The sequence below is a fragment of the Apodemus sylvaticus genome, chromosome 7 (genome assembly GCF_947179515.1).
Source record: "Apodemus sylvaticus chromosome 7, mApoSyl1.1, whole genome shotgun sequence".
Classification (NCBI taxonomy): Eukaryota; Metazoa; Chordata; class Mammalia; order Rodentia; family Muridae; genus Apodemus; species Apodemus sylvaticus.
Window position 1 is genome coordinate 71,450,941 of NC_067478.1, and position 60,948 is coordinate 71,511,888.

The 60,948-nt window shown below is 50.9% G+C and overlaps 4 protein-coding genes across 9 annotated transcripts in view; 2 read left to right on the plus strand and 2 right to left on the minus strand.

Annotated features, from left to right (window-relative positions):
* Lman1l (lectin, mannose binding 1 like) overlaps positions 1-13,628 on the plus strand; it is a 14,205-nt gene extending 577 nt beyond the window's left edge. The window contains exons 2-13 of one of the 2 annotated variants that reach the window (XM_052188229.1): positions 4,295-4,449; positions 4,537-4,644; positions 4,748-4,806; positions 6,662-6,761; positions 7,128-7,248; positions 8,213-8,268; positions 8,953-9,085; positions 9,662-9,813; positions 10,742-10,809; positions 11,658-11,781; positions 12,394-12,521; positions 13,432-13,628. In XM_052188229.1, the coding sequence (XP_052044189.1) occupies positions 4,295-4,449; positions 4,537-4,644; positions 4,748-4,806; positions 6,662-6,761; positions 7,128-7,248; positions 8,213-8,268; positions 8,953-9,085; positions 9,662-9,813; positions 10,742-10,809; positions 11,658-11,781; positions 12,394-12,521; positions 13,432-13,564 (1,337 nt within the window). In that variant the 3' untranslated portion in view covers positions 13,565-13,628. The remainder of the gene's footprint in view (positions 1-4,294; positions 4,450-4,536; positions 4,645-4,747; positions 4,807-6,661; positions 6,762-7,127; positions 7,249-8,212; positions 8,269-8,952; positions 9,086-9,661; positions 9,814-10,741; positions 10,810-11,657; positions 11,782-12,393; positions 12,522-13,431) is intronic. The other variant, XM_052188230.1, reaches the window with a different exon arrangement.
* A 924-nt stretch (positions 13,629-14,552) lies between these two features.
* Positions 14,553-18,498, plus strand: Cplx3 (complexin 3). Its single transcript, XM_052188249.1, has 3 exons — positions 14,553-14,716; positions 15,914-16,001; positions 18,230-18,498. Exons 1-3 carry the CDS (start codon positions 14,553-14,555, stop codon positions 18,452-18,454), a joined length of 477 nt encoding a protein of 158 aa, XP_052044209.1. The 3' UTR covers positions 18,455-18,498.
* Positions 18,499-24,432: 5,934 nt separating this feature from the next.
* Ulk3 (unc-51 like kinase 3) lies at positions 24,433-31,002 on the minus strand. 5 transcript variants are annotated; one of them, XM_052188225.1, is made up of 16 exons: positions 30,769-31,002; positions 30,073-30,213; positions 29,869-29,989; positions 29,330-29,434; positions 28,380-28,523; positions 28,105-28,187; positions 27,564-27,719; positions 27,275-27,380; positions 27,061-27,101; positions 26,711-26,813; positions 26,517-26,581; positions 26,354-26,432; positions 26,233-26,270; positions 25,878-25,925; positions 25,685-25,751; positions 24,433-25,591 (listed from the first exon to the last, which is right to left on the minus strand). In XM_052188225.1, the coding sequence occupies exons 1-16, from the start codon at positions 30,868-30,870 to the stop codon at positions 25,575-25,577; spliced, it is 1,416 nt and encodes a 471-aa protein (XP_052044185.1). In that variant the 5' UTR covers positions 30,871-31,002; the 3' UTR covers positions 24,433-25,574. The 5 variants fall into 5 exon arrangements, 3 of the variants coding, with proteins under 3 accessions (XP_052044185.1, XP_052044184.1, XP_052044186.1); XM_052188224.1 differs by having other exon boundaries at positions 26,233-26,273; XM_052188226.1 differs by lacking the exon at positions 28,105-28,187 and having other exon boundaries at positions 26,233-26,273; positions 27,564-27,691.
* Positions 31,003-31,651: 649 nt separating this feature from the next.
* Positions 31,652-57,054, minus strand: Scamp2 (secretory carrier membrane protein 2). The gene is made up of 9 exons (XM_052188233.1): positions 56,877-57,054; positions 43,738-43,806; positions 43,252-43,350; positions 41,406-41,523; positions 39,759-39,887; positions 39,031-39,190; positions 37,458-37,559; positions 33,246-33,366; positions 31,652-33,038 (listed from the first exon to the last, which is right to left on the minus strand). The coding sequence occupies exons 1-9, from the start codon at positions 56,931-56,933 to the stop codon at positions 32,904-32,906; spliced, it is 990 nt and encodes a 329-aa protein (XP_052044193.1). The 5' UTR covers positions 56,934-57,054; the 3' UTR covers positions 31,652-32,903.
* Between the last annotated feature and the right edge of the window lie 3,894 nt (positions 57,055-60,948).

The window sequence follows — 60,948 nt, forward strand, 5'->3', positions numbered from 1 at the left end:
GAAGGACGAAGGAATGCAAGGCTCGGGAGAGGGGCCAGATGGCTGGCCGTAGATCAGGCTATACATCCTGGCTCTACCTAGCTATCTACCTAGCTCTAGCTATATCTACCCTAGCTTCAGTTTCTCATGAGCAGTTTCTAGGTCCCAGGAGGTATTGGGTTTTTTGTTTGGTTGGTTTTTTGTTTTGGGGGGGCGGATTTTGCTTTGTTTTGTTTTGTTTTTTGGTTGTTTTTTTGCCTTGCTTCTATTTGCAGCTCCCTCTCCCTCTGCTTCTGGACTGTAAACACACACATGCACACATACACTCATGCATACACCTGATGCACCCACAAGGCACCTTGAACACAGATAAGCCTCTTTTCTGCTGGCTCCATCCCACGGAGCTTCTGGAAGGGAGGCACTGCGTGTCCACACAGCAGGTACCAGATTCTTCCCTTGCCTGTTTATTGGAGGTGGGAGCAGACACGAGAGGATCTTAGCCCGCAGGTCTGTGCTCAGGGACTTCCAAACCCTCATCTGTCTGATCCTGTCCACAAAGGGTCTGTGATGACTAACCAAAAACAATACAATATGCAGGATCTTACATTACGAGTAAGAGAAAAGCAGCAGAGACTCTGAGTTAGAGTGGAGCAGGAACTGAGTTCAGGAGCCTGACTCATTTACAGATATATTGTAAGGTTTACCTAGCCGTGATTTTTGTTCAGAGCCTCCTAGCTGGAAAGGCAAAGAGGAAAAGTAGATGAGCTATATACGTCCTTATACCTTAGATATAAGTTCCGAACAATGGTACAATTCCTGACTGAGATGCTCTAAGATGACAGAAACTTTGATCCTCCTCCACAGAGGGCCAGGGGATAAATGAGGGAGTGGACTGTCTCACAGTCACGTGCTGCCTTAGGGACAGGATGGCAGATCTCTGCTCAGCCTCATCATAGCTGAGGAGTTCCAGATCCTGAGGGAGAGTAGAGGTATGTCCTCCAAGATCCCTAGCTGTGATTACTGTCTATTCATTAATCTCCTCTTTGATCAGAGCCCCACCCAATGCTCTACGCCCAGCCCAGATACCCAGGACTGAGTCAGGCTCTAGTCTGGGTTTAGGTCCCAGACACTCCTCAGAAGTATGAGAACGTGAGCTTAATCAGATAAACTTGCCTCCCACACGTCTCCTTGGGCTGGGTGTGGTGGCGTAGACCGGTAATCCCAGCACTTAGGAGGCTGAAACGGGAGAATCAGGAGCTTTGGGTTAGCCTGGGCTGCTTGTCAAGACCCTTTCTTTTTTATAAAAGGAGCTGAGATGTCTCCGCTAATAACAGCATTTGCCAAGCCTGACAACCTGCATTAGATTCCAAGAACCTACAGAGGAAGGAAGGAGACAGCCAGCTATTGGAAAACAATGGAAAGCTGTCCTCCAGCCTCAATATATGGGTCTGCATATGGGCTTACACACACACACACACACACACACACATATGCACGCACATGTTTTAAGGTGTGAAAACAAGAATTGTTGTGCTAGCCATGCTGCTCAGCCGGGGAGCACTTGTTTGGCATGGAAAAGGCCCTAGGTTAAATCCAAGATCTATGTATAACTAGATGGCATTACAACCTGTTACCCCAGAGCTCTGTAGAAATGGAGGCAGGAGGATCAGGAGCTTGGGGTCATCTTTGGCTTTCCACAGAGTTCTAGGCCAGCCTTGTCTATATTATAAAACCAAAACCCCAAAAATCCAACTCACTTCAAGCAGGGATGGCTTCCAGGGACTGGGAAACAGCTGTGCTTCCCCGCCCACCACTGGCCTTTGCAGAGCAAACAAGCTGGATTAGTAACCTCCGGGAAGTCTTGGCAGGTCCTAGGCCCTGGACCAGGTTCAGGTTGGTAGACCAGGGTGTTGGGGAGCCAATTGGAAGGGAGCCTTTGACCCCCCCACACCTCCACCCCAACCCCACCTCCAGTTACCCCCCCCCATGTCTGCCTCAGTTTCACTCCTTCTTCTTGCTACCACAGGAAGCTCCTCGAACATGCCCCTCAGCGCCAGGGTAATCTTCGGACATGCCCCTCAGCACCAGGGTAATCCTTGGACATGCCCCTAGTGCCAGGGTAATCTTTGGACATGCCCCTCAGCGCCAGGGTAATCTTCGCACATGCCCCTCAGCACCAGGGTAATCCTTGGACATGCCCCTCGGTGCCAGGGTAATCCTTGGACATGCCCCTAGTGCCAGGGTAATCCTTGGACATGCCCCTAGTGCCAGGGTAATCCTTGGACATGCCCCTCGGTGCCAGGGTAATCCTTGGACATGCCCCTAGTGCCAGGGTAATGCTTGGACATGCCCCTCAGTGCCAGGGTAATCCTTGGACGTGCCCCTCAGCGCCAGGGTAATCCTTGAGCTCTCCTAGCCTGCACCCTTTCCTCTCCACCTTCCAGGCCAGAGCCTGCCTCAGACCCTCTGCCACAGATCTTCCTCTTCTTGGACTGCAGTCGCTCCCTCAGGGCCCCCAGCTTGTACTCCTTACTTTCCCAGAGCTGCTGTCTCATGAGAGGAAGCCTTAGTAGAGAGAGAAAGAGAGATGTGTTTGAGCTTCTGTAAAATGGTATCTGCTTTTATTAGAGACAGATTTGATGATGATGATGATGATGATGATGATGGTGATGGCAAAGGTGGTGGTGGTGATGGGGTGTGTGTGTGTGTGTGTACATATGCATTGACCCATGCCTACACATGTGAAAGCTAGAGTTGACATTAGGATAAATTTCTCAATTGCTTCTCTGCCTTTGTAATTATGGTCGGGTGGTAGTTTTATGTACCCCTGGCTATCCTGGAATTCCCTCTGTAGACCAGGCTAGCCTTGAACTCAGACATTCACCTACCTCTGCCTCCTGAGTGATGGGATTAAACTGCCTGGCTGTCTTTTGTTTGTTTGTTTGTTCATTTTTTGGTTTGGTTTTTCAAGACAGGAAAGATGATACCTTTTTAAATTAATTTATTTATTTATTTATTTATTTATTTATTGTGCATTGGTGTTTTGTCTGTATGAGGGTAGCAGATCCCCTGGAACTAGAATTACAGACAGTCGTGAGCAGCCATGTGGATACTGGGATTCCAGGTCCTCTGGAAGAGCAGCCAGTGCAAATGGAAGGCCCGCAGGCAGGCAGGCAGGCAGGCAGGCAGGCAGGCAAGAAAGAAGGAAGGAAGGAAGGAAGGAAGGAAGGAAGGAAGGAAGGAAGGAAGGAAGGAAGGAAGGAAGGAAGGAAGGAAGGAAGGAAGGAGAAAGAAAGACAAAAGACAAGACCACTGACTGAACCCAGAGCTCACTATTTCAGCTGGACTGGCTGCCCAGCAAGCCCCCAGGACAGCCCTGTCTCTTTGCTCTGGTTCTGGGGTTACAAACCTGGTTTGCACTGCCATACCCAGCTCCTATAACTCAATCTGTAGACCAGTCTGGCTTCCAACTGACAAAGATCCACCTTGCCTTTGCCTCCTGAGTGCTGGGATTAAAGGCATGCACCATCACCACCCGGCTCGTGCACAGCTTTTACATGGGTGCTGGGATCCGAACTCAGATCCTCACATTTACACAACAAGCACTTTACCCACTGAGCCATCCCCCAGCCCCAGGACAATCCGATGTAGCCAAAGCTGGCCAAAAGCCGACTACGTAGCCAAGGATGGCCTCAAGCTGACTATGTAGCCAAGGATGGCCTTGAATTACTGATCCTCCTGCCTCCAGCTCCTGAGTGCCAGGATTGCAGGTGTGTACCACCACACTCAGTTTTATGGGGTACTGCAGATGGGACCCAGAGCTATGTGTGTACTAGGCAAGCAGTCTACTCACAGAGCTCCATCCCATGTTCCGTAAGATGGAATCTTATAAAAATGGATGGCGGTGGTGGCGCATGCCTTTAATCCCAGCACTTGGAAGGCAGAGGCAGGCAGATTTCTGAGTTCGAGGCCAGCCTGGTCTACAGAGTGAGTTCCAGGACAGCCAGGGCTACACAGAGAAACCCTGTCTCAAAAAAACCAAAAAACAAACAAACAAACAAACGGATGGCACAGACTTTCAGTGAGCCTGAAGTGAAAGGCAGCAAAGTACTGGCCCCATTCTTGCTCCCATTCTGGGGTAGCACCCAGCTGGGGGCTGGTCCCATTTCCCAGTGGACTCTTACATCTCAGCAGCCAGCCCCATATTAAATGACAAGGCCTTAGTGTGAGCTCTTTCCCAGGGCTCGGCTTTTGCCAATGAGATAGAGAGGTAGGAGAAGAGAGTCCAGTGGTCCTCCTCTGCCCTGCTCCACAGACGCCATTCCAGGCTTAGAGGAAGTCCGACTGGCTCCATCTATGAAGAACCGGAGCGGTGCTGTGTGGAGCAAGATCTCTGTCTCCTTCCCTTCTTGGGAGGTAGAGATGCAGATGAGAGTGACTGGACCGGGGCGCAGGGGAGCCCAGGGTGTGGTGAGTGGTCCTTACTCATATCTGTTGGGGAGGCAGGTGATAGGCCCCAGGTACAGAGACCCTGACCTGTGGGCTGCGAACTTGCAGACCGTGTGGTACACCAAGGACAGGGATCAAGTCGGTTCTGTTGTGGAGGGGCTAGCCTCATGGGATGGCGTCAGGATCTACTTTGATTCCTCCACCAGTGGTGTCCAGGTGGGTAGCCATCTCCTGCCCACCCTCCTGCCTGCCTGTCTTAACCCTAACCTTCACTAGGCTCATCTGCCTGAGACTCAGATGATTGTCACCTCCCACACAGAATGGCCCTGCCATCCGAGTGCTGGCCAGTGATGGGCATGACCTCCAGGAGCAGTTTGGGTAAGGGCCTGAGAGAACTGAGCCCCTCACCCCCACCCCTGTTCTTGGGTTTAGCAATCACTTGTACTTCCCTCTCTAGAGAATCCACCCCTCCTAGACCCAGTGAACTGATGGCTCCTTCTGAGTTCCGCTGCCTCCGGGGAGAGACTCTTTCCCTCCGGTCTGAGCTGCACCTCAGGAACCAGACCAGAGTGTGCTTGCTTTTCTGGGTGATGGCCCCATCTTTCTCCAGTCATTTAGCTCATGAGCCCCAGATGAAGTGACAGAGGCTGGAACTACTATGAGGGTCTCACTTCAGACACCCTTATCGGCCAGGCAGTGGTGATACATGCCTGTAATCCCAGCACTCTGGGAGGCAGAGGCAGGAGGATTTCTGAGTTTGAGGCCAGCCTGGTCTACAGAGTGAGTTCCAGGACAGCCAGGGCTATACAGAGAAACCCTGTCTCGAAAAAAACAAAAATCCAAAAAAAAACCAAACAAAAACAAAAAACCAAAAACCCAGACACCCTTATTAAGCATGGGTTGCTAGGTGAGGACACTGAGGCCCAGAAAGGCTGCTTAGCCTGAGTGGCTACACAGCAGTGCCCAGGAGGGGCCAGGTACTGGCCACACTTGTCTTTTCCTCCCAGATGAGGTGGACTCCTGTCCCTCCCCTGCTGGCTGCCCTAAGTGGCTAGACTGGTTTGTCAGTGTGTCTCAGCAAACCTCCTTCAGACCATCACAATTAAGATAATTGCTGACATTTATGGAGTTGGGTTGACTGTATACCAGGCACAGTGCCCAGACATTTGACATTGTCTTGTGAACCCTCATAACACTGTTATGAGGTAGTTGCAATTATTATCCTCATTTTAAAGACAACAGTACTGGGGTTTGGGAAGGTGCGAGAACTTGCCCAAGGTTACACAGCCAGGCAGTCACTGCCTCCAGTCTGGCTTCTCCCTGCTCTCTGAGGCCCAGCTCTTGGCTGAAGGTGATAGCATGGGTCCCACAGTGTGCACCCACGTGCCAGAGAAATTCAGGCTCAACTCTGCTCCTGATTCCCTGAGCCCGCTGAGCCTCCTGGGGGAAAGGCGAACTAGACATACTGTCCTTGGCCTTCAGGGTTAGGTCCCTTAGTGTGTGCCTCAAACAGGCTGAGCCTTGATAGTTGAGAAAGGGACAGACAGGCCTTGGAGCTTGGAAAGTAGAGGGAGGGAGGGAAGGATCGGGATGGAGAGGGGGAAGGGCAGTGGGATTAAGATGTGAGGATGGATTTGGAAATCCTGTGGCTAGCCTGGGCCTCTGGCTCCTGTGAACTCTCACGTCGCAGTTGACAGTACCAGGCAGAACTTTCTTTCTCTCTTTCTTTCTCTCTTTCTTTCTCTCTCTCTTTCTTTCTCTCTTTCTTCCTCTCTTTCTTCCTCTCTTTCTTTCTCTCTCTCTCTCTCTCTCTCTTTCTTTCTTTCTTTCTTTCTTTCTTTCTTTCTTTCTTTCTTTCTTTCTTTCTTTCTTTCTTTCTTTCTTTTTCTTTCGAGACAGGGTTTCTCTGTGTAGCCCTGGATGTCCTGGAACTCACTCTGTAGACTAGGCTGGCCTCGAACTCAGAAATCCACCTGCCTCTGCCTCCCAAGTGCTGGGATTAAAGGTGTGCGCCACCACTGCCCACAGAACTTACTTTCTTATTCATCCTTCTCCTGTCTTAGCAAACTATGGCAAAGGAGTCTCAAGTTAGACAACAGGGACTTGTCCTAAGCCAGGTCACCCCATGGGGACAGTGACACTGCAGGCTTGGAGAGAGTTGCTCCTTGGAAGGATCCTCCATGAGCTAGTCCATTAGTCCCATGTGGCCTGACTGCATTCCAATTGTTCATAGGGATGGCACTATCCGAGAGCTTGGCTCCTGTCATAGGGACTTCAGGAACCGGCCGTACCCCTTCCGAGCTCGGATCACCTACTGGAGGCAGAGGTTGCGTGTGAGTAACCCTCACTGTTCCTGCGGGAGCCTCTGGTGGGATATAGAGCTGTGGTTTGAGGGGAGGGTACCTGGTGTTCCAACAGCCCCACGACTGTGACCCCTGTGTCCCTCATTCACTTGTCCTCTCACTCATGTGAGGCCCCTGGTACTCCCAGACCAATACCCACACATGCCCTCCCACCAATACAAAGAATCACATGGCTCCTGTGCGACCAACCTGTGCATCACTTTCATGCCATTGTGATCCCCAGATCCGTAGTTTCTACCTTACCTCAGGTCTGGGGAGCCAGTGAACCTGAGCAGGGATAGTCCCTTACCCTGGGGCCAGGGAGAGGCAGGAGCTCACTCCCTCCATGCCCCTCAGGTGTCTTTGAGTGGAGGCCTTACTCCTAACGACCCTGAAGAGGTCTGTGTCGATGTGGAACCCCTGCATTTAGCCCCTGGAGGCTTCTTTGGGGTCTCAGCAGCCACTAGCATCTTAGCAGGTGAGATCCCTACCAGGTGGGTAAGAGTAGAGGGCTGTGTTTAGTGACGGCAAGACCTAATTGCAGCTTCTAAGGTGCCCTTGGACAGTATCAACCACCTCCTCGAGTGGCCTGGGCTGGTCCCTCTCTGGCTTCTCCACCAGGAGGCCACGTTGACTTTGAAAAGCTGTTAAAGTCTCAGAGGGAGTCTGGGAGGGTAGCTCAGTTGGTGAGCGCTTAAGCAGCATTCAGGGTGCCAGATGTGGTGGCGCCAGATATGGTGGCGCATCCCTGTGATCACAAGCTTGGGACGCAGAGGTGGGAGGGTGGGTCAGGAGTTCAGCACTATCCTCTGCTACATAGCAAATTCAAAGATCAGCCTGGGCTATATGAGACTCTGTCAAAAAAAAAAGCCTCAAAATGAGATGACCCATGAGGAATTTTATAATCTAGTATCAGTATCCACAAACTCACTTTACTGGATGCTGTAGGCTAGTAAAAAGAGACATCACAAACTACAGTACAGAACTGGAACAGTGGGGTATATTGCAATAGAAAGCCCATGGAGTGTCCCACAGCTGAAGAGCAGGCTGCGACCAGAATGTGGGAGTCTGTGGGTGCCAGGACTCCCATCTTTGGACTCTGGGCACTATGGAGTCACAGAAGGTTTCTGAGAAGTGACATGATTACAACCAAGCTCTCGAAGCAGCCACTGTGCGATTATGACTGAAGTAGCAGCTCTCTCCTGTGTCCTGTGGTCTGCTGCACGGCCCTTGGGCCCACTCTGGCTGTGTGTGCTTCAACCCTCACGTCGCACACACTTGTGTATTTGACCTTCATACCTTCCCAATGAAGTAAGCATAACCAAGTTAGAGTTGCCCAGGGTTGTACAAGCCTCTTGTTTTCTTGGCAAATAGTAGCATCTGGATTGATGGGCTGCTGGGTAAAAACCTTCTTATCCCCTCTTCATCTGTCCCTCTTCCAGATGACCATGATGTCCTGTCCTTCCTGACCTTCAGTTTGAGGGAACCAAGTCCAGAGGTAATGCCAGCCATGTCTGCCTGGTAGAGGTAGCTCAGAGACCCGGCCCTCCTCAGCCGCCTCCCCTCATGGCAGACCTACTATCCTGGTTCTAATCCCAACTAACTCTCTGAGATCTAGTCAAGTCAGACCTTGGGCTGGACACTCTAGGGGCTAGGGTTTGACTTCTAGACTTCCCAGGTGGCATGTACCATTAATCCCAGCACTCAGGAGGCAGAGGTGGGTGGATATCTGTGAGTGTGAGGCCAGGACTGCACAGTTAGGACCTTGTCTTAATGACAGAAAGAAACCAAGAAAGCCCAGGACTGGGGCAGGGAGTATGGTGAAGGTGCAGAGGTGGGAAGTGGGTTGGAGGGGAAGAGAAGGAACACTGGTCTGAGCCAGCAGGAGGGGAGAGAAGGATGCTGAAGGAGATGGCCTTAAAGGACACCATACCTAAAGGCTTAAAATGACCAAGGGCCTGAGCTCACAGTGAGCAGAGAAGGCCACAGGGATGGGGTCGACACAGTGCTTATGTGCAAGCTGCAGGGCTCTGTTGGGGCCTGGGATTGGGCTGCGGGCTCCTCCTTGGTCCCGGTGAGTATATGGCTAGGGAGGAAGCCAGGGCTCCCAGGGCCGGAGGGAAGGCTGCACCTCCCAGTACTCCCATGCATTTGCCTTTGAGTTTTTGTCTTCCTCTTCCAGGAAGCCCCCCAGCCATTCCTGGAGAAGGAGCAGTTCCACCTGGCCAGGAAGCTGGAAGAACTGAAGGCAAAGCTGGCCCTGGGCACCACAGAGGATAGCCTACCGCCACTGAATGCCAAAGCCCAGGAAGGGGGTGAGTACCCAGGGAGCAGGCAGGGAGGGCCATAGGACATCCTAGGGCTGTAGAACACCGTCCTCCCAACCAGAAGCCCATTAGCCAGTGGAGAGGTGAAGACCCAAGGAGACTGTACCTAAGCCAACCTGAGCTGAGCCCTCCGACCTATTCCCACCTGACACACTCATCCCCAGACACACAAACATTCTCTCTCCCTCTCCCTCTCCCTTTCCCTCTCTCTCTCTCTCTCCCTCTCTTCCTCCCTCCCTCCATGCCCTCCCATGTGTGGGTGTGTGGGGTGGTGTGTGTGTGGGGGGAGGGGTGGGTGTGGGTGTACCACAGCATTTGTGTGGCAGTCAGAGGATGATTTTGTGAAATCTATCCTCTCCATCTACCTTTATGGGACCTGGGGACCTGAGATCAAGTTTACACCGTCAGGTTTAGCACTTTTCTGTTGCCCACCCTGCTTGCTGCCTCCCTCCCAGACTCATTTTCCAGGTGAGGTCTTAGAAGAAGGATCCACAGCTCCTCATGCTTCACTCCAAAACAGGATTTACTGCCCCACCCAAGCAGCCTTTCTGCCCCACCCCCCAGGGGAAAGTTTCTTTAACCTGGAGGACACTCTGGGCAGACAAAGCCAGATCCTGCAGGCCCTCCAGGCTCTCTCCAGGCAAATGGACCAGGCTAAGAGGCAGTGGAAACAGCAGCTGGGGTCTTCGCTCCAAGTCCGGCCTGAGGGAGGCTGGGTGAGTGAGTTACCCTGGGCCACCCTGGACTCCACCCAAGGGCTTGAAAGAATGGTGAAGGTCTAGCTCTAACCTCGCCCAAGCTTGGGGGTGAAGGTAAGCAGGTCACAGGATGCAACAGGCTAGTATGTAAGAGGACACTGCCTCGTAGCAATTGCCCTGGAGCCACAGACTGAGCTGCAGAGAAGAGATGCCAGGTATTTGGAATCTGGTCTATAGACAAATGGCAGAAATAGACTAGGCGCTAATTTGCATGTGGCTTCACGTGTGATTTGCATAAGACTTGCTTGAATCCTCATTTCATCCCTGCTGCCACCCTGGCTCCTCCCCCAGGTGCCATCCCTAGGACATGCTCCAGCTTGGGAGCGAAAGCTAAACCCAGCCAAGGTGCTGGGTAGTGATCAGGGGGAGCCACTGTAGGCTTGGCCGGGCTCTGCCAGCCCAGGTTATAAGTCCTCAGTCCAGTCCAGCGTAGGCTAGGCAACTGGAGTGACACGGAGGAGGAGAGAGGCCCACACTCCAGCTATTTCTTATCCTCCTTCAGGCCCTGGACCCCTCTTGCCTGATTCCACTCGCCCTCAAAAATGTCAGCTACCTCCCTAGATCCCTCCACCAGACTTGGGCCCATGTACTGGATTTTAACCAATGCTGGCCCACAGCCTAGGAGAAAGAAAGGCACAGAGTGCATTGGGTTGGGCTTCTCCCTCCCTGAGGAGGAGAAGGATTGTGGAAAGCCTCGAGGGCCCTTTGAGGAGAAACAGCTCAGCTTTGTTGTAGAAGGAGGGTCCTCTCAGTGGGTCCAAAGAGAAGGGCGCCTCAGTCATTTAATAAAGTTTCTGGAAGAAGAGTAAGGTGTCTGTGGGAAAGGTGACCCTGAGGAGAGGGGCACTGTCCTCTGGATACTAGATAAGAGCTGGCCCTTCCATAGAACACCGCCAAGGTCAGCACCCTGCTCTATGGACAGCGGACTCTGATCCAGGCCCTGCAAGAGATGAGGTAAGAGATGAGGAGGGGTATTGAGAGAGGGAAGAAAATATCCTCTATCATCCTGTCATCCTCTATCAGAAATTTCTGCCCCCAACGCTGGGGCTACAGGCACGGACATCCATACCTGGCTTTTTATGTGTGTAGTGGGAATATGAACTCGGGTTCTTGTGTTTGCAAAGCAAGCACTCTCGCCCACTGAACCCTGGCCCTTGAGGGCTTATAGTTTGATGAGGTTCTTGGAGGAAGCACACAGCTGAGATGAGGCTCTTTGGAGGAAGTGGTCTGAGCTCCTTTCACCTCACTCAGGTGCAGCCGTGCCTGTAACGCCCCCACGAAGCTCTGGGGGTGGGGCAATTCCCTGCTCATTATGGGCTCTGCGGCTGTGTATCTTCTGTCCTGGTGCATGGGATGTTAATTTCTCTGGGAGAGAGATGAAAGGCGGAGTCCAGGGAGACTTAGAGAATTCTTTGTCTAAAGTTGTCTCAGGTTCCAGGGAAAAGTTTTAGAGTAAAAACACCAATTCCCAAGGTAGGACTCAATGGATGATACCTATTCTTTACCATGTAATGATCATAGGGGATTATGGGGAAAGATTAGGTAATTTGGGTACAACCAAAAAGAGTAATGGAAGGGGGCTGGAGAGACTACTCAGCAGTTAAGAGCACTGACTGCTCTTCCAAAGGTCATGAGTTCAAATCCCAGCACCCACATGGTAGCTCACAACCATCCATAAAGAGATCTGATGCCCTCTTCTGGTGTGTCTGAAGACAGCAGTACTTATATATAGTAAAATAAAAATCTTAAAAAAAAAGTAATGGATCACCTTTCTTGATTTCCATGCCCCACCATACCACCAGGGAAGCAGCTGCCCGGATGGCTTCGGGAGCACAGGTCTTCTACCTGCCTGTGGGCACTGAGCATCACTTTGTTGATCTGGACCAGATCCTCAGCCTCCTGCAGAAGGACCTCCGGGATCTGGTGGTAAGAAGTGGTGGGTAGTACAAGGGGCTCACCCTTGAGGTCTGGCCTCTTTCACCCTTCTCCCAACACCCCTGCAGCTTACATGCATCTGTGTAGGATCCGTGACAGGCACCTATGTGTGCCTGCACATGGGCACGAAGGGACACAGATCTCGTCTATGCACTCTGTTGCTCAGGAGGAAGGCCCACCACTCAGCACTATGAAGAGACCCCTTGGTCAGCCCACCTCAATGACCAGAAAGGAAGCGGGGTAGACCATGCCAAGGGCCACTCAGCTTCAGGGGTGGCACCAGTGTTCCCTGGGTCCCTGTTCCTCCTTGCCCTTTCCTTCGCCTTCATGTTCAGCATCCATTTCTCTTTCCCTCTTACCTCCTAAGCGTTTAGTCTGTTGTTGACACCAGGACCTATGTCTTATGGATGGATCCACAAACGGATCCATGCACGATTGGAAGACGGAAGCTTGGGACACTGCCCTTTTTTCATGTTCCCTAAATGACAGCCAAGATGGCCCAAGGCTGAGGGATATAAATAGGGACAATGCATGGTCCCATTCCAAGTCCCCTCCCTTCTCCTGGGTTAGAAGCTGAGGCAGGGATTCATACTTCCCTTTCAGAAAAAGACAAGCAAGAGCTCCCGCCCATCTGGCTGGTTCCCAGGATCCTCCACATGTCTGCGGACCAGCATCTTCCTGGTCTTCCTCCTAATCCAGACTGTAGGCTTCTTCTGCTACATGAACTTCAGGTGGGCCTTCCCACAGGCAGGACTCCCATACAACCTGTATCAATTGGTTCTGTTGAACTTGAACATTCTACAGCTGTCTGATTGAAATCGGGGACTCCGAGGCTCAGACAGGAGCTACCCACTTCACAGAGGGCTGGGAGCAGAGCCTAGACCAGGGACACATCATTTACCAAGCACAGACTCCTTCCTTCTCAAGCCCCAGTCCTGTCTGGACCTGCCCCACAGAGCTCACTCTAGAGTGAGCACCTGAAAAGTGGTAGTCAGACCTTATGTCGCCGCTGCTATGGTGGCTGGAAGCTTGGAGACTTGGGTGAAAGGAACTTGTTCATCTTTATGGTTGGCTTGGGAGTGGATGGGCAATCAAGGAATTGACCCGGAAAAGATATTTGATTTGGGTCATTAAAGTGACTAAGAGTTTTTCAGCCTGACAAGAGAGGTAAGAAGCATTGATGCAGAGAAAACAGAATCAGAAAAGGCATGGAGGCATGAAAAAAAAATCTTTGGGGGGAAAAGACAGCCATTGAGTACTGTTGAGGTAAAGGGCAGGGCTAGTTTACACGATTGGGCAAGGAATCTGGATGTTCTGGATTAGAAATGAATGTCTTTAATCTCGACTCTTAGAAAGCTGAGGAAAGGGATACTGAAATCTGGGCCAACCTGGGCTGGCTACACAGTGAGATCTTGTCTAAAACAAAAACAAAAGAAGAAAACTTTTACATAGAAGTGCTCCAACCCTGGCACTAAACCACCCAGGTAGACTCTAAATACCAGGTGAAATGTGAACTATGGCCTGTCAAGGGAGCCATGGAAGGTCCCAGAATGTGGCAGCCAACCACACACTGAGTCTTGTGAGACAAGTGTGATTCTTGATCTCAGAAAGGAGACTCAAGTAACCTTTTCTCTCTCACAGCAGGCAGGAGCTGGACAAGAGGCTTCAGGAGTACCTGTCCACAGGAAGTCTTTCTCTAGAGCCTGCATTACCCATCTCTAGGACAATAGGGGTTCTGAGGAGACAGCCTGTCTCCCCGAGCATGCAAGCATGACCCAGCTCAAAACCATGTCTTACTGGGAAAAAATGGGAGATAGAGGATTTAGCCAGTTCCCACATCTTAGCTTTTAGTAAGTCCATCATATTAAAGGTGATTTTCCTCTTGCTGTATTTGATATCCTTATTTATCTTCCAGCCTCACAGAGTCTCTGATGGCTTCTACCTTCTCTGGATGGGTATCAGGAAGGCAAGCAGGCAAGCAGGCAGGGAGGCCAGGAGTCAAATACCCCCACACCCCTTCCCTCTAGACTACTGAAGCAAAGGGAGATAATTATGCAAAATTCCGTCCCTAAACTCACCAAGGACAAGTCCCCATTTCCTTCGGGCTCATCTTCTCAGTACCCCAAACAACACTCCCCTTCCCCGACTCCCTGAGGCTCTAGGGACAGCAGGGCAGACACGTGACAAGGGAACTGAGCACAAACTCACCGAACCATATAACTGGGATTCCTGCTTGCGTTTCTGAGGTCTCACCCACTTCCCGCCTTGAGCACTTTGAGGTAGATGCTAGGGTCAGCAGATTGGAGGTGGGGTTAGGAGAAGGATGGATGGAATGAGACTGGGGGTGTTTGCCCCTTGCTGCTACCAGGGCGCTCCAAACTGAGGTTGTGGTTCTCCATGACCCAGGAGAAGAGGGCATCGGAGGGTAGGAAGCAGGAATCAAGGCACGCTTCAGCGCAGACCCTTCTCCCAGGGCAGCGACCCCACCACCACAAACCCTAATCAGCTGTCAGCAGTAGCCCAGCAGAGCTTTGCTGGCGCTAAAGAAGGCACGTGGGAAAGGCGGGAGTGAGGAGCAGGCACGTGGTCCAGGCTTCTCAGCCCCGTGCATGCCCCCCGCCCCCCGTGAGGAGGGTTTTGGGAAGGTAGAGACCAGTGCTCAAAGCGTGGGGCGCGAGCTCGCAACCGGAGCTGTCCCCGGGACTTAGTGCTGAAGTAGGCGCTGACGAACCAGGCGCCTGGTGCGGTGGCCGGAGAAGACCATGGCGTTCATGGTGAAGTCCATGGTGGGTGGCCAGCTGAAGAACCTCACCGGGAGCCTGGGGGGCGGCGAGGACAAGGGGGATGGAGACAAGTCTGCAGCCGAAGCACAGGGCATGAGCCGAGAGGAGTACGAGGAGTATCAGAAGCAACTGGTGGAGGAGAAGTAAGTGGAATCCCTTCTTGGCTCCTGTGACCCCCGCACCAATACACTCACGCCGCCGCTACACCCGCCTCTGCGTCAGAGACCCCTCGACTTCTCCTCAGCGTAGTAAGAGAGCAAGAGGTGCTCTCTGGGCTGCTTTTACAGCCATCCCATTTCAAATCCAGGACCCTGTTCTAGTGTCATCCTCTGGCCTAGAGGGAGTTGGGGGAAGGGTGAAGAGTGTGGCGGGGGGTGGGGGGAGTGGGGTGGGGTGGGGGAAGGGTGCACGTGCATCTCTGATGAAATAGTTAATCCCTTAATCCGATCTGGTCTTAACCGCCTGTATTCCAACTGGGGCTCCTCTGAGCCTGAGGCTGTAAGGAAAGTACTTTTCATCTGGCAGGGTTCAGAGTCATGGGGACAGACCCACGATGGGGTATTCATAGACACTGAGCCTACTCTATGCAGCAGTTCTAGGGCAGAGTGGAGGTAGAGTGAGCTAGGGTTTGAATCCTCACTTTGTTTACTAGCTGAGTAACTTTAGAAAAGTCACTTAGCATTTCTGTGACTCCTTTCCCCTTCTGGAAAATTGGGAGTGGTAATCACAACACACGCTCTATATATCTGTGAGAACTGAATGACTTAATGCATGTTAACCCTTTAGTACAGCACCTGGCATGTGGTAAATCTTCATGACAAGTCAGCTATTGCCACTTGATGTAATCCCAGTCATTTGGTGAGTTGCAAGTTTCTCATTTCCCACTTTACAGAAGCAGAAGGAAAATGGCATACCAAAAGTAGCAGTGTACCACAAATCAAGTTCAGAGTGACCCCCACACCCTTGCACACATAATCCCACTGGCCCTCTACACAGCTTGTCAGAGAGGCAAAGACAGACTTGAGTCAGAGATTGCAAAGGATCTTGAGAGAGGGAGAGAGAGAGAGAGAGAATCAGACTGAACAAGACTCTCTATTGGCAGTCAGCTCTCTCTCTGTTGGCAGGCATGGAGAACACAGAGGAAGGACACTGGTAGGTTATGGCAAAAGCTAAGCCTGCTGGTCTGAGGGGACTAACAAGGCACAGGCCAGCTGGGAATTGGAAGGCCCATATAGTCTCCTCCCAGATCGTTCAGACCATTTTAGCCCCTTCTTTGCAGACCCCACACCTTCTCTCAGCCCCTGAGACGACATCACAACTGGTTTCCTCTTCCCACACAGGATGGAGCGAGATGCACAGTTCACACAGAGGAAGGCAGAACGGGCCACACTGCGGAGTCACTTCAGAGACAAATACCGTCTGCCCAAGGTATCCAGGGCCTAAACTGTGAGGTGTTACTGGGACCCTGAGCACTGGGAGCTCGGGCTCCCTCAGGACCCCTCAACTCTCAGCCTGTAAGAGTCACACAAGATGCTTGATTACCTTCTTCCTTTTCTCATTCATTCATTCGTCCATCCATCCATCCATCCATTTATCCACATGCTCACAGAGCTGAGATAAACCCCAGGCCTTTGAAAGTTTACAAGTTTGTGTTTCTGGGGACAGTCCTTTTTTCCTTTACTTCCGTCTCTCTGAGCTGGGTCAAGCCTAGCTCATGAAGACACAGAGAAGTGTGAAAGCAGACTCTATAAGGGAGTGAGCTCTCATGGGGCTGCTGAATCATTTGGAGAGCTGGCAGGAGAGGCCATGGCTCCTCCCTCCTATGCACCAGATACTCAGCCATGTTCTCACCTGACTCTCTCGAGAGTTGCTAGACAATGCTTGTGAAACTGAGCTCAGCAGACTAAAGGACTTAACCAGTGGGTGGGAGCGCTCGAGCCTGTGAATACTGTGCTTTGGATTACTCCAGCACTCAGGCTGCTTTTCAGGATAGCTGGTCTACCTATATGGAACCAACTATTGCTTTAGCCTGGCTTTATCTCAGGAAGCTCCTGCCCCATGCTTCCCAAGATGCTGCAGCACTAGATTGTCATCCAAGTGTGCTACACCTACACGACGGGACAAGCCGCTTCCCAGAGTATCACCTCTGTGTGCCCAGCACCAGGCTAGATTCCAGGGAGTAGGGTGCCATAGGCCAGGTCTTGCCTTTCTACTGCAGTACAGAGATCAGCTATGTGGAGTCATGTTTACTCCTCCAACAAAGTGTTTGCTGCACTCCTGGCTGTCACTGACTTCCCACAAGTCTTTTGGAAGTCTCTCAAATCTGCATTACTGCAAGTTCAGATAGCAATGGGGTCATGGCTCAAACACTTACACTAATCACACAAGAGGCATTACTCCACTATGAGGAAAGTCTGAGTTTAGAAGAAAAGGCAAGACACGAGTGCAATTGTGTAGAACACAGGAGAAGACCTCAAACAGCCCCCAGATGCCTAGGGGAGTATGGTGGCTCTCAGTGCAAAAGGAGTACAGATGTTGGACACAGCTCTAAATCTAGATTCCCACTTCCCTTCCTGGTTGTATGATCTTAGGCAAATTGCTTAAATTTTCTGAGTCTGTCTCTCTTTTTATTTGTAAAGTAGAGATGTCAGGTCCCATGTTGCTGAAGATGGCCTTGAACTCCTAACCTTTCTGCTTCTACCTCCTGAGTGCTGAGATTCTAGATGCGAACCACTTGTCATGTTTTTCCTAGTTTTTTGTTTGTTTGTTTTGAGACAGGTCTCAGTATGTATCCCTGACTGACTTGGAACTTGCTGTGGTAGACCAAGCTGGCTTTGAACCCACAGAGATCCACTAGCCTCTGCCTTCCAAGGGCTGGGATTAAAGGCATGCGCTACCACTCTTTCTAGTGATTTGCTTGCTTTGAGACGGGGTTTCTTTATGTGGCTCTGGCTGCTCTGGAACTCACTTTGTAGCTCTGTACACCAGGCTAGCCTCAAACTCACAGAGACCCACTTGCCTCTGCCTTCCGAGTGCTAAAATTAAAAGTGCATACCTCCATGCCCAGCATTTTCCTAGGTATTTTTTAATTGCAAAAAGCAAAAGCATTCTTGGTGCTAGAGAGATGGCTCAGTGGTTAAATTTACTTGTTGCTCTTGCAGAAGACTGGAATTTTATTCCCAAAATGCACAGCAGAAACTCACTACTACCTGTAATTCCAGCTCCAGCGGTCTGATACCACCTTCAGGCCTCCAAGGGCACCCACACACATGTGCAAACAGACGTACACGAACAATACAATAAATCTAAAAAAAAAAAAAAAAATTAAAGGCACCTACCTCATTGCCAGCCATGGGCTAGGTAGGTCTTGACAAATGGTACCACCACTATTTTTCTGGAGTTAGCCATGGTCAACCCTTGATTCAGCTGATTGTCACAAAGTGGTGGTTTAGTCTCTCTGCTAGTCCTTCCATGTCTGCAGAGTCTCCAGGTCCACCCATGAAAGGCTTAACTCAAATGTGAGGACAGATACTAAACTCCCTGAAATATGGTCCTCTGGGATCAAGAGCCCCAGAACCCAGCCTGGGTAGCCTCTGTGCCCTGTACTGCTAGGTCCTCACAGACCTCCGCCCTTGTCTCATCTCTCCTCCCTTTAGAACGAGACAGATGAAAGCCAGATCCAGCTGGCAGGTGGAGATGTGGAGCTGCCTCGGGAGCTAGCCAAGATGATCGAGGAGGACACAGAGGAAGAAGAGGATAAGGCCTCTGTGCTCGGGCAGCTCGCCAGCCTCCCTGGCCTGGACCTCAGCTCACTCAAGGACAAGGCCCAGACTACACTAGGGGACCTCAAGCAATCAGCTGAGAAGTGCCATATCATGTGACCACTTCCCCTGGGTTTGCCTCTAGGATGGCCAGAGGGGCTGGTCCACATGGGGGCTAAGAGAGTGAGTGTCTCAACTTCCAGATACCTCCAGTCCATTTTGGGCTCTGTTTTCCCTGCCCCAGCCTAGCCTGAGCCTTCTTGTCCATGTCCAGCTCTAGCTCTGATCTCTCTCTCTCTCTCTTTTTATTGCCAGCAAAGTTTCCATTCTTCCCTCTCTCCCTCTGCTGCCTGGAAAGTTTTCCAAGTTGATAGAATTAGCCCAACCCTCTCTGGGTACAGCCCCATTCTTTACACAAGAGCACTCACAGAAAGACACAGAAGCCCGGCTTACTTGCCACAGATGCATCCTGGCACACACAGACACATGTCCCCTGGGTTCCCAGCACTCAGATGCTCTTAGGAGAGCCCTGGACACAGAGCTCTGTTCTTATCCCCACCTTTATCATCCTAGAAGCATTTGCTCTTTCTGGGTTTCATCATCTGTAAAATGGGAATGGACTGAGTAATTTCCAAAATTCTTTCCCGATTGGCATTCCTGGGCACACAGAACAGAGCCCACATCCCTTCTTGGGCAGGGCAGCAGCTGCAGTGCCGGCATCACACAGCTGCCACTGTGGGTTCTGGGAGCTGAGCAATGCTGTGTGAGGGGCAGGGTGCCAGGGACAGAGCCGGCACTGCACAGTAGCTCCAGACCTCCTCTGGGCCCGGGGCTGAGGCAAATTTTGTTCTGTTCCTGTAGAATTCTCTGGATTCCACAGTTGGAATTTCCTCTTCTCGTTCAGTGAAAAAATAAAAATTCCAAATGACGTGGCTATCTTCCCACTTCCTGCTGACTTGGGGCTCACAGGCCCCAGACCTGACCTTTGAGGGGTACCATCTGCCTCTTCACCTGCAGGTCCTAGGAGAGAATGCCCTCTTGGAGCTGCAGGTAAGGGGGGGCCTCACTGAGGGAGCAGATGCCCTTTGGGCTGGATGAAGTTAAGTCTAAGCACCAAGAGTGAGGAAGATGTGGCAGCCAGCTGGATGGAGAGGAATGCAGGAAGATGGAGCCTTGGGGTGGTGTTTCCTAAGATTAGAGAAAGGGCTGCCTCTGACACCTAAGACACGGAGAATGGAACAGACGAAAGGGTCATTGAGCTCCAGCCTGGCTCTGCTGTGTGTCCTTAGGGAGGACCCTGAGCCTGCGTTGCTTCTGGTAAAGTGAAGAGTTCTCCTCAGTACGCATTTCAAAGAGTGGCCATTTGTCCCTGCCCCCACCCCTTGGTAGTGCTGGGGACCCAGGGCCTCACACTGGCAAGAGGTCTGCCACTCAGCCACACTCACAGCCCCCGAAATGCCTCTTATCAGCTGTGGTAACACACTCTTTAAAGTAACAGAGGCTGAGGAGCCAGCTGTCACGCTCCGCTGAGTGAGGCCTGCTGGGGAAGATGGTGCTAGTCCCACGTCGAGGGGAGGTGGCCCGAGGTGGCAAGCCGGTGCCTCAAAGTTTGTGTTTAGGTAGTGTATCACAGTGTCTGCAGGTTTTCTTCTCTCTGTGTCCCTCCCTCCCTCCTTCATCTTCCTCTCTCCATCTCTCTCTCAAATCTCTCTGTCTCTCTGTCTCTCTCTCTCTCTGTTAGTTGGTATTATTGTCATTTTGTTTGCTTTCAGACAGAATCTCTCGTAGCTCAGGCTAGCCTCAAACTCCTAGGTAGGCAGGAATGATCTTGGACTTCTGACGATCTTGCTTCAACTCCCCAAGTACCCTGACTGCAGGAACGGGCTGTCATATGCAGTTTCTGATCTGCTTGGAACCTGTCGAAAGGCTTTGGGCATGTTAGGCAAGCACCGACAGGCTGCATCCTTCTGTGTTTGGTGGTGTTTTTAAATGTAATTATTCTGTGTATGAATGTTTGCATGTGTGTATTTGCACACATGTGTACTTGGTGACCAAGGAGGTCAGAGGAAAGTGTCAGATATCCCTGTGCCTGAAGTTACAGGTGGTTTTGAGCTGCCATGTGGGTGCTGGGAATTGAATCTGTCTGGGAAAGCAGCCAGTGCTCTTAAGACTGAGCCTTAGCCTTTTCTCCAGCCCCTTTATATATATTAGAGATGGGATCTCACTATGTAGCCCAGGCTAGCCTCCCAAGTGCTAGGATTACAGATGTGCAGCAACACTGTGTATGACTTTAATGAGGAATAAAAAGAAAAAAAAAGTTTTTCTTAAATGAAGACTCCAAATGTCACCACACTCCCTGGTATCTGGGCGAGGGTAGGGATGGCATTCTGGAAGTCCCAAGTAGCTGCTCTATTGGTCCCTCTCAGGGGCTTGCTGGGCAGAAGAAAAGTGCTACAGGCACCTGGTACCTCTTGGCCTCACAGAATAAGTGCTAGCTTGTGGGGAAGCCATTAGTATTATAGGCAGGAAAAGCAGTTTGTTTTCAAGGGTGAAGTTCCTGTTAGGTCTCCCTATAAAATAAGAGCACAGAAGGGTAGGCGATGTTGACTGGGAGAGCTGAGAGGGGAGGGAACATTGAGAGGGCTAGGACAGGAAGGATCCATGCCCTGAGGGGGCTGCTTGAGGCTGTCAGACTGAGCATCCTTTGAGCATCCCGGGGAGGCACCTGCATCCCTCAGATGCTCCTGGTCCACCCCCTGAGGAAGGGATTAGCCGCCACTGGACAAAAAACCCTTTTCTGACCTTCCCAAAGGAGCCCCAAGCTGGGGGTGGGGAGCATGGGCTGCCTCAGCCGATCAACAGCAGGGTCCACGTCAGCCCTTCACCCTCAGGGGCCTTCTGCCTAATGGGATTGGACAGCCCCTTCCCCCTCAGTGCTTTGCTGGCTGAGAAGGAGGCCAGCATGGCAGGTCAGGTGGTAGGGGTGCTTGGGGACACTCACTGAACCCTGTCAAAGCAGGGCTGTTTGGTGCCTGGGGTCAGGAGGTGGGAGGGGACTCTGTCTCCTCACTGATCCTCCACTCACATCCCAGGAACCCCAAGAGGCCCTGAGCTGTCTTCAGTGTCCCTGGAATGGAGCAGAGCAGGCTCTAGGGCAAAAGAGTCAGCCTGGAGCTCGGGCGAAGCTGAGGAAGGTGAGCAGGCTGAGGGTCGGCTGCCCATCTGCGTCAGCCGGGCTAAGGATTGCTCTCCCTATCCGTGTGCTCATCTGCATCCCCCAGCACCGTGCACACTCTTGGTTCCAGGCCCATGCAGGGAGCAGCCACCCTGGCCGAGCTGGAGTTGTCTTCTGCACAGCCCTGGACCTCCGGAACCACTCAAGCCTCAGCTCTCCCCCTCCCGGTTCCTCACTCTTGTTTTATAGTCACATTCCAGGACTATCTAGTATGAAATAAAGGCCACAAAGGAAGGAAGCCATGGACCCCAACAGGTCCCCTTTAACAGCACCTAACCCCTTCCTCTCCAAATAGGTCCTGATGGTTCAGGCCTTTCCTCCCATCCTTTTGCTTTCTTCCCTCCTCTTTCCTTCTTTCCCTTGTGGGACACCAGAAATGTTCAAAGGTGATAACAAAAAACAAAAAACAAAAAGAGTCTGCCCCAAATTCTTTTTATTTGCCCTCCCCACGCCAACCCTAGCAAGTATAGATTTCTTCTTAAGGAAAAATGAGAAAGAATTCCCAAGATGGGTGAGGGATCCACAGGGAAGAATATCCCAGGACAGGGGAACTCAAAACACACAACCTGATCCTCCTACCCCACAGTGCATATCAACTCCACAACACTCAGGATTCCAGAGAACTCAGTGGCACCCCACGCCCGACCTAAGGAGACTCCAGGCCGCTTTTCCTGCTTCCCACCCACCCAGGCAGCTCAGGCCCAGTTCCCAGTGGGAAGAGGCGTGCAGAAATAACAAGTGTCTTTCTAAGGCCAGCTGTTTCCCAGGGCGGGGGCAGGGAGGGTGGCCGGGGATTGGAATGTGCAGGATCTCCCTTTCCCCCCAGAAGCCAGATGGTCCCTCTTCAGACACTGGAAGCCCTAGGCAGGCACTGGGGACATCTGGGGCAAGTGAGCTTGCCCAGCTGAGCTTCTGACAGTGCCTATTGACCCAGCTGACGCCCTGGCTCAGCGCTGGGAGGCAGGAGCTTCTGTCCTCTGTTCCAGAGCTGAGGTTCCTTCCAGCAGGGTTGGGGAGCTGTGGAGCCCTCTGTCCTGCCTCTAACCCTGTGACTGCCAGACATTGCTAGTCCCAGTTTGTGAGAGGCATGGGGAGCTTCCTGGCCTGGGTCCAGAGCACAACAGTGCAGAGGCTGCCTCTGCCTCAGCAAGATCTGCACTGTCTGCATTTCTATAACCGCAAATGTCCATTGGCATGGCTTTGTTTCTGTGTCTCTGTGTGTTTGGTATTTCAAGTGATAGCTTGATAGTGTGAATTACTGTAGGGAACTGGCCCTTGATGTGACTTACCCCTCCTGCCTCTGCCTCATAGTTGGGGCCATTGTCCTCTCAGGGAGGGCTGGGACAGCAACTTGGCCTCTGGGGCTGGATTCCTTCCTTCCAGACTTTATATCCTTTCCTATATACCCAGTAGAGGAAAAACGAAACAACAAAAAAACCCAGGGAGGTGGGGGAGGTGCAGGCTGGGCCCAGTGTTGACCTGGGTACCATGGTCTATTCCAAGGGTTCATCTGCTCCTTCCAGGACAGGTCTATGGGAAAATTGGAGGTCGAGGCCGGGTGCTGACCTTGGCTCAGCCTGACAGTGGGAGAGTGGAGATGGGAAGGCAAGGGGGTAGAGCTCCTGGGAGGACATTTTTGAAAGCCTTGAAGAGAAGTGGCAGCAATTTCCCACCTCTCCAATGGAAAATATTTGAAAAACAGAGGTGAAGTTTCCTCTGGGCCCCGGCCTCTTGGAAAGCTCTCAAGGAGCCACTCCACACTTGCTCCAGCTCCTAGACTGCCGGCCTCCCTGCTTCACAGGTGGCTTGACAAGAGCTACCTGGAGGACATTAATCCAAGGCAGAGCCTCGGATTCCCAAGCTCCTCCGGCATTGGGTGTCCCACGTGGGCCCATGGCTCAGACGCCCTGTGTAAGAATTACAGGTCCATTCCCAGCTAGCAGGCCGGTGTGGCCATTGCAGTACACAACAGTCTGGAGGCATGATGTCCCTTCCCTTCCTGTCTAGTGAGGGTCACCAATCCTGTCATCCTGTCCTGTTCCCTGCCAGCCAGCCATCTCCAGTCACCCACTCCTCTTCCTTTCCCTAATTTTTCTGAAACTTTTCATCTGTTTCATTTCCAGAGGAAATCTCAAGTATGTGTTTCTCCCTACATTTGAAAATAACATTTTATTGTACTTGTGCTATATACCAGGCCTACGCACACTGCCTTGTGAGAGTCCTACTGGACACATTCACCAATAGCCCAACTGTACGGTCCAAGCATTGGGCCAAGGACAGAATTAGCAGGGACCTGGGGAGCTCCTTCTGCCCTATAGGACACTGTTCTACACTGCCCCCCCCCCCCAGCCCCATGGCTAGGCCAAAGACTTCAGGAGGATTCATTCTGTCTTGGTCCTTCCTTGTATCAGACCCATGGTAATAGGCTTGAGAATAATTAAGGCAAGTGACTGCTGACTAGGTATGAGAAGAAACCCTAAAAGATTCCCTTTTCCTAGAGCCCAGCTTGCTCACTCACTGCTGGCCCAGAGGGGGAGGGGCCGGGAGTGTGCAGGGTGGGGTGAAGGTCTAGACAGGACTGTTCTAGAGTGTTCTAAAGGGCTACCACCTGCCACTGTGCTGAGGTGTGCAGAAGAAGGCCTGGCTGGGCTCCCAGCCTGTCCATTCTGTCCCTGCTCCCAACAACACACACCAGGATGTTGGTAGGAATGGTGGCAGTCAGCAGGACTCCTGGATCCCCAGAGACTAAAGGCAAGAGACAGGAGTCACTTCCCTCTGGGACACTACTCAAGCTCCCCAACTTCTCCTGGTTATGAGCAGGTCCACTTCACCTATTTTTCCAAGGCAAGAAGAAATGCATAAGTATGGAAAATAATTTAATAGAGAAACAATGACCTATAATCTTTACATACACCCAGCCTCTAGCAAGGAGGATGTTCCACTTCGCCCTAAAGAAGCAGGTAAGAGCAGAATGATTGGAAATCACCAATATTCTCTAACTTTAGAAATAACCCTTCATACACACACACACACACACACACACACACACACACACACACACACACACACACACACACCACACCACAGAAAGAAAGAAGGAAAGAAAGAAAGAAAGAAACTCTCAATGCCTGTCATTTGGGGTTATTTGTGACAGAATAGCTCCTCTGCTCCTTATTCAAAATCAGCCTTCAATAAGAATTTGAATAAAAATCTGAAACAAGATGATGATTGGGGGGTATTAAACAAAGCAATCCTCCAGTAACTCCAGATATGTAAATTCTTCTCCAGCTCACACAGGGTAGAAGCTGTATCCATAGCTTAAGAGGACAGAAGGGAAGACACAGCCAAGACCCAGCTCTAGCTCAAGGCCTGCCATGTGACCAGTGTGGCACATCCCTTCAGAGAGAGCTGTAAGAGGTGGATGAGGACCCCTCGCCCACGCCAAGGCAGGGAAGGTCTCCCAGGTACTCCACCTTTACAAAGGACGTGACTTTCATGCATGAAGGATTGTCTTAAAGAACTGAAAAGGATGGCAACTGTGAGCTCCCCGGAAGACTGGGGAGGTCTGCAGGGCTGAGTGCCGTCGGGTAGGTAGTCCCTGAGAGTATCGGAGTGTCCCATTCCAGTGTAAGAAGAAAGTAGGGTTGGAATAAAGGCTCCCAGGGAGGGTTGGCCTTGGTACAGCAGCTGTCTGGTAGCAGGGAAGGAACTGAAGTGTCTGCAGAGGCATGATGTTCTCTTTGCAGAACAAAACACAACAGGGTGATGATGTCCTGGAGCCAACAGGCCTAGACCAGCAGTCACCTAATGACAGTCATAGTAAAGTAATTCTCCCAGAGTTTAGTACACCTGCCACCAGATGCCCCTAGGGTGGAGAACACTCAGAGGAATGCTGGGCACTAGGATGTGGGAGGTGCTCGTCCAGGAAGGTCCCAGGTGCACAGGTGACAACCTGGTGTGCGGCTTTTCTCTAGGGTTGTGCTCCATCCACTGGTCCTTCCGGTGTCACTGCAGTGTGCAAGCTAACAGAGGGGGAAGAGGAAGGTCAGGCTTGGGTCTCTGACAAGAGAGGCAAACTCCTATTATGGGCTGTCAGACCCCAGAGCAGGACTCACAGCTACGAACAGACTCCGACAGCCCCTCCTTGTCCAGACTCTCTGCTTCCCAGTGAGATTCCCTTATCTGTGGATGTAAAAGCAGAGCAAGGGGTAAGACAGAGCCAGCTAGACTCAGAAGCCACAGCGCACACACAGCCACAGAGAGGAGGGACCCACAGCCCACTGGCCAGCGTGGCCTGTCCATGCACACCTTGATCTGCTCCTTCAGGTATTCAGCTCGAGCCATGAGGTTCTGAACCTGCCAAGAGAAGACATGTGCAGACGTGAGGAGGGTTCGAGTCAGGTGCCTCCTCACCCCTGCTCCCCAGAACCCTGTCTCAGGAGAATGGCCCTGTCTCTGAGAACTTTATTTGTTCTCTCCTCCAGGAAGAGTTCCCTGTTGCAGGAGCCCGGCAGACTTTTGGTTTATTCGGGCACAGAAGACCTGGGTCCCTGACCTCACAATTCTGAGGCAGGGGAACTCCATATGTAATCTAAGGAGGTCCCACAGACTTGAGTAGGAAGAGGGGAAGGAGCACGTCTTGACTCCCAGCCCTACTGAGTACCTCGGTGTGAAGGAGCTCTCGCCTTCGGCCTGGGGCTTCTGCTGTAAGGAGAGGGGAGATAGTGAGGACAGGGTAGCCAGAGGCGGGAGTGGGCGGCAGCAGCAGCGGTGCGGGGCCTTACCTGCCAACAGCAGCAGCAGCTCCCCGAGGCTGTGTTGGTACAGGTCCAGGGCATCCTGCTCTTTGCCAGCTTCCTCCTCCTACAGCCAGGGGGCAGCACATCACTCCATACTGTGCCTTGGTCTCCCTCCTGTGCCCCCGGACCCTTCCCAATGAGCACAAACCTTGGCCATGGCGGCTGAGGCCACTTCCAGGGCAGCTAGGAGGCGTGGCTTGTCACGGGCCATCTCTGATGTGAGAGTAAAGGCTCACAGTGAGGGAGCAGCCTGCTGTTTTTGCATAGGAAGGCCCTGTCAGTCTCCGTCATGACGGAGTGGGGTTGCCAGGACTTGTGCACAGACCAGGGACCGAAGCCTACCTCGTAGCAGCTCTTGGACAGTTGTGCCCTGTCTTAGCAGGGCCTGACTGGAGAAGGAGACAATGGCTTTGAGCTCTTCTGCCCGGGACACATACTGCCCAACCTGTAAGAGAATGAGGGGCTCAGGGCTATCCCCCCACCCTGAGCCTATCTCCAGGTTTGCCTCTGGTCCTTAGTGATTGATTGTCTCACACTAACCCTGTCAGACATCACACAAGCTAGCCTGGCCCACCCACTTCCCCCAGCCCTATCTTATGAGAGAGATTTCAATTCTAAAAATGCCATTTGTCAGAGGCTTGTGATCTCTGGCCTCTCATGTCCACCCATTTTCTCCCGGGAAGATCACCCACCTTCGCCTTAATGGCCTCCTTCCTCTGGGCATCCACTTCGTCTGCAGAAGGGGAAGGGCTCATATGAAGATGCTGTACTGAAGCCTACCCCACAGTAAGCCCTCTGCAACCCTCAGATACTAAGTTCCAGGTTGATTTTCCACACCGTCTCCCCTAAACTTGACCCAACTCTGCCCCCTCTGTACTCAGGTTATAGGAGTGGCCTGGTCCTCACAGTGTAGTGCAGGTACAAAGAAGTCCAGAGCTTTGCAGTAGAGCGAGAGGGCAGCAGCCGTATCCCCTTCCTGGTCCTTCTTCACAGCCTCCACCACTAGGGCTGTCTGGGAGGATGGAGGACTGGCAATCAAACTTACCTTCGTAATGGCACTGCAACCAGCATCAGTCAGCAATCCCACCCCCGTGCCCCGTGGCAACCTGCTCTGCTTCTGTGAGCCAGTCACCTATTAACCACCGAGTGCGGCCAAATGAAACCCAGCCCACCCTATCCCCATCGGTCTGCTTACTGCTCGCGCCAGGCTTTCCCCACTGGGCATGTGCTCCAGGTCTACCCAGCGGTGGGCAAAGAAGTCCTGGAAGGAGATTCGACGGCTAGGGTCCCGCTCTAGAAGTCGCTGCAACAGGTCCCGGCAGTCTAGGGAGAGTTGGGGCCGAAGAGGGAGCTACAGAGGCACAGAGCAGGGACGCGTGAGGCTCCAACGTCTGAGCCCAAAGCTCAAGGCCTGCTAGGAACCCCCATAAGGTACATGTTTGCTGGTGGGTAAACTGAGACTTGAGTGGAACCTGGCAGGTCCAGGTGATGTGCAGGAAGAGAGCCAAGCATCCTTTGTCAGTCTCCTACCAAAGGGGTATTTGCCTCTAGCCCTGGACTATGGCAAGGTGAGGCCTGTAACTGATCTGGATCCTCGGGAACAGATCAGACTCTAGGCTTCTGTGCAGAGCATGCCCCACTGCCATGAAAGGCCCAGAGCCTACACTGCAGTCTGTGGCAGCGCTGCCAATAAGTCCCTCAATCCCCAGTGGATACCAAGACCCTGCCAGACGCACCTCAATAACCCGATTGCTGCGAATCTTTTCCTCTAGCTCTGAGAACGATCTGGAGGCAAAGGGGGGCTGCCCAAAGAGGGCTTCTGTGGAAGAAGGCAGAGGGGAGGCTGGAGGGGAACAGGTTTAAGTCTTGCCTAGCTCACCCACAAAAAGGGGGCCAAAAGCCCTCAGAAGAGAGCCCTTAATTCTCATCAGGACCCAGGAGAGGCCCAGAGAAGCTGGGCCCAAATACAGAGTAACTCTCAGGGTGGACAACAAGGGAACAAAAGTCTCACCATACAGGATGACCCCCACAGACCAGAGGTCCACACGTGCGTCATACTGCCGCCGGCACACCATCTCAGGGGCCATATACAGTGGGGAGCCGCGAAGCACATGTTTTTCATCCCATGGGGACATGTGCTGGGCAAAGCCAAAGTCTGCAGGCAAGAGGCCAGGCGCAAGGTTCAAATCCAAGCTGCTTCTGTGAGTCCAGTCAGAGCTCCTCCTCACCCTAGACTCACCGGGATTACTCCTGTCTCCTCCCCTGTGCAACACACTCTTATATCCCCTTCTGGGGTGGAAACCCTCTGCATGGCACACTTTTTTTTTTTTTGGTTTGGTTTTTCAAGGAAAGTTTCTCTGTGTAGCCCTGGCTGTCCTGGAACGCACTCTGTAGACCAGCCTTGAACTCAGAAATCCACCTGCCTCGGCCTCCCAAATGCTGGGATTAAAGGCGTGCTCCACCACTGCCGCTGCAAGGCACACTTAAGCACCTTTTCCCTAAGTCTATCTCAAAGACTTCCACAGAAAGCCCCAGCCTTAGCTTCAGCACTAAGTTATTTCATGTTCTCTGGCCTCCGAGCTCACATCCATTCAATTCTTATCAGAAGTCACAAACACCTGTCCTCTGTTATGCATTCTCAGCTGTCCAGATTGAGCCCTAATCCTAATAACAGATTAAGCTGGGTCTCGTCGGCTCTGATCCTGGATGCTGGTCACAAGCTGGGACTGTTTTCAGACTGAACCCCACCTCGGATCCAGACTTGATCCCTAGCTCCACCCACAACACTGCAGCCTGAGAAGGGGTGCTACCTTTCAGGGATGGGCCCAGCCCTATACCTCCTGATCTGGCACTAATAATTTAACAGAGGAACCCCTGGGAACCAGGCCACCGAGCGAGCACAGCCAGGAGCTTACAGTTCACCCTCTCTAAAACAGTCACCCTGCTGTCCCAGACCCCGACCTGCCAGTTTCAGGTGGGGCTTCTCCAAAGAGCTCAGCAGGATGTTCTGCGGCTTCAGATCCAAGTGAGAGATGTTTCGTTCATGCAGGAACTGCAGGGCACTAGCTGAGGAGTCAGCCACAAGAAAACAAGTCAGAGCCTCTTTCCCTCCTGCCTCTTCCCTCCCCTGCCTTCCTCTATCCCTGTACAGCAGCAGTCTTACTGCCGTGCTGTTCTGGCTGATGTACAGGATTTACAGAAGCAGCAGGCCGGCTATTCCTAAGAGTTCCCTGAGCGCCCGCTCTTTGCACCTTTCATAAAACCACCCTCCCTTCAAGGAGCTTCCAGAAAAGCCCAAGCCCTTTAGGACTTTGCCTTCTCCCTCACTAAAGCACTTGGGTTCCACCTACTGGGCCCTGGAAGATTCCACAAGGTTCTTACAGCATGTTCTCTGTGTGGAAGCCTGAATTCCCTACAGATGCTAGGGACACAAACACTGAAGATTGCAAAGCATTGGGATAGGGGAGAAGAGGACATGGGGTGTGTCACAGGCTTTTTACCCAACTGCTGCATGAAAACACGGGCCACCTTCTCAGGCAGGATCCTGCGGGTATGGATGAAGCGAGACAGGTCACCCCCTGCACAGAACTCCATGATGAGGTAGATATTGTCACTGTCCCACTATGGTTGGAAGTAAAGAGACAGCTTTAGGCAGGGTCCCTTCTCCAGCCTCCTTTGGAGGGAACCCTATCCCAGGATCAGACCTGAAAGTCTTTGAGCTGCACGATGTGGGGGTGCCGAATGCCCTTGAGGATCTCAATCTCAGTCAGGAGGTTTTCCACTGACGCCTTGTTGAGACTCTTCTTGGCCACGCATTTTATGGCTACCACTTCCCGAGTATCCTTCTGTGGTACAGGAAATCTGGGGTCTCTGTCTTGAAGGGGCCGACCCCATGGGTTGGAGTGGGCTCTGGTTCCTTCTGCAACCTTTCACTCTCCATGGACCTCTGGATTCTGGAATCCCACCAACACCATGCTTCTAACCCAAGGCATCACTTTCTAGAGTGGCGGTGGTGAGGGGGGGGGAATGTCACTATTTAAAGAGCTAGCCACTCTGCTTTCTAACTGGTGCTGCCTCCTGGGAGTCTGACCCCAGACTCCTCCCAGCCCCTAAGGTAACTTCCATACAGAGCCGGTTCTTCAACCACTGACACCGAGGTTCCTTTAGGTCATTGCCCGCCCCTCCAGACCAAACCGGTGTGGTTGTTTTTAAAACCTAAAAGGGGCGGTTAGCTCCAGCCTCCTCCACCCGCTTGGGCAGCCGCTGGCCTTACTGCTCTCAAGGCGATCGCCTTTTCTGCTTAGTTGGCCCGTCACCCAGCCGGGCTTGCAGGGAGTTGGCTGGCACAGGATCCGGGTCCCTGGCGCCGGACACCTCGGGCACGACCCGCCCACACCCACCTTGGCGTAGGCCTTGTAAACCGTGGCGTACGTGCCACTGCCCAGGCGCTCGGTAATGATGAAACCTTCCAGTCGGGGGAGACCCCAGCCGGACCCAGCCATCCCGCGCCCTCTGCCAGGTGCTTCCTGGTTCGGGGTGCAGGTTCCGGCCAGCAGCGAAGCTGGGGGCGCTCGAGGGGCGGCGAGGCGGGACTCCACAGGGCCCCAGCGCTGCCCGCCGGAAGCGCGGCTCGACACCTCCCCTCCGAGGCTCCGCCCCGCCGCGGGCTGGGCGACACCCTCTGCCTGCCTAGGACTGCCAGGCAGGTTTCAGACACTGACGCTTCAGTGCGTGTAGAGGTGTGTCGGGGACTGCGGGCACTATCACATGGGATCTGCATCCTAGGGACCACCCACGTGGGGGGCGGGAGGAAGAGCCTGGCTCTCTCCCAGCCCGACAAGAGCAGAAGCAGTGGATGTGAAAATCCCAGGGCTCCACAGGGTGAAGAGGGAGAACGAACTGCTGGTTCTTCTCTGACCATCACACATGCTCTGGCGCTTATCCACTCGTTTATTTGGTTTTGGAAGACAGGGTTTCTCTGAGTAGCCCTGGCTGTCCTGGAACTTACTTTGCAGACCAGTCTGGCTTCACAAGATTCGACTGTATGCACCACCCTGCCTGGCTAAAAACAATTTAAATGCCTTTGGAAGAGGCCAAGTTTCCATTTCCAGGGTTCACCCTTCTTCCTTTCACTCTTGGAAAGGGTTCTCCCCTAGAATTGAGTGGTCTGACATCTATCACAGATCAGGTGCCAACTATCTTGTCACCTCACTTTAGTAGGCCCTTAGCCTGTACTTCGGTAGGCTACAGCCCTCCCAAGTCCACCAGAGGCATCAGGACCAGTGCTGTCCGAAAATCTTTTTATTTAAGCACAAAAATTGAGACATGACATATACATTTGTACATGGAGGAAAATAATACCAGAAAGTTTACAAAACCCCGGTGTCTGTCATTACCATTTGTTGGCTCTAGGGCTAAATGGGCTGACAGCATGAGGGTAGCCTCAGGAGGGCCCCAGTTCCCAGAGGCAGGAGGCTGGCCAGCTTGGTGAGAGCACTGACACAACACAGGGTCCAGGTTTCCACAGCGGCTTCCTAGGTGCCACTGCAGTGACACACCTGTGGAGCCCCCAGGACAAGTGGAAAGGAACCTAGAGTCCACTGAGGGTGTAGGAAGAACCCTCAGAAAGAAGGCTCAGCGGTCCTGCCTGCAGGACATAGTTCTGGACTGATTTCCTCCAAACCACCCCCACCAAGAGTTGTAAGAGGTGAATATTGCTAAAGATGGGCAGGGGCCAGGCTCCGGCAGAGGGCAGCCTTAGGAGAAGAGAACCAAAACAAACAGGTCAGCAGACACCTACCCTCTCACCAGGCTCCCAGAGGCTGGGCGGGACTTGATTGACTTGTCTTCAGTCCCTTCCCATCCCAAGTCCCAACCAGTCCCACTCACTATACATTCAGAAATCTGAAGAGAGGGGCTAGGGAGGCCCCCAGAGGGCACAAGGTGCTATTACACTGTGAGTCGAAGCAGGCACAGGGTCACGACTCTCTTGTGAAGAACACCTGGCGCTCACCCGAGGATCATTTGGGAAACTTCTGTGCACCCACCCAGCACACAGTCCACCTAGAATGGAGCCCTTGGGAGGCTTATGAAGGCGGAGCAGGAAAGGCGAGGCTGTGGAGGCCCCGGTACAGCTGAAGCCGGTAGAGGGAGGAGTGGCAGCTGGGGTGCCTGTGGATATCCCTGGTACAGGGAGCCCAGGTTGGCCCATGATCCCAAGCACATGAGTCCATTTGTTTTCAAGGAAAACAGTCCCATTGCTTCCAGACAAAATCCTACCAAATCACCATTAGAAAAGGAAAGACAGCTTTGTTAATTTTTCTTTTCCCATGTGTTAAAAAAAAAAGTCCCTGTCCCTTCCTCTCCTTCCCTCTCGCAGAAGAGAAAGCTGACTACTGAGGAAGGAGCAGGGACAGGACAAATCCCTGCCAGGTCCATGCTGGGCGTCGCCACTGCATAAGGCACCCACGGAAAGTGCAGCTCAGAAGGCAGGTGACAGAAGAGGCCAGGGCTGAGGGAAGGAGAGTCAGGAGCACTAATTCCCCTGGAAGGTTCCTCGGGCTGCAGATGAGGCAGCACTGCGGAAGGTTCTGCTGCTGAAGAGGCCCTGGGAGAACTCCTCCTGTGCCTGCTGGAAGCTGGCTCCCGTGCGGCGGTAGAGGGCGTGTACCTAGGGAGGAAGGCTGGGGTGAGGAGAGCCCAGAGCAAGCCAAGCCATCAGGGTGGCACCCGGGAGGTCGGCCCTGCCTGGCTGCTCACCCGGGGCCGTGGCCGAGGTGTTGGACCCCTGAGAACTTCGGGAGCAAGGACTATCTGGATGTGTGCCCAGGAGAGATGGACACTTTTCTTGGGCCGCTCCTGGCTCTGCCCTACTTACCCGCTGCAGGAGGAAGAGTGAGAGCCCAGCACAGAGGGTAAAGAAGCCAGCCACTACCATCATGATGATGGTCACAGCTAAGGGCCCATTCTGCACCGTGGATAGGGCTGCGAGCCAACCACTACAAAAGAGAAACCAGAGATGAGGGAAGATTGAGACTTAGCAGTCCCCAAAAGGAGCACTTCTCCCAAATAGCTGTGTCCTGACCACCACCGGGACATTTCTCAGCAGCTCAGGGAGCCTTTTGGTTCAATGACCTTCCTCTGTGAGACACCAGGCTGTGAGTGCTGACAGGCCCACACTGCTCCAACATGAGCTCTCCTGAGGTCTCAGAGGTGGGGTCATATGGAAATCTTCTGGCCCAGCTGCTTCTTGCCAGGAGCAGCCCAAGGCTCAGCGTTGCTGACTGAGGGTGGGGACTGGGAAGACTTGGCTTTCACAGACGACTCTGGGGAGAAGGAGCCCTGGCCAGCCTGTTGCCTCTACCCTGTTACCTCAGTCATTAGTGGTTATGTCATCATCCCCAGAGCCTCAGTGTCCTTAGCTGTAAAGGGATTCTTCTCATGCTACCTGATGTCAAAACTTACCACAAAGCTACCGTGATCAAAGCAGTGTGGGACCAGCAGGAAGGGCAAGGCCCCAGGCCTCAGAGTCCAGAGGTACATATTTTAAAAATTATTTTCCAGGGATTGGAGGGATGGCTCAGTGGTTAAGAACACTGACTGTTCTTCCAGAGGTCCTGAGTTCAATTCCTAGCAACCACATGGTGGCTCAAAATCATCTGCAATGGGATCCAGTGCCCTCTTCTGGCATGTTTGAAGACAACTATAGTGTACTCATATACATAAATAATTCTAAAAAAATTATTTCTCAATTTTTTTTCTGTGCATTCTTCTTGTTCCGTGTGAGGTGTCAGATTCCCTGGAACTGGAGTTACAGACAGCTGTGAGCTGCCATGTGGGTGCTGGGAATTGAACCTGGGTCCTCTGGGATAGCAGCCAGTGCTCTTAACCATCAAGCCATCTCTCCAGGACCCCCAATCTATTTTTTAGGGGTCCTAAAACCAAGGGGACAGTGAGATGGTTCAGTGGGTAAAGGTACTTGATGCCAAGCTTGCTGGTAGAGTCTGATACTCAGGACCCACATGGGGGAGGGGAGGAACTTATCCTTGGACCTTCACATACAGATCCTGGCGTGCATGTCCACCCAGCCCCCTGATAAATAAAAGGGATAAAAAAAATTAACACCCTAAAGGTCTCTTTACAAATGGTAACGGGACAACTAATCCTTACTTCAATCCTACATGAAAATTAACTCAAAATAGCGCAGAGATTTAATTGTAAGAACTATAAAACTCTTTGAAAGGCTGGGCATGGTGACCCGCACCTTTAGTCCCAGTTCTCAGGAGGAAGAGGCAGGAGAATATAAGTTCTAGGACAGCTAGGTCTACAGAGTAACCAGGACAGCAAGGACCATAGAGAGATTCTGTCTCAAAAAACAAACAAGTGAGCTCGTAGAAGAAAACTGGAAGTAACGTCCATGACTCTGAAGTTATGTGTAATGTGTGACACTGAACGCACAAGCAGCAATGACCAATGCAGCATCAGGAAAGCCGGCTCTGAGGCGAGGGGCTCACCACTGCTCCTCACTGCCTGAGTTTGATCCACAGAAGCCACACGCTGGAAGGAGACAGCTGGTGCTCCCATGGGGGTGATTGCAGGACATACACACTAATAAAGGTATAGTTTTTCTTTTTTTTTTTTCTTTTGTTTTTTTTGAGACCAGGTTTCTCTGTAGCTCCGGCTGTCCTGGAACTCACTCTGTAGACCAGGCTGGCCTCGAACTCAGAAATCCGCCTGCCTCTGCCTCCCAAGTACTGGGATTAAAGGCGTGCGCCACCACCGCCCGGCAAAGGTACAGGCAAAGGTACAGTTTTAAAATCGTTTGTGTCTTAAAGCTGGGAGCTGTGGCTTACACTGCAATCTCAGCAACTGGAGGCTGAGACCACAAATCTCAACTTCTGGCTTCCACATAGAGCTGTACACACATGGGCCCACATGAACATGAACGCACACATGGGCATGCACATACACACAGAGAAAAGAAAATGGTCACAGAAGATCTAAGGGAAGGCGAGAACAGACGGGGCCAGCAGAACTCAAGAGTGCAAGGCAGTGAAGGCAGGGTCAGGACCAGACCTCAGATCTTAGACTCTCAATCCAGAGTGCAAGTATTAATTATAGCATGCCCACCCCACTTACTTGTTTGTTTGCTTTGAGCCACTGTCTTACTATGTAACCCTAGCTAGCCTATATCTTTTTATATAGACCAGGATTGCCTCAAACTAAGAGATCCACTTACCTTGCCCTCCTGAGGGCTGGGATTAAATGTGCGTGTCACCATGTTCAACCCATTTGTTTTTTGAGATTCTGTTCTCCAGGCCCAGAACTTACTACATAGCCCAGGCTAACCTTAAACTTCCAATCATCCTCCTCATCTCCCATGTGCTGGGATTACAGACATGGGCCACCCACACCTGGCCAACCTAGCTTCCCTAACATCTAGCTTAAAGTAATAATGGAACTGGGCCACCACCAAAAGGGTCAGGATAAGAACACAGGATAAGGGTGGCAGGAGGGCAGTGAGCTCAGGCTCAGAGTGCCACTGTGGCCAGCCAGTCCTCTCCTCTCCTCTCCTCACATTCTCAGCTTGCTACCTGCTGTGAGCAGGGACTGAAATAGCCTCCCTCCCAGGCTCCTGCTCTCAGGCCCCAGGCCAGTGCGGCCTTTTTGCAATGCTGACTCTTGCAACACCTCTTTCCTGGTCATTTTCTCTTTCGGGGGTCCCAGGGGTCAGACCCAGAACCTTGCACATGCTGGCAAGGTCTGTCCCTGAGCCACAGCCCCCTTTCCATTATCTTACGAAAGTAGTGTCTCTCCTTGTCCTCTTCATCTCAGGGTGTGCACTGAGAGCAGCCCACGCTGGCCTGGGATGTGCTATAGGCCTTGGATTCCATCCCAAGCACCACATAAAACAACAGGCACAGCCCGGAGGCAGAATGACAAGAAGTTCAAGGTCATTTGGGGGCTACACAGTGAGTTCGAGAGGTAAGGTGTAACTTAGGAGCTCCAAAGGCCAGGGATCCACCAGCCTCTCAGAGGATATTCCAAGAGAAAAGCAAGAACTTGACAGACAGTGCCAGACACAGCCCTAACCCAAACTGGCATGGTGGCTCAGACCTGAACTTTCATCTCTCTGGAGACAGGCAGGAGGATCACCGAGAACTGGAAGCCACTCTGGCCTATAGCACGTCCCAGGGCAGCGTGGGCTGCTCTCAGTGCACACCCTGAGATGAAGAGGACAAGGAGAGACACTACTTTTGTAAGATAATGGAAAGGGGGCTGTGGCTCAGGGACAGACCTTGCCAGCATGTGCAAGGTTCTGGGTCTGACCCCTGGAACCCCCGAAAGAGAAAATGACCAGGAAAGAGGTGTTGCAGAGAGTTTCCATGGAGATTGAAACATACTATCCTACTGTAAAAAAATTCAAAATAGCTTCATGAAGTTCTTGAAACTGACCAGAGTCATAACCCCTGCCTGCCAGAGAAGGTAATAAAAACTGAGGTTTCCCCTCTGACAGAGAAGGCTAGGCTGAGGGAGCGCTCTCAGACAAGCTGGACTGGCAGGAGGACTAGAGATCAGACCGGCTGCCAGGGAGAGTGTTGGACCAGAGAGTCATCTGAAAAGGACCCTTCTCCAAGCTGCTGAGCTGCCTTCGGACACTGCAGTGTGTGCACCAGGCACTGCAGTGTGTGCACCAGGCACTGCAGTGTGTGCACCAGGCACTGCAGTGTGTGCACCAAGTACCCAGCTTTGTAAGCTGTCATCTGTGCTGCGGTGGACTTTGGTGACACAGCTGTCTTTGAGTAATTTCTGCTCCTGTAAGTTACCCTTCACCCATACCCTTGTAAGTAACCCTGATAAACCTCATTGGTTCACCAAGCTGGGCTTCGACGGCACCACTACTTTGGTCTGTCTCAGGTTCCCTATCTGGGCTGAGTAGATGTGTGTGTGTGGCAGGAAATGTTTCATCACACAACAGAGAACCCAGGCAGATGGTAGAGTGCCCACCACCCTTTGTCCACCATGGTCCACACAGGCTCTATAGGAGCTAGGAAAAGGCAAGGAAGCTGAGGCTCAGCTCAGGTCTTACCTGGTCCCCAAGTTAGGCAAGCCAATCAACTGGATGAAGTAGATCCCTATTTGACAAAAAAATACAAAAAAGAACACGAAGAAGCTGAAAGAGTTGTCAGACCTGTGGAGAGAGAAAAAAGTAAAATGTAAGAGGGCTTGGGGCCAATGAGACAGCTCAGCAGGGAAAGGTGCCAGCGCCCAAGTCTGACACCAAGCCCTGGACCCACAGGGCGGAAGGACAGAACTCTCTTTTGACATACTCATATGCACTGTGGTATCACGTACACACACACACACACACACACACACACACACACACACCTGTAAACTTGGGTAGGAGAAAAGATACTGTGCTGTTTTCTTAGTTACACACATAGGTCTCATGTAGCCCAGGCTGGTCTTTTTTTTTTTTTTTTGGATTTGGTTTTCTTGAGACAGGGTTTCTCTGTGTAGCCCTTGCTGTCCTGGAACTCACTCTGTAGACCAGGCTGGACTCGAACTCAGAAATCCACCTGCTTCTGCCTCCCAAGTGCTGGGATTACAGGCGTGCGCCACCACCGCCCGGCTTTAAATGCTCTTTTTTTTTTTTTTGGCCAGGCTGGTCTTTTAATTCTCTATGCAACCTTAAATTTCTGACCCTCTTGCTGGACCGCAGGCCAGTGGCACCGCACCAGGTTTTACGTGGAGCTTTCCATAGACCCAGGCTTTGCGTGTGCTAGGCAAGCACTCTACCGACTGAGCCTCGCTCTACCGACTGAGCCTCGCTCTACCAACTAAGCCTCACTCTACCGACTGAGCCTCGCTCTACCAACTAAGCCTCGCTCTACCGACTGAGCTTCGCTCTACCAACTAAGCCTCGCTCTACCAACTAAGCCTCGCTCTACTGACTGAGCCTCGCTCTACCAACTAAACCTCACTCTACCGACTGAGCCTCGCTCTACCGACTGAGCCTCGCTCTACCAACTAAGCCTCGCTCTACCAACTAAGCCTCGCTCTACCAACTAAGCCTCGCTCTACCAACTGAGCCTTGCTCTACCGACTGAGCCTCGCTCTACTGACTGAGCTACGTCCCTCACTTTGACTACTGCATCTTTGAGAACGAGAATACAGAATCCAGGATCTGCCTTCCTGGATACTCCTGGCTCTTCTTCCCTAAAAGCATCAAGAATGAAGTGGAATTCCAAATCCCCTGGGTCTTGGCCATACATTGTTTATGCTCATGGGAGCAAGCTTACATACTGGTCACAGATGTCTGAGATCATAAAGGTGAGCCTCAGACAGTATCTGACACCCGCAGGGCAGCGCCTCACCCTCGGCAGGGTACTCCCTCTTCACAGCAATTGACTCCCTCCTGCCCAGGAATAGTGTAACAGCAGGCGAGGCTCCAGTCCCTCTCATTCACAGACAGGCCTCTAGCAAATGGCTATAGGCTAGGCTGAGGCAAACAGCTCTTAATTTGTCTGCTCTGACTGAGTAAGAAGAGGAAGGCAATCCCTATTCTGAATTAGGACTGTGATGGACCAGGAACATGGATCTATCAGCTACTCCTGGGAAGCCAGCCAGACCCTCACCCCCGTGCTAGCTCCACTCACCTGAAAGCCTTGTAGATGGGTCGGTACCAACAAAGGAAGGCACAGGGAGTGAAGATCAGAAACCAGAGGATGGAGAGGCCGAAGGCTGTTCCATTAGCTGCGTCACTTGTGAACCAGGCCAGGCATGCAAGCAGGTTTAGAAACAGAGTCACCGAATGCACTAGGAGTGGCAAGGAGAGAGAGGTGGCTCGACTCAAGGTGGCTGGAGGTGGCTGCTCACGGAGCAAGCTACTCCCTAGGAAAGGCCATGCTGTGAAGGTGGCTGCAAAATAATAGGGACTTCTGGCTATAGCAAGGGAAGGTCGGCTTTCAGACCACAGTTCTCTGGGACCCCAGACCAGGGACCAAGTTTTCTTTGGAGGTGACAAGGACACCTAGGTTTCAGGGATAGGCATGATAAGGTATAGACCCGCGGCTGATTCTTGAGGAATGAAATAACTTTCTCAAAGGCCTTTCAATGGAGCTGCAGTCTTTCCTAGAGGCCTGTGGGGAGCCAGGTTGAGCCTTTCAGGAGGTGAACTCTACAGGAATACAGAAGTCCCTTTTCCTTTTCAAAGGAGTCTAGCTGGGCCTTTTGAGCAGGTTCCTAAATAGGACATAAAGAACCTCCCATGCTAACCCAAACACTGGGAAGGATGGAGTCTGTGAGAGGTCTTGACCCCAGCAAGCAAAGCCCCTCCAAAAAAGCCAGGAATCTTAAGACACTGCCAATGCACCCCGGGACTCACACATCCACAGATAGTAGAGCATCCTGCATATCCGCTGGTAGTCAGCAGGGATCTCCGTGGAGAAGTCCTGGTAGAAGCAGGGTTTCACAGGGCACCAGGAGGGCAATGGCGGCCAGTTGTTGTCTCTCACTGTGTACAAAAGGGTTCAGCCTCAGCAGTGGCACAGAAGGAAGCATACACATACCAGCTTATAGGCAAAACAGAGCTTGCAGAGATGCCCCCACAAGCAGAGTTCAGAAGTTTCAGGGGGCTTCGAGGAACATGAAGTGAGCACCAGGAACCCAGATAGATACCCACAAGTTTGCTCCGAGATAATGAGTCCCAACTACACTGGGTAATAGAGGGAGCTAAATGTACCAACTGATGTGTTTGTTTCTTTCAAGCCTGTGAGGTAGCCCTGACGATTACTAAATGTAGACCAGGCCAGCCTTCAACTCACAGAGATCTGCCTGCTTCTACCTCTTGAGTGCTGGGATTAAAGGTGAGCTAGCATACTGGTTTTAAAAAATATTTTTATTCATGATCTGCAGCTGTTGCTACTTTGTTTCCAACCCAATTCCCCGGTAAAAGAAATCTGAACTAGGCCGGGTGGTGGCACATGCCTGTAATCCCAGCACTCTGGGAGGCAGAGGCAGGTGGATTTCTGAGTTCGAGGCCAGCCTGGTCTACAGAGTGAGTTCCAGGACAGCCAGGACTACACAGAGAAACCCTATCTCAAAAAACCAAAAAAAAAAAAAAAAAAAAAAAAAAAAAAAAAAAAAATCTGAACTCAATCAGTAACAAAACAAAGCTATAAGCCTAGATTGGGTAGATGTTGCACTACACTACTCTATTTCCATCTTTTTTTTTTTTTTTTTTTTTTTTTTGGATTTGGTAACTACCATCTTGGGGAGTCCAACTGCACCCTTTTGCAAAAGTATTGTCCCAGCTGGACTTGTGGGGAGGAGCAGGAGACTCTCATCTAAATATCCAGCCCCTCCCTACTGTAAGTTCTAAGCAATTCTGCCTTTATTGTACATGGCCTTGGAAGAGGCTACACTATATAGGGAAGAGGGCCCTATGTAAGCTCTCTTCCTCCCTGCTGGGTAGACTTTCCAGGGACAGCCCGTTGTGGGAGGAGTTACCCTGTAGTAACCTCTTACCCATGCTCTGTAAGGAACCAGTAAACTCACTAGTTCCACAGAGTAACCTTTGGTGGAATTGTACCTTAGCTTGTCACTGGGACCTTATTTATAGCTCCTTCTGGGAAGAAGTTTTAGCAACAACATGGAACTGTGGACCCAGGGAATCAAAGACTTTCTGAGCTGGGAAGGAATGCAGAAATAACTCTATCAGCAGAGGCTCACTCTGCTGATCTTTTAACTTCCGCCTTCCTTCTTTCTACCCGAGAACCAGCACCCTCCCTTCTTCCCTTGTTCCTTCCTTTTTTTTCAGATGTAGTCTCTTACTATATTATATATGGCTTCGGCTGGCCTGGAACTTGGAGTAATCCTTCTGCCTCTGCCTCCAGTGTGCTGGGGTTACAGATATTGTCACTATGCTGAGCTCCCCAAACCAACATGCTTCTAAAATCAAGATCCCCCATAAAGGTGGTTCAGAGTGCCCCTTGTGCCAGGTAGAGTAGGCTAGACCCCAACAGTATGTTACCATGCAAATTCGCCGCAGTGTTCTGCAACTCTCGCTCCTTGCGTTCCAGCTCGGCAGCTTTTCTGTCTAATTCTTCCTGCTGCCGGAGCAGGCCTGCCTGGGCCGCAGCTGCGACAGCCTAGAGAGAACAGGAGCAGGGGACAGCCAGCAATGAGAACGGGACATGTGAGCCCAGGTAGGCCAGCAGAGGCACTTTGCCCGGGCAGGGAGAGCTAGCAGGTGGGCCAGGGCAGTCGGGCCCAATAAAGTGTCTTGGGCATTAAGAAATAATACCATGGGTGTGCCTGGTGACCCTGCCCACTGCCCTTATTCTACACCTTTGACCCCCCAGCCCTGGTGGGGCTCTCCGCTCCCTCCCCATCTCCCATGGCTCATCTAGTCCCCCATATCGAAGCCCAGGCTACACAGAATTGTACTGTCCTTTGGTAAAAGCACAGGAGCCCAACTTGAAGCGGAAAACACAGAGTGCTGAAGCTAGAGGGAAGAAGCTGAAGCAATGTGTGTGCAAAGTGGAAGGCACGCTAGGCTGCTGGCAGAAAAGCACAGAGGGAGGATGGACGTGGGGCAGGCCACGGGCACCAGAGCCTGGGCAAGACACAGCAAAGTAGCCTCCCTCCCCACTCTGCCCGGAGCTGCCCCCCAGGCCCACCTAAACGTCTGGCCATACCCTGGGGACAGTCCACACTATGTGGCCCTTCTCTACCTGACTGTCATGGCACGAGGAGGCCAAGTTTTATCACCTCTGCAGAACAGCAGAGTCTGTCAATGGCAGTTCAGGGACTCTCGGGTGAGGCTGAGCAGAGCTGGACTGTCACCTGTTTGGCCCCATCTTCCTCCTGAAGGATGAGACTATGGTCCTCTTTGGGGGAGCAGGAGTGGCCATCTCACAGATGACAACTAGGCCTGTGTATACCCATGCACACATTTCAGCAAAGTAGTTCTCCAGAGACTGAAGCTTGCCTCCCGTGAACTTCAGACACTGGGATCAGAACTGGTCCTAGCCTCATCTCCCTGCGCTGTTGGTAGAACAGAGGCAGGGTCTCTGCATCCCATAATCCCCGATGAACATAAAGTCACCCCGCACACAGGGAGTGTCTCACCTCACAGGGTTCTAGGACCCAGCCTGGGCAGGCTCCAGGTGCCCAGCCCACCCTCATTTTGCGCATCTACGCTGGGCCTACCTTCGGAAGCTTGCGCATGTAGCTGTCCCTGGGAATACTATCTCCTTCTAGTAGCATCTGCCTCTCTGAGGGCTCACCCGCTGCCAGGAATCGGGCAGGCAGAAACTTGCTGGCCTGTCTAAGCAGGAGCTGCAATACACAACTCCACTGTGGGCCATGCTCACCATGGCAGTGAGAAGTCTAGGGTGGGGGTGGGGTGGGGGGAAGGGGGACAGAGGTCAGCATTAGGCACAAGCAGACAAAGTTCACCAGACTCAGTGAAGGGACTAAGGCAAATAGGATAGAAGGCAAGAATAAATGAGGTTAAAAAAGAGAGGGGCCAGGCATGCAGCTTGGTGACAGAGCATTTGTAAGGCCATGGGCTTCATTTGCAGCACCACAAACAAAAAATTACACAGATTCTATACCCTGAGAAGGCCCTGGAGTGGTGCAACAGGACAAGTGTTCTCTGTAGATCCCAGGGGTCCCAGCCTGGTAAGTGGAACTTACTCTGGGGGTTGGGGGTTGGGTAGGAGGAGTGGGGCTGTAGTGTGGCTCCTAAGAATCTTACAAGAAGCCTCAGGGATGAAGGCCCTTTCCCTGCCCCCAACCCTAAAGGTTCAACTATGGACCTGGGTGATTCCTACTTGCAGGGAGAGGCCAAAGGACTCCTGACTAGTAAGTACCTGGGGTGTTGGCTGTGCTGGCTCCACTGAAGGCTGGAGAACTGCGGGCTGGGAGGACCCAGGAACTTGTGTGACAGGAACTGTTGTCGCTGCATTTGTCTGAGTGGGGCAAAGAAAGGAAATGAGTGGGTGCCACTTGTGGCAAACCCACGGTGAGGATCTGATGTAGACTCTCCTCTGCAACGTGACCTCTAACCCACACCCCTGGCCTTGCTAGGTACCAGGCTCTCCAGCATTGCCCTGCACAGCCCTGTAAGAGAGAGGCCAACGTCTCAGAACCCAAAGAACTTCAGTCACATTGGAGACGTCTCCACTCTTACCTTACCCCAAGTCTACTTTAGGACTGTCCCTGTGAGGACAACAACTCTCCAGAGCTGTTCTTTCCCTGCCATATTCCTTGCTCCAGACACCCTGGCACCTCCCACTAATACACATGCCACTATCTCCCAGAAGACTACGTGACTCAGAAAGGACATAGTCACCAACCTCTGAGAAGGGATTGAACTCAGCCAGGCCACTCTGAGGGGCACTGGTCAGCTGGGTCACAGAGGGATCCTGGGAAGAAAAAAAGAAGCATTAGATGCTGACAAGAGGAAACAGCCGTGACCAGGGGACAGCGAGCAACCCAGTGTCCCACATATTCTGGTTCTGGCCTGCCCGGTAACAAAGTCTCTTCATCCGAATCCCTTCACCTTTTCTGGAAATAGTTAGCCCACACAGGCTCTCTCAGTGCCAGATTCAGAGGGGACCACAGTGTTTAACCCAGGAAAGTGTTTTTTTCCTTACTTGGGTAAAGAGGGCTAAAATGGGTGGAGGTAGAGACCACCCTGTACTATTTATTTTTTATTGTTCTGTTTTCTGGTGCTGGAGATGGAACCCAGGGCCTTGTACTTGTGAGGTTCAACTACTGAGCTAAGCCCCCAAACCCATTTTATTTCTTAGTCTACAGAAAGCATTTTATTCCTCTTGCTTTTTAGGGGATGGTTAAAGGTTCTGGAATGGAATCAAGCTACTGGCTGCCAACACTGCCTATGAAATCAGGCACACTTGCTAGGAGGGAGAAGATCTCAGATGAAAAGCCAGAAAAATGTTTCCTTTCCTTTTCTTTCTTTTTTAAAAATTAGTTACTTAGTTTATGTATATGAGCACATTGTAGCTATCACCAGACATACCAGAAAAGCCACTATGTGGTTTCTGGGAATTGAACTCAGGGCCTCTGGAAGAGCAGTCAGTGCTCTAACTGCTGAGCTATCTCTTCAGTCCCTCTCCTTTTCTTTCTTAAAAAATATAAAATAAATTCTAAACCTGGCATCTACACCTCCAATCCCTGTATTTAGGAGGCAGAGGCAGGTGGATCTCTGAATTCCAGGCTGGCCTGGTCTACAAAGAGTTCCAGGACAGAGGACTACACAGAGAAATCCTGAGAGAGAGGGAGGGAGAGAATGAAAGAAACTGCCTCAGCGGGGCGTGGTGGCCCACGCCTGTGATCCCAGCACTTGGGAGGCAGAGGCAGGCAGATTTGAGGCCAGCCTGGTCTACAGAGTGAGTTCCAGAACAGCCAGGACTACACAGAGAAACCCTGTCTCGAAAAACAAAACAAAATACAAAAAACAAAAAAGAAAGAAAGAAAGAAAGAGAGAGAGAGAGAGAGAGAGAGAGAGAGAGAGAGAGAGAGAAAGAAAGAAAAAAAGAAAAAAAGAAAAAAAGAAAGAAAGAAAGAAAATGCCTTATAGTTAGTGTGGCAGCTTGTCTGTATGTAGTCTTAACAGTCTGAAGGCTGAGGCAAAAGGATCAGGATCCAAAGAGTTCTAGGCCAGCCTCGGCTTACATACCAATTCCTGGCCAGGCTGGGGTATAAAATAAGATAATGAGATCATGTCTCAAAAAAATAGAAACAGACATCATCAGCAGAATACTGTCTGTCCTGTGCTTCTAGCCTTCTGCTTCTGCCCTCCTCTTTGCTTAAGTGTCCCTTTTGGTGACAATGGCAGTTCATCCTGCCTGTCGTATAGCAGGCAGCCTCCCCACTTCCTGATCATGGTTAAGGGCTTCAGGTCTTACTGTTGAGACATGCAGGAACTCTGGGGGAACAGCTGTGAGAGGCCAGACTGTCCCCGGCTGAGTTGCTACAGTTCATTCCCAGACATACATCTTTTGTTCTGTTTTTCTTGACAGAGTTTAATGTCCTCGAATTGTCAAGAGCAGGACGGCCTTGATCGTGATCCTCATGATCCCACTTCCCAAATGCTGGGATTACAGTGTGTACCGCCACACCTTGCTCTGCAGACCCGATTCTTAAATACGGTGTCAGTGTCACAGACACTCAGCAAACAGATCAGTTCAAAGGTATAGAAAAAACATGGGTCCTTCTCCTGTAAGAAAACCTGGACTCTGTGGCACATCTTTAGTAAGACACACACAGAATCTTTCATGGAAGGATCACACCGATGAGCCCAAGGAGGACCATAAGCTTTCTCTCGCAGTCACAAAACTTAGTTACCAGCATCAACTTTTCCTATTCATGAGCACCACTTGGATCTTAAGTGGGTCAAGCAGTTATTTAAAAGGATGGTGAGGTCTAAGTTTCACCTACAAAGTAGTAATCTAAAACCTCTTCAGCTGCTCAGACTGGAACAACAACGCCGTTTACTGAATGTATAAGAGGGGAAAGAAAAGCTCCTAAAGTTAGTTCTTTACATTCCGTGAACAGTTACAGAGGGAAGATGCCCCATGCTAGGAGAAGCAGGACACAGTTCTTTCCCTCTTAGGAGTTCACGGTATGGTAGACTAGTAGCTAACACTAAATGCCAAGAGTGTGCTGGGATGGGGTTTAGTGTGATTGACAAGAGGAGCGGGAGATACCTCAGAGAGCTGGGAGGAGGTGGGTAGGATGGTTAGCTTTAACTATAAATTTGTTTCAAACTTATAATCATCTGGGAAGAGAGTCTCAATTAGATATTGTCTACTTGAGTTGGTTTGTGGGTTTGTCTGTGGGAGGGTTATCTTGAGTTAATTGGTATGGGAAGCCACTGTGGGTGGCACCATTCCCTAGGCAGGAGGGGGATCCTGAACTATTTAAGAGTAGAGAAACCAAGCTGGCACAAGCTAACAAGCAAGCATAGATACACTAGGTTCTCTTCGCTCTTTAACTGCAGATGTGATTCCTAGCTGTTTGAAATTCCTGAGTTAACTTCTCCATTGTGTTGGACTGTAATGTGGATTTACAAGCTGAAATAAACCCCTTTCTCCCCTAAGTTGTTCCTTTGCCAGGGTATTTTATCACAACAGCAGAAATAAAACTAGAGTAGTGGGCTTCCCAGAAGAAAGCAGGAAGGTAAGCAAAGGCCCGGGGAGGCAGGCCAAGAGCAGGTAAGAGACGCATTTCTCTGTAGGCAGGGTGTGAGGGCCCAGGAGAAGCATGGCTGAGCTGGGGCTTACAAGGGCCCTCTTGGCTGGTTTGGAGGGAAAGCCCTTATCATATATTTCATAATTCCTGGCTAGGCCTGAGCCTCGGGGACGTCCCTGCTTTCCCACATTATATCCCACCTGAGCTCCCACTCTGAGGCTGATTCCAGGCTCCAAACAAGCACATTAAACACTTCAGCTCTGGCATGGTAATACACACTGGTAGTCCCTGCACTCGTGAGGCTGGCAGAACACTAAGCCACCCTAGGCTATATACACAGTGACTCTAAAGCCAGCTTAGGCTAGATAGCAAGACCCTGTCTCAAAACAAAACAAAAAAAAATTCCTGCAGTCATACAAGAAGGTCCCTTTATAAAAGCGCCAAGTTAACTTGGTCAAAAGTAATCACATGGAAAGGCTGACAGAGAGTGCATCGAAAGAATGAGGCAAGGCCTTGGGAGGGGCATGGGGGCTCTTTTCCGTCTTCCAAATTTCATACGATAGTGTCACTTTTACCTGAAAACACAAGGGTTAGAGGAGAGATGTGTTGAGGAAAAAAGTTAGGGATGCAGCTCATTGTGGGGAAATGCTTGTTCAGCAAGCGCGGTGTGATTGTTGGCACAGCACTGCTGGGCAGGACAGCACACACCTGCCATCTCAGCACTCACGCTGAAGCAGGCTGCTCAGAGTTCAAGCCCTGATGGGTCTCTGAAATGGAGGCCAGCCTGCTGGTTATTTATTTATTTATTTATTGTATATGAGTACACTGTAGCTGTCTTCAAACACACCAGAAGAGAGCATTGGATCCCATTGTAGATAGTTGTGAGCCACCACGTAGTTGTCAGAAATTGAACTCAGGAACTCTGGAAGAGCAGTCAGTGCTCTTAACCACTGAGCCATCTCTCCAGTCCACCAGCCTGGTTTATACAGTAAGTTCTAGGCCAGCTAAGATCACACAGTGAGACCCTGTCTCTAAATATAAGCACACAGGTCCATCACGGTATCACACACCTGTAACCCAACATTTAGGAGACTGAAGCAGGGAGATTTGCCTTGAATTTGAGACTAGCTTTGGCTACATGATGGTAACTAAACCCCATCTCCAAAAAGGGGACTAGGGCTAGCAGGCACTTGAGAGCCTATCTGAGGGCAAGCATATTCTAGGTCTCCTCTCTGCCACAGGCAGCGATGTCGAGTGCTCTAGAGACGACAGGAGCTTCTTGGTCCTGTTCCCAGCTTCAGGCTTTTGGGCCCTGAACCCTTCCTGTGGACAGTCCAGCTTCAGTATGTACCACCTCCTTCCTCTTACTTCCTGTCCATTCCCTACACAAACCAACCCACAAAACGCTGAGCGGGGACCACCAAGAAGCAGCCTTAATCATTGCCGCTGAGAAGAAGCAGTGCAGAGCATCAAACCCGATCAGCACTGAGCCAGGCAGCAGTAAAGGCAGCAGTGTCACATGGGAGCTGGGCGCATCACGACAGGTGTTCCTTAACTGGCCTCAGACCTCCTAAGCTCTAAAGAGAACATGCTGTGTTCAGGGAACGAGAAGGGTGTAATTGGGTATTTTGCTTAGTTTTCTTTTTTAGAGACAGGGTCTCATTGTGTAGTCCTGCTTACCTCCAAATCACAGGATCTGACTGCCTCTGCCTCTTGATTGCGGAGATAAACATGTGCGCACCACCACATCTGGCTTAGTTTCCAGTTTTGTATTTGTGGTGGTTTGAGTATGGATGGCCCAGGGAGTGGCACTACTAGGAGGTGTGTCACTGCGAGGGTGGGCTTTGAGACCCTCCTCCTAGATGCCTGGGAGTCAGTCTTCTCCTGTTTGCCTTTGGAACAAGATGTAGAACTCTCAGCTCCTCCAGGGCCACGTCTGCCTGGATGCTGCCATGCTTCCTGCCTTGATGATGATGGACTGAAACTCAGAACCTGTAAGCATTCCTACGGATTGCCTTGGTCACGGTATCTGTACATAGCAATGGACACCTTAGGGCAGCATCGTTGACTCATTAGTTTGTTTTCTTTTCTTCCTCCCTCTCCCTCTCTCTTTCTCTTCCTTTCTTTCTACTTGAGGATGACCCTGATCCTGATCCTCTTGTCTCTACTACCCAAGAGCTGAATTATAAGCTTACGCCACCACACCCAGCCTAGAAGAAGGTCAAGGAGGCTTAGAGGTGAGAGCGTAAAGAGAGAATAGCCAGAAGCATCAGGGAACCAGCCCGAGAGGCACAGGGCCAGACTGGAGCAGTTAGGACCTGACCTCAGTGACAGGAGGAAACAGCCACAGGAGTTTGAGCAGGGCATACTGTGACCATTCTGGTTATAATCAGGAGCGCACAGGAAGGCACGCTTGGCCATGACTGCTGACCTGAGTAAGGGGGTTAAAGTATGGGACAGCAGCTCGGCATGGAAGAGTTAGGGACTCTGGAGACCTGCGGTAGATGTCACCGGCTCAGCAACTCAAAGTTGGTTAAAATGGAAAGGCTGCCAGGAGACTGGGTTTCCAGGCTGTGTGGGAAGGGAGAGGCCCTCTGTAGATTCTGGACCACACAGCAGGTGTCTGTGCAGTATATCTGGCTGGCATGTCTAGAAAGGTGTGGATGCGAGCTGCTCGAGACATTTCCAGAGCTTGGAGTGAGCTGAGGACTGGTGAAGATGCTATTCTGAGGACACCGAAGTAGATGCAGAAGACTGAGAACCGGGCCTAAGTGGAAGAGACAGGAAATGGAAACAGCCTGAGATAAGTCAAAGGTAGCAGGCGGAGACAGCCTGAAGAGTCAAGCCAGGCAGGTGTGTGTCACCCAAGCAACAGAGACTCCTGAGCTCACAGAGAGGACAGGCCCTGGGTGTGGCTGAGATACTGGGTGTGGTTGTGTAGTCTACAATCTCAGTACTCAAGAGGTGGAGACAGAAGGATCAAGAGTTCATCTCTGGTTCCAAGCTGAGTTCCAGGCCAGCCTGGTCTAAGGGAGGCATTGTCTTACGGAAAAAATTTAAAAAAGCCAGCCATGGTGGTACATGTATTTGCTCTTGGGAGGCAGGCAGGTGAATTTCTGTAAACTCTAGGACAGCCTGGTCTACACAGTGAGTTCCAGGCCAGTTAGGGCTATATAGTGAGATCCTGTATTAAAACAAACAAACAAACAAACAACAGTTGCTCTGGAACCACGGCCATGAAGCTATTAAATCTGCCCACATTTCTGAGCCCTAATGAAAAAAATCCTAATATTCTTTTTCTTCTTTTCTATCTCTCTTTCAAATAGTGGCCAAAACCTAAGCATGCCATCTCACAACTTAATACCAAGTCCAGACAGCGGCGCAAACAGAGGTGTCCCTGCCTTTATGCATAAAGCTCACTTTGGGCTTTCTCAGACTCTCGCTGAAGCCACCTGCTTTCACCTCACAGCTGCTTGCTGACCTCCACTGATGAACTAAAAAGGTGTGGCTGTCTTCCTCTTCTCCATGTCCCTCTCGCTGGTGGCTGCCAAGGTTTACAGCTTGCTTGCCTTGTTATTTTTCTCTCAAACTCTAGAGATCTCTAAACTAATTGTCAGAGACAAGACTACAGGCTCTAAGACTGAAGAGGCCCCTAGGTGACAGACGGAATACAGAGGTGACTTCTTAAAGAAGTGACTTTTGGTTCTTGCTGTTCATCCCAAATCCCTCATCTGCTTGTCCGCCAGCCTGCTGCCTTCCGCCGCAGACCCTTCCTGGCACGGGGCTCTGCTGTTCCTGGGTCCCTCACAAGCTCCCTGCACCCAGCTGCCCTCCTCCAGGAGTCTCAGTGTTCAGCTCTGCCAAGCAGATGACAAGCTCACTTCCCTTCTCTTGGGGACCAGCAGGTGGAACGGCGGGGCTTCTGGCGTGCATAAAGATGTGAACTCTAGGGGATACCTGCCGCCTGAGGCTCACCTTGCACTGTGCTCAGGACTCTTCCCTAAGTGAGTATCCTGGTTAAATATTATCATCCTCTGAACAATCAATAATCCTATGCAAAGTGACTCCAAAGAAAATTTAACAGAAGTGTAGAGTCCAAGTCATCTGGACCTCTAGCCAAGTTCTAACCGCCACCTGGCTCCAGGCGCCAAGCATAAAGGCAGCTGCACCTCCCTCTGGGTAGCTGTCGGGAGTTGGCACTGAACTGTGAGACTTGCCATTTTCAAATTTCTTTTTTTTCCCCCTTAAAATTTTTTAAAGATTTTATGTGTAAAGGAATTTTGCCTCAGTTGCCTCAGTGTCTGTGCACCATGTGCATGCCTGATCCCTTTGGAGGCCAGAAGAAGATGCTGAATTCCCTGGAAATGGAGTTACAAACAGTTGAGAGTCACAGACTGTGGGTGCTAGGAATCAAAGCAAGGCTGTCTGGAAGAACAGCAGTGCTCTTCCACCACTGGGCCCTGGCTCCAGAGCCATTTTCAAACTTCTTAAGACAAAGTCCTGTCCTGCAGTACATTCCACCAGGTCCTTAAACTAGATGTGGTGGGACACACACTCCAGCACTCTGGAAATGGAGGCAGAAGAATTAGGAGTTCAAGGACAGCCTCGGTTACACAGTGAATTAGAGACCAGCCTGGGATAAACGACACCCTAACTCAAAGGGTCTATTTGTGATTCTGAGAATTCCCAAACTCAGTGGAGCTGAGGAAGTGGCACAGGCCTTAGTGTCTACGGAGGGGACCTCAGGTCACCTTGCTGTCATCGTCATCCTTCACAGGAGGAAAATGTTCTGCATCCCGGGGAAGCAGCCACAGCACCGAGATTGAGAAGCAACGTGTGAAAGCGAGACTGTGAGACTTGGCGAGCCCGGGCTCTGAAAGGCTTCCTCTGCTGAGCGCCAGCACCCTTCACACCCCTCCCGGGACCCAGCCTGCTCTGCTGTAATCGGGCCGAATGCTCGGAGAAAAGCAGCCCTGGCATTTGCTTGGGTGGTCTGATTTGTGTGAACTGCTGGGAGGAAGAAAAGGACAGTACAATGCCTCCTCTTTTTAGTTTTCCCCCTCTGTATCACTTGACAAGACTCATGAGAAACATCTGTGAGCAGACAACCTGGAATCATTCCAACCAAGGGACCCAAATATCCAGAGGGCGAGGAGCAGATGTGCCACGATTAGCAGAGGAACCAGGGTGTGCACATGGAGGCTGAAAGCGCTAAGGCCTGGCTAGCAGCTTCCTGCTTCCTCCTGGAGTTTGGTACGCCTCCGCCACTCTCCAGGGACTGCACTTTCCACTCAGGGCTCTTTCTTGGAAGGACTCTTTCTAATAATCCCAACTATGCCTATTTGCAAGGAAGGGGTTCATGGCTGCACTAGGAGGGGGAGCGGGGAACAGGGGTATCCTAACAAACCTGGATAAGGGGCTGGGAGAAAGCTATCAGGAAATGGCTGCCTTTGCAGGTGTGAAGACCTGAGCTGGATACCCAGAACTCCCTTTTTAAAAACTTTTTGAGAGAAGGTTTCACTGAATATCCCTGGCTGGTCTGACACTCACTATGTAGCCAAGGCTGGTCCCAAACTCACAGTGACTGCTTGCCTTTGCCTCTATAATTCTAGGATTAAAGGCATGTTAGCACATGCCTGATTAGAACTCCCATTTAAAAACAAAACAAAAAGCCAGAAGTAGGGGCCGGAGTGGTTAAGAGTAGCACCCACATCAGATGGCTCACAACTACCTGTAGGTAACTCTAGCTCCAAGGATCTAATGCCTCCTTCTTCTGCGCCCTCCTCCCCTGGCCACCAGCATGTATGTGGCATACATACATGTACACATGCACACATCACATATGTACACTAAACCAGAGCATCTGTCATCCCAGCACTGGGCAGTCCCAAGACAGGTAGTTCCTGAGCTCACTGGCCAGCCATGTTCTAGACCAGTAAGAGACAATCTAAAAAAAAAAAAGGGTGAGGAGTGCTTGAGGAAATTAAAACAAAGTTCTCCGACCTCTACACACCTGCACACACAAGAACACACACAGAAAAAAAAATAACTGGGGCAACTTCAAAGACGCATGGGAGTTTCACTGGCTTTTTTGAGTGTCAGCAGAAACAGGTTCCGTGGTCGAGCAACTCTGAGAAATGCTGGGTCAAATGTCTTCAGTAAGGAGTTTCTCAGGGCTTTAACCAAACTGGCAAGGCCTGTCAATGTTCACGAAAAATGTGATAGGGGAGAATTTCTCAAACCCACTTGACCATAGAACAGAGTACCTTCAGAGTTCAAAATATACTGCTTAAACTGTATTGCCTTAAAAATCCTATATTGAGGCCAGGAGTCGTGGTGCACACCTTTAGTCCCAGCACCAGGGAAGCAGAGACAGGCAGATCTCTGAGTTCAAGGATAGCCTGGTCTACAGAGTGAATTCCAGGACAGCCAAGGTTACACAAAAAGACCCCATATCTCAAAACAAAAGTGGGCAAGTGTAGGGTCAAATACCTTTAATCCCAGAACTTGGGAGACAGAAGCAAGTAGATCTATGTGAGTTCCAGGCCAGCCTGGGCTATGACACAGACACAGACACAGACACGGACACAGACACACACTCTATAAGGGACTGCCCCAAGGTAGACTCAAAGACACTGGGTTCAATTTTTTTTTTTTTTTTTTTTTTGGTTTTTTCGAGACAGGGTTTCTCTGCATAGCCCTGGCTGTCCTGGAACTCACTCTGTAGACCAGGCTGGCCTTGAACTCAGAGATCCACCTGCCTCTGCCTCCCAGAGTGCTGGAATTACAGGCGTGCGCTACCACGGCCCAGCGGTTCAATTCTTAGCAACAACAAAATGAAAAATAAAATCTAGGGGCTGGAGAGATGGCTCAGCGGTTAACAGTACTGACTGCTCTTCCGAAGGTCCTGAGTTCAAATCCCAGCTACGACATGGTGGCTCACAACCATCTGTAATGAGATCTGATACCCTCTTCTGGGGTGTCTGAAGACAGCTACGGTGTACTTACCTATAATAAATAAATAAATCTTAAAAAAAAAAAGTCTGCCCTATTCCATCCCTTCACACTAAGGGATGGCGAGATGGCTCTGGACAAGATGGCTCACTAAACCTAACTCCCTGAGTTCGATTCCTGAGGCTCATAGTGGAAGCAAAGGACTGACTCCTGCAGGATGTCCTCTGACCTCTGTCATGCAACACAGCATGGACATGTTAAACGTAAAACATTTTTAAAAGTTTAAAAGCTTAGCTTTAGCCGATTTGGTGACCAACTGCCAGCACTCTCATTTCGAGAAGGAAAGGCTACACTGGCAAGGGCTCCCAGCACTCTGGAGGCAGCCCAAAGAGGACTACTGTGTGACCCAGGCATGCCAGTGAAACCATGTCTCCAAAAAAGAAAACTGAAGGATGACAAGAATGCCAACACTACAGTCTTTCCTTAGCTGACCGAAAATAACCCCGGTTTAACACAATGTATATGCATGAGATTTGAGAATCTTTAAAACAGCACCATCCTAACTATGACGCCCAGGTCTAAATTCCTGTGTGAGGCTAATTCTGGCATGCTTCTGTTGACTCTAGCATGTCCCAGTCTCACTGGAATCTTGCCTTTTGTAAAGCTGAACTGAAGACGCTAGGAGAGATTTCTAAGAACATTTACAGTCCCTGTCAGCCACAGACTCCAAATAGTAAGTATATTTTGCAATCCACCATTATATGGTATGACAGGGGGAAAAAAAGCTGTTCTCCAGACTGACTAGGTGTGACAGTTTGAGTCTGTCACCTCCCCACAAGCTCTCTCCTGAGCGCTGAGCCAACACCCTGAGTAAACGAAGCTGGACTCACACCTAGTCATCCAAGGACTGCACCCTCCCAGTGCCCAGCCCCGGCAACAGGGAAGCAGCTCACACTCTCCTAAGCCAAGGGAGGGCAACGCTGACCAGAGGAGCTCCAGACATCAGATACAAGGCTGCCTCTCCTCACAAAGCCTCTCCTCACACAGCTTCCTGCCAAGGAGGAATAGTCATTCCAGCATGGGGTTGGGGGTGTATCACCATCAGCCCAGCCCTCTTCTTCTCACAGGATTCCCCTCCAGATGTTGCCGGTTTGCAAGCCAAAAGCTGCTTCCTGTCCTGCCATATCCTGAGACTGCCCTGACAAACTGTCTTACTTACTTCTAAAGTTACTCTCACACTTTGCCCAATCATTTCCGAGGCTAGAGACGGACTTAAGACTTTCAAGGAGCTGCTCCTAATACAGGGCAGGACAGTCCTGTTCACTGTTAACCCTGGAGACGGTCTGCTGCAATGTCGGACAGCTGGCTGACCCTGGGGGCAGCAACACTATTATTCTGACAGAATAAAACTGGCGAAAGGAGGCCGGGCAGTGGTGGCGCACTCCTGTAATCCCAGCACTCTGGGAGGCAGAGGCAGGCGGATTTCTGAGTTCGAGGCCAGCCTGGTCTACAGAGTGAGTTCCAGGACAGCCAGGGCTATACAGAGAAACCCTGTCTCAAAAAAACCAAATCCAAAAAAACAAAACAAAACAAAACAAAACAAAACAAAAACTGGCGAAAGGAACATCACTGTATACCACACATTCCCAGAGACTGGATTCTTGGTATATATAACCAGACCCTCAGTATTATAGAACAATCTATCATTAAATCAAAGGAGTTAGCAGAAGACAGTAACAGGGAAAAAGCAAATATTCTTCTCCTCGCTCAACTAATAGAGGCAACCGTTTGCCTTATGTAAGAGACAAGGTCCCCGCAAAGGCTCTGTTGAAAAACATTAAGTTATAAGAATAAAATAACTCCCCAGTGTAACAAGGAGTGAACTACCAAAATCTGCCTGAAGGTTCCATGAACTAGGTCACCTTGAGAAAGAGGCATAAAATTTCCACTCTCGGACTGGTTGGGTGTGGTGGCTCAAGCTAGTTATGACTGCACTTGGGAGGTAGAGGAAGGACCCCAGTTCAAGACCAGCATGTTTAGCAGAGGGAGTTCAGGGCCAGTCTGTGTTATCTGAAGAGATCCTGTTATAAATAAACCAAGGGCCAGGTATGAAGCTCAGTGCTACCCAATCTGCACAGGGGTAGAGGATTTGCCTAGAATGTACAAAGCTGTGGTGCAATCCCACTACTGCAAAACTTCAGATGGTCACACACAGCTCCCTGAGTCTCTCACCAGCTGGTTCAAGGCGCTGCGCTTTGCTCCCACCCTTGGAAGGACCCTCACTGGAAAAGCTCAGAGGACTTCTCCAACACCCGCGGGAAGCACTGAAGTTGCAGATGACCAAAGGAAAGTGCCAGCAGGACAAATCTATGTGCTCGGTGACATTCTAACACAGGAGGAACAGCTGGGCTCATAAATCCCCAGTCATCACCAGCACGCGTCCCTCAAACTGGTTTCAGGCAGACATGAAAGAAGAAGTACAAAGCGCCCTGGCACTAACAGGAATTCCAGCTCTTCAGCACAGACAGCGGGGCATCCCTGTGTTCTCCACGTGAAGGTTTTGGCTTAAGTCCGAAGACTGCTGTATTCTTCAAAGTTCCAAAGGTCAAGCCAGTAACCACCCGTGCAGATTTGTCAGACCTGTGTACCTTGTGCTCCAAGCTCCTTCACCTCGCCCCCCCCCCCGACCCCCCAGAAAGTCTGTGTGGCCCAAACTCACTCCGAGCAAAGCCCTTGGTCAACAAGTACAATTTTTACCAAGGCCATTTTCTGGCTTGGACTCTCTTCCTACCCTCTCTCAGGCTTCTTTTCTTGATAAACACTAGAGACTCTGTACTTTAGATGCTTGCCTCACTACTGCCGTTGCTGCTAAGGTGTTGGGTTATCTCCATATTTCTCCACCCCAATAGACTTCTACTTCCTCATTATGTTTCAATGAGCCTTTCCCCTAGGATGACTCAATACAGGTAGATTCCCCAGGACTGTAGAAATGTCATAGCTACATTTTGCTTCCCTTTCTGACTCTAAGACACCTCCCCAGTACAAGATCGTGCTTGGCCCTTTTCTCCAGCAGAGGCCGGTCGGATGGCCCACAACCCGGGATTCTGTAAGAGCCCACTTCTTCGCAGCGCCCCGCCCCCTTGCCGCAGTTCCACCTGTTGCAAAGTCCCGCCTCCATACAAACTTTGATAGGTCAGCCTTCAGATACCGCTCTCCCATTGGACAGGTGATCCGTCCCTCCTACGCCACGTCTCCCGGCTCTGGCGAAAGAGGCCCAGGCCGCAGCCCTTGGCCCTGGAGAAATCTGAGGGTTGGGGGGTTCTACCTGGAAGGGGTTTACATCCACTGGGTCCGCGAACGGGTTAGTGTCGAAGGCTGACATGGTGATCGAGGGCTAGCGGGCGATCTCCGCGAGCGCTACTGCCTTTGGTCACTCAGACCCAGCGGCACTCAGTGTAAACCCTCCACTTCCGGGAGCGAGGCAGCCGTTCTGGCGCAGGCGTAGCACCCTCTGTATGGGCGTGGTCCTGGACGTCACAGAGGTCCGCTCCGCCCCTGCCCAGCCCATTAGAAAGCGAAGGTTATGCATTCTGTTTCCATCCACTTTATTTTTTTCTCCAGAGATGCTGCGGATAGAACCCAGGGCCTCACGAACGATAGCGCTGTAGCCCTGATCTCCATCCCCAAACCTTCCATCCACTTACTCCTCCGGTGTAGGATCTCTTCTGATGACTTCCTTCTTATGTGTATTTATTTTGAGCTTCCAAATATAGGACCGGCAGGAAAGGACCATGCATTCATTTCTAGAGAGCAAAATTGGGACGTTCGAGCAAGTCCCGGAGCAAAAAGACAGGGATGACATGTCAAACAGGAGTTATCTGAAGAACTGTGCTCCAGGATAAAGCTGGAAGACCTTGCATCAACCCCTGCCCTAGATAATCAAGGCTTCTTTTAGGCTCCACCCTCCTGTAATTTCATGGATGCCCTAGAGGTGGTAGTTAATTCACTCACAAACTTATTTATCCCTGTCTTTCGGTCCGCCGTGGAATCTAGCTCGAATCCTTTCTTACCCTGGAATAGAATAGCGCTACTGATTGGTCTATTTTTTGTGTTGTAACCAGATGGTTTTTTTGTTTGTTTGTTTTGTTTTTGCTTTTGGTTGGTTGGTTATTGTTTTTCCAGGGTTTTCAGCTAGTTGGTTTGCTTTTCTTGGTTTTGTTGCCTTTTTATTGTTTTAGGTTTGAGGAATCTCTCATCCTAGAGTCTGATTAATTCCCTTCTCACCAGCTAAGAAAAAAATTCCAGCATAATTAACATTTGCTATTAAAAGCTGCTGACATAAAGTTAATATTCTTTTCATATATAGATATTTTATGTTAGAGTAAAATGAACCAGGCTTAAAGCTTGAATGTGTTTGTCCATTCCCAAGATATCTCCTGAGAGCGCACACCTTTAATCCCAGCACTTGGGAGGCAGAGGCAGGCAGATTTCTGAGTTCAAGGCCCGCCGGGGGTTTACAGAGAGTTCCAGTACAGCCAGGGCTATACAGAAAAACCCTGTCTCAAAAAACATTTTATATATACTAAGAATCTCAAACAAAACTATTTACAGTGAAGACATCATCTTTCTGCATCCTGGAGAGTTTATCAATGGTAATCTGACAGGTACACTTCAGAACTACCCAGTGATCTCATTTAAGCTTTTTCTTTAAAAAAAAAAAATAGTGGTGGTGTTAGTAGTGGTTGTTGTGTAGTTATTGCTGTGCACGCATGGGGTGTGATGTGAGCATCTGCTAGAGGCTAACTGTGGTGCTGGCTCTCTCCTTCCACCTTTACATGGTTTTCAGGGACTGCGCTTAGGTCAGCAAGCACCCTTACCCACTGAACCGCTCTGCTGTGTGAAGTCCAAATTTTGAGTTTGCCCTCGGTGTCTTTTTGAATGTGTCTTCCCCATCTCTTCTCACCCCTCTTTTGCCCACACTTTTTCATTCTACTCTTTAGTGACTTTTCAGTTCCTGGACCTTCCCTGTTCTCTCTCCTCTCATGGCCCTGGTTCCTGTTGTCTCTTCTAACTAGCACCAATGTGATGAGCATAGTAAAGGCAGAAAGCCTCTAGCTTAGTCAGGGATCCCAGACACCCAGAGCAGATGCACACCCGATAACCAGAGCCCAGCGTGATATCACTCACTCAAGATAACTCGACACAGTCCGAGGACCCCATGGCACCTACTGGACAGAATATAAGCAGAGACCAAGAGTAGTGCTCGCTCGGCTCTGCACATCTGGAAAGACACCATCTTTATCTGCCTTACAGCTGGAGAGTTTCCCTAAGGATCCTGACCCTCGAATCAGAGACTTCTGTCAGAGACTGGTTCTGCCCTTCAGCTAAGTAAGATATACCACACAGGTGAGCAGCCTTGGGAAGACAGGCTTAGAGAGTCGGGAGGGATTTAGAGTGTGTACCTTGTGTGAAGACCCTCAGCATGGTAAAATAGAACTTTTGTTCCACTAACTATATGTATCTACCTTCTTGCTCTAGATAATGCCCTCCTTCCTGAACATATTCTTCGAATCCAACTTCAGGCTCTCTCCTCAGAAGTGGCTTTTCTTCACTAGACTAGATCAGCCGACGACATAAACTCATGCTACCTTTAATTTTCTTTCCTAGCATATAGTCCAGATTTTAACTGCACACTTATATACGAGGTCATGTGTTTATGTCTGTCTTCCCCAGCAAACAGTGGACTCCACAAGAGCTCAGTGTTGTATTTCTGGTACTAAGTTAGCTCCAAGCACATGACAAGCATTTAGTAAACACTGTTGCCTCTGAGCAGTTCCCCTTACCCTTCTCCCCCTGTGTATGTTCTAATTATTCATCCATGCTGTGCTCAGGACCACCAGAAAACATCCTAAAGTTGAGAGAATGAGAAAGGGACTCATGTGTGATGTCCTCTGTCCCTCAGCCCTACAGATCCCGCTCCAAGGGCAGAACTCTTAGCTGTCTGTATCCTGTGAGGAGACCAATCTGTACAGTGTGGTTCTCACACTTCCTCTTCTACAGTGCCAAGGATCAGCAGCATGCTGAGTTAGTGAAGAAGCAATGAAACTTGATAATAACCAATATGGAGACTGTCTCCACAATCTGTCTTTGGGAGACACCTGTGTGTATATATGTGCATGTGTATGTGTATGTGTGCACATGTGCTTTTGTGTGCTTGTGTGTGTGTGTATGTATGTGTGTGAGTGTGTGCGTGCATGTGTGCGTGTGTGCATGTGTGTGTGTGTGTGTGTGCACGCGTGCTTTGGTGTTTTGGGAAGGATAATTTGTGGGAGCTATCTCTTGGCCTCTATCTTGTGGATCACAGGGACTGGGCTCAGGCTGGCCAGCTTGTTAGCACGCACCTTTCCCTACTGAGCAGCTTCTTTGGTCCTATTTTTCTTGTTGTCCTGTGTTGTTTACTTGTTTTTAGACAAGGCCTCATCTAGCTTGGACTTCTTTTTGTTTTTTGTTTTGTTTTGTTTGGATTTTGGTTTTTTTGAGACAGGGTTTCTCTGTATAGCCCTGGCTGTCCTGGAACTCACTCTGTAGACCAGGCTGGCCTCGAACTCAGAAATCTGCCTGCCTCTGACTCCCAGAGTGCTGGGATTACAGGCATGCACCACCACTGCCACCACTACCCAGCTACCTTGGACTTTTGATCCTCCTGCCCTCTACTTCCCAAGCGCTGGGAGTATAGACCTCTGATACTATAGTCATCTTAAAAAATTTATCTCTAACAAATTCCAAGGAGCTATGGGCCAAGAAAGGAAGACATATGTTTTTCAATATTGCTACCAGACTCAGGCCCATTTGCTTGCCAATTAAAAGTCAACATTTGTGGGGCTGAAGTGATGACTTAATTGCTAAGAGCACTGGCTGCTGATCTAGAAGATATCAATTTCGTTTCCAGCACCCACAGGGCAGCTCTCAGTCATCTGTAACTCCAGTCCTAGGGAATGGTCCAATGCCCTCTTCTGGCTTCCTCTGGCACATTTATGGTTCACAGACATATATAGAAGCAAAACACACATAGGAGGGAAGATCAAAAGTTCAAGATTGGAGCTGAAGAGATGGCTCAGCGGTTAAGACACTGCTCTTCTGAAGGTCCTGAGTTCAAATCCCAGCAACCACATGGTGGCCCTCGACCATCCATACTGAGATCTTCTGCTCTCTTCTGGGGTGTCAGAAGACAGCTACGGTGTACTTACATATAATAAATAAATAACTTTTTAAAAAAGTTCAAGATCATCTTCAGATACATATGGAGTTCAAGGCTAGTCATGCTACATGAGACTCTGTCTCAAAGAGAGATAGATAGACAGGTTAGTAAGAAGGGGCTGGGGAGCAGGCCCAGCTGG

What these genes read in the sequence shown, in the direction of transcription:
- Cplx3 (XM_052188249.1), top strand. Translation starts at nt 14,553, where the DNA reads ATGGCGTTCATGGTGAAGTCCATGGTGGGTGGCCAGCTGAAGAACCTC. An exon ending in AAGCAACTGGTGGAGGAGAA is followed by an intron (nt 14,717 to 15,913) that starts GTAAGTGGAATC and finishes CTTCCCACACAG; the next exon opens with GATGGAGCGAGATGCACAGT. An exon ending in ACAAATACCGTCTGCCCAAG is followed by an intron (nt 16,002 to 18,229) that starts GTATCCAGGGCC and finishes TCCTCCCTTTAG; the next exon opens with AACGAGACAGATGAAAGCCA.
- Ulk3 (XM_052188224.1), bottom strand. Translation starts at nt 30,870, where the DNA reads ATGGCTGGGTCCGGCTGGGGTCTCCCCCGACTGGAAGGTTTCATCATT. An exon ending in TTTACAAGGCCTACGCCAAG is followed by an intron (nt 30,214 to 30,768) that starts GTGGGTGTGGGC and finishes CCTGTACCACAG; the next exon opens with AAGGATACTCGGGAAGTGGT. An exon ending in TGCAGCTCAAAGACTTTCAG is followed by an intron (nt 29,990 to 30,072) that starts GTCTGATCCTGG and finishes TTCCAACCATAG; the next exon opens with TGGGACAGTGACAATATCTA.
- Scamp2 (XM_052188233.1), bottom strand. Translation starts at nt 56,933, where the DNA reads ATGTCAGCCTTCGACACTAACCCGTTCGCGGACCCAGTGGATGTAAAC. An exon ending in AGTTCAATCCCTTCTCAGAG is followed by an intron (nt 43,351 to 43,737) that starts GTTGGTGACTAT and finishes TGCCCCACTCAG; the next exon opens with ACAAATGCAGCGACAACAGT. An exon ending in CACTCTTCCTCCTGCAGCGG is followed by an intron (nt 33,039 to 33,245) that starts GTAAGTAGGGCA and finishes CTTCCTCCCTAG; the next exon opens with GTACACGCCCTCTACCGCCG.